The 72,089-nt window shown below is 38.1% G+C and overlaps 1 protein-coding gene across 1 annotated transcript; it reads left to right on the forward strand.

Annotated features, from left to right (window-relative positions):
• Positions 1 to 7,518: 7,518 nt before the first annotated feature.
• Hpgd (15-hydroxyprostaglandin dehydrogenase) lies at positions 7,519 to 43,251 on the forward strand. The gene is made up of 7 exons (XM_021653785.2): positions 7,519 to 7,896; positions 8,112 to 8,235; positions 12,358 to 12,464; positions 27,012 to 27,108; positions 38,380 to 38,456; positions 40,357 to 40,520; positions 42,271 to 43,251. Exons 1-7 carry the CDS (start codon positions 7,804 to 7,806, stop codon positions 42,407 to 42,409), a joined length of 801 nt encoding a protein of 266 aa, XP_021509460.1. The 5' UTR covers positions 7,519 to 7,803; the 3' UTR covers positions 42,410 to 43,251.
• The last annotated feature ends 28,838 nt before the right edge of the window (positions 43,252 to 72,089 follow it).

Raw genomic sequence — 72,089 nt, forward strand, 5'->3', positions numbered from 1 at the left:
CCACTCTAGCAAGGATTTCAAATCCTCTGACATACAAATCATGAAACACAGTAGAGATGAAAGCAGACCCAAAGAAGGGTAGGAGACATCAGAAGGAAAACAGACTGCTCTAATGTTCTCAATCCCTAATTGCATTAGTATATTTTTTTTACTTTTGTGAATTTCGGGTAACTCATTCACTTCAGTTTATATTATAGCAAATTTGCCAGACACCAAGCTACAGCTCCTGACAGCTTCTGGATCTGATCGTCTTTTATGTACTCTAAAATTTAAAACCAAAAATGTATTTGAGGGCCTTAATTATAATTTTTAAAATGCTTGATTTATGAAATTCCTACCTTCAAAATCCAAAAAATTAAGATAGGTAGATAGGCAATTGGATACTGAAAGTCACTCTCTCAATTACTGGGTATTCTAGAGCAAGGATGGTTGTTGGTATCTGCTAGGAAAATTCTCAAATTATTAACGATCCATTAACAACATAGTCACATTCTAGTTTGGTTGTTCACTTGAGCAGGCTGAGCTTTGCAGCTGTTTTGCTAAGACCTTCAGAGATCTACCTGAGAGATAAGGGCTGCAGTACACCCTCAAAATGAATGAAGCCATTGTTTCTACCAAGCATAAGAAGGTCTGAAAACAATACATGTAGTCCCTTAAGTGTGGTAAACATGCACTTCTTTCTTCTCATCATACTGTGAAATTTGAAAAGACTAATGTGATTATGCATCTCTGACCAGGGCAGCTGAATTGCCAAATAGAAGAGGTGCCAATCCAAAGAGATTTTTCTAGGACACTGCCCAACAGTTCAAGAGGAATAAATTGCTACCCAAAGATGGAACAGCTCGGTCAAGCACAAAGAAGTTTTCTTCCTTAGATTTAAAAAGCAAATGTACAAGATTACTGTATTATACACAACATCCTCTTCTCATTATTGTGAAAAGTATGATGAACTCAAGAACACAAAATGCAGATGTGAGTGGTTATTGTTCCTCCCTTGCTTCTGTCCCATCAAGTCAGTTTTTGCGGTTAGCCTCACGTTGGCATCTTCCACTACTTTGCTTGAACTACTTTGCTTCTTCTTAGTACTGTACATTTTATAGCAATGCAATTGAGTAAGTTGCTATGCTACCCTCGCCCGCAATGGCTGTTCATTCTCTAGAAGCAAAAACTCGCAAAAAACTAAGTACGAGAAAGCTCTCCGGCTTTAAAAGTTGCTCAGTGATTTCTAACTACTTTCTGGTAAAAATCTGAAATCCGTTTTCTTGGCTTCCACTATTCTGAGTGTTCTGGGCCTTGTTTTAGTCTCCAGCATCATCTTCTCAACGTCTAGCTTTTTCTTCTAGCTCTGTCACTTTAGACCCCGGTTTGTACTCCCCCTTTCCTGTCTTTCCTAACATCTCTTCCACGCATCGTTCCTTTCTGAGGAACACCTTCTGCAGGAGACCTGCCTCTCTTACCTCACTATGTTGATATCCCCTTATACAAATCCTCAAAGTCATGCCCGTTCCCAAATACACATCCACTTCCCCACTAGCCCACTCATCCCCCGAGGCTAGTGAGAATTATGTTCTGATGCTCTAGAAATATTTGATGAAAAAGTTGTGCAAATGACATGTACACAATATAGTAAACCAATGTTGCTGCCAAGTCTTTGTTTGTAACAGATATCAGTCAATACAGATAAAGAAATTATTTTGATTCTTCTTAAGGTTACATATAAGAAATGTATCTCTTTTTCTCTTGTTTCTGGTTAACAAATTGCGACCACACAAACACTGCATAATGGTAACTTTGACCATTCAGTTTTTCTTCTGCTTCCCAAACCTTCTGGTTCTTACTACTCATAAGATTATGAAATGCCTTGTTAGTTTCAAACCACAACAATGGCTTAATCATTAATGAGACTCCAATGTTTCCCAATACATATTTGGATTATTAAATAGACTTCTATTTCTAGATTGGAATGTGAGGAATTTTGTGCTGATACCACCAGAGTTGAAGCCTAAATCCCAGGAAACATAGAACATGAGTATAATATTTAAATATTGGCCTTTATTTGTTTTCTATATAAAATGATTCATTAAATCTTTGAGAATTTTATACCAAGTGTTTGATTATATCCATACCTCATTTCTCCCTGTAACTTCTCCCAATTCCATCCCACCTCCCTAATTGTGTGTCCTCTGGTTGTTGTTGTTGTTGTTATTGTTGTTTTGTTTTTGTTTTATTATTTAACTAATCAAGCCCATTTTACCCTCCCCATATTTTTCTGGGTACAGGGCCATAAACTGGAAGAGATTTAACTTGCCACAGGCCTCACCCTGAAAGAAAATTGAGTCTTCCTCTCCTAGGATCCATTACCTATCCATATATCCTCAGCTAGAGCTAGGGCCTGTGAGTTCCCTTCTGCTCCACACTGCAAGCTGTGCAGAAAAATTGCAGGTTCTCTGAGCAATCAGTGCAATGGGTGTGCTACCTGCTGGGTCCAGAAGACAGTTTCTCTCCAGTACCTCTCAACCTCTGACTCTTAAAATGTTTTTGTAAGGTAAGTCCTTTTAAAAGGTGATTAACTTAAAATGAAAACATTACAGCAGCCCCATTTGGCCACAGAAGAAGATATCAGTGAAACATATACACTGTAAGAGGCAGCTACCTGAAAGCCATGTAAATAGGCCTCAGAAAAAAATCAAGTTTCTCAAGTTTTGATCTTAACCTCCAGCCTCCAGAACTGTGAAATGTAAATTTCTACTGCTCCTCCCCAAGTCTATAATACTTTCTTATAGAACAGTGGTTCTCAACTTTTGTAGTTCTGTGGCCCTTTACACAGTTCCTCATAAAATGATTTTCCAATAAAACTATTTTGTTGCTACTTTATAAATGTAGTTTTGCTACTGTTATGAATATACTGTAAATATTTGCTAGGCAAGAGAATTGATATGTGACTCTTGTGAAAGTGTCATGTGACTCCCCAAAGGGGTCCTGATCCACAGGTTGAGAATCACTGTTATAGAGTCTAGCAAACAGTTTGAAAAGTTGGAGCTATCTAATTTGCAATCTGGAGTTGAAATCTGCCTTTGCGATTTGATCATTCATTTAGTGCTTGCAACTAATTACTATCTTTAAAATCAGAGAGAAATATGACCATCAAGTGAGAAACCTCTTATAAATAATTCATTCTCACTAAGTAAGTGCCAGGCCTGTTAGTGGGTGATTCACGGAATGCCAATTTGTTCTTCTTTTAATGACTGAACTATTGACCATGGCTGTCTTGTAGCTAGCAAAGGGAAAGAGAGGCTATAAAAAATTAAAATTAAAAAATAACCTAAAAACAAAATAAAAACCTGGATGTAAGCCAGATGAGTATCGCAAAAAAGCAAACTTCATGGTGATCTTGGGCCAAGTCACATGTCTTCTCCGAGCCTCAATACCTTCCTCTATAAGATGAAAATAAAACGAATGTTTACCTTATAGTGTTGAGAAATGGACTAAATGAAAAAGTCCAGGAATTTTCTAGATGTTGAGAAGTAGGCAGCTTCTATCTTAATCCATTTCCTATTGCCATGATAAAACAGGAAGCTGGGTGTATTTATTCAGTTCAGCTTCTGGGAGTTCAAGGTGGAGAGGTTGCATTTAAAACAGGCAGAATTTGGAGAGCAATGAAAAACAAGCGTGTTCTCCTTATCTCTGCTCACAGAGCCACTAATGCAGGGGTGAAGGCCCTACTCTCAGGACCTTTTGGTTCTGAATTACCTCCTAAAGGTGTTGCCTCCCAGATACCATTAGCATATGACTCTGAAAACTAAGTTGCCAACACATGAATTTGAGAAAGACAAATGGTTGTAGGTAGAAGAACCAGGACTTCACAGTTATTCCAAACTGCTGTTCCCATTGCTGCTGCTACTGATTGTCCAGTTCACTGAATAAACTGCCTGTTTTCATACTTATTTACACTGAATAAATAAAATGAAGCAAACGTATTTAGATATTATTAGGTGTGTTCATAATAATTTTATCAAAACAAAATGGTTATTTAAGCTCTACCCAAAAGGTCAGGCAGACCAAGTCAAAGCCTTCTCTTCTAATTTTCTAGATACCGATGCTGGTGTTGTACCAAGTTCTCTGGACTCCTCTCATCTGTAAAATAACCCACAATACTAACTACCTCATGCTTTGACTGTAAATAATAGATGCAATTATACAAGTACAGTGCTTAGATATAGTAGCATTTATATAACATGTGTTGTGCACCAGTCACTGGCCTGTGCCCTTGAATTGTATTTATCTAACTTATTACGGTCTTCACAACGGCTTTATGAAATAAGAATTATTATTATTATTTTCATTTTGCTGGTGAAGAAGCTGGGCTTGGGAATGCTAAATAACTTCCTGGAGGTCATGGGCCTGTATGTGTAGGACATGGCCTCAGAAAGTCTGAGCTATTAGTTATTTTAAGATGTCTATCCCACCCCATCAGTAAGTGATAAATATTCAATACTTGTGTTTTTCCTAGGGAATAATTATTCTTTTTAAAATTTCATAACATTTTGGTTTCAAGAGATCTTGCTTAAAGGACAAAACAATCATACAAATGTTCTCACAAAGCTATATTCATGATAAACCTCAGACTTCTCATCTTTGTAACCACAAATCACAGTTTTGGTAGCAACTCGATGTGATGGTAGACATGTACGGCTCATGTAAATGAAAGTTAACAAAGTAATTCACACAATTCACAGGAAAGTAGAAAGACATTTAACAAAATCCATAGAGGAGTCAAAATACATTTACAGGATAAAGAATGTTTGGGTATTTTTATTTCTTAGAAAGCAATATACAATGACCTGTAGATTTTTAAATAAAAATATCTTTCTTATAAAATATTCTACAAATGTTAAGTATTTTTCTAAAATTTCAATTTTTTTTTCTGATCTTAATATGTGAAGGAAATCACCCCAGCAGCTGAAAATATAGCATTTACGCAAGATTTTTTCTCGTGGTTACCTGTGCTTTTCCACACCTAACAAGCACACACACACACACACACACACACACACACACTACTGGGCCAGATACTGGAAAGTACTCAAAGAAAAAGACAGAGCTTTTTGTGAAGCTACTCAGATTGTAAACTAATTACGGTCATCCATTAGCTGGATTTTCGGGATAAGGTATCTGGGATAAGGATCTGATAGCTGGAGACAAAAACAGGTGAAGAAAATGGGAGGAGAAGGCCATTGCAATGAGCAATCCTTGCAGGGCAAAACCTTGAGGGTGGAGATTGGAATATGTTGTAACTGATACTGCTTCTGGGGATGAAGTAAGGGGCTACTAGGTAAATGCACAGTGTTGATTATATCATACACAGTACCCTGAAGTGAAAGAATTTTAATCAGTGCAGTGGGTAAGTAACGTGGGTCTTGAGAACATTGCCTGGTTTGATCATGGAAGCAGAACTGAAGAAATTTAAGGGCAAATAAATTCAGGAACCATAAGTGCTGTTGCTATCCCTAAAGACGAGGTTGGAAAGAAGCAGTGGGTAGTGGACATTGATAATGAGAGACTGGTTATGAAATTCTAGGTCTTATGTTTAAAAAAAAAAAAAAAAAAAAAAAAACTCTTTGTTTTCCCCTATCTCACTTGTGTGATTTATGAGCAATCTAGAAACAATTTGTTAAGATTAATATTTATTATGCTATTATTCTGTGCCAGGCCCTGTGGTAATGTTTCACATGCATTGCTTAATTCTTACTTAACAAATAAGGAATCTGAGGCGTGACAGAGGAAGCGACACCCTCGGGGCACCTTAAATCTCGTCCATAGACCCTCAAACACTCATTATTTCTCTTGAAACCGATCTTTTTAGTCTGAATCAATTCTGTCCTTTATTTAAAGAAAAACGTATTCTCCTTCTAATCGCCTCAATTCCTACCCTGCCCATGTTCTGTAATGCTGGACTTGAGTCTAAAGCAGTATCTCTCCCCCTCATCAGCTGCGTACTTCTGCAATTTCAGCACTAGGCACTGTGCCTTTAAATTTTACTCGTGCTAGATACTATTGCCCTAGAAAATTAAAAATCTTTGTTAAACTTTGCCCTCATGTTCATCAAAGCACTCGGCATTAGTAACCACTTCGTTCCTTTTGGAACCTTTTCTCTCTGTTGAGCACTGTTTGTTCTTCAGGCACCTTCACTTAAATCTCAGTAGTTCTTTTTTCCAGCTCTGTCCAGGTGGCTCCTGGTAGAGGACCCATTCCTTCTCCTTTCCTGGTGTTGTGCATGCCATCGGCACTGGCTTTCTGTTATTTCTTTGAATTATTGTCATTTTATGTCTCTGCTGTTCTCCTTCAACATAAGCTCGCCTGCGTGGCCACTGGTGAGCAAATGGGTGAGATTAACTGAATTTAGTGGATTGCTCGAAAAATAAAAGGAAGAAACTTGGAGGGAGCAAGTCATATTTCCTTGTATACATGCATGAAATTCTCCAGAATAAAGAAAAAAATAAAATACAGCCCCTCTGCTTCCTCTTCTCAGTACAATACATATATCTCCTTCTCTTCTTTTCTCAACATTTTTTTCCAAGATTTAGTTTCAATGCAACTTTGTAACAAGTTGGCTTGACACCAACTCTGTATTTTCTGCAGCCTCCCCAAACACTTCCCTGAGGACTCAGGCACATTCACCAAGGTTTCCTTCTATAGGCAGGCAAAACACACAAAGAACTCATTGTGCTGTTAATCTCGGGCTTCCCGGGGTGCTCGGGTGTTTTAAACAGACTGAACGCACTCTGAAGCCAGCCGCTAGGAACATGAGAAAAGGAGCCGCTCGGCAGTGGACCTGCGTCCTGGCACACAGTCACCCTGGCACATATCCAACGCTCAGTTCCTGCAGAGCTGGGGACCTCCATCCCAAATCTGGAAACTGAGGCTCGCCGGCCAAAGCGCTCCAATGAGTAAATTTCCATCAAAGCCATAACATGCCAGGCTACCAGCGATGCTGACAACCTAACTGAAGGCATGGCTACAGCCAATTCGAGATGACACACAATTGACACTGATCTGAAACAGGAGCGCGGAGACGATTCCTGAAGCCCTAGTGCTGGACTATGATTCAGGTTTCTTGGGGTCGTGCCCAGTATTTGGACAAAACACCGGTCAATAAAGCATTATCGTTGCCCACCCCTATCCCACAGCAATATGTGTTTATGAGATGAAAGGTCATGCAAAAACTTTAATACACACACACACACACACACAGAGAGAGAGAGACAGAGACAGAGAGAGACAGAGACAGAGAGAGAGTAAGGAGAGAGAGAAAGAAACACAAATTGAGAGAGAAAAAAACCAAAATTTTGTTTTCCTTCGTTCCTTTGCTTTCTTAAAGTTTAATATTTGTTGACGGTGGGAGGAGAAATCTAAGTTCCTCAGCCTCTCCTCTGCTCTCCCATAGGATTAGCGTTCGAGTAGTTGAAGAAACTTTATTAGAAAGTTTTGCTTCCTTCGTTTCTGCCTTCCCTCTGCTAGTTCAGCAACTCCGCGCAGCCAAGAGGCTTGAGAGCAAATCCTGCTAGGGAATCTGCAACAGCTGAAAGCCTAGAAGGCAAAAGATCACCTCGCTCTGACCCTGGTGCTCAGGGGCAGGTGACACGACGACGGGATGACGATTTCCTAGGCGCTGGCTTGACAGTTTCATCCCCGCCCACTGGCAGGAGCTCCCAGGCCCGCTGCACGCGCGAGCAGGGGCCCATAAAAGCTGCAGCGGCGGCGAGACGCGGAGCTCGCCCACCACCCGCAGAGCTGCCACCCGCCATGCACGTGAACGGCAAAGTGGCCCTGGTGACCGGCGCGGCGCAGGGTATAGGCAAAGCTATCGTCGAGGCGCTGCTGCTCCGCGGCGCCAAGGTAAGTACTTCTCCGTCCACCCACACGCGGGAGCTCCCGGGGTGCCGAGCCCCAGGCTCGCGAGCTGACCTCCAACGCCGCTGGCAGAGAACCCGAACTTGGACTAGCACATTCTGAGATCTAAGACGGCAGCGGCTTGTTTATTCACTGCTTGTGCTTCTGAGGCTTGGTGGCGGGAACCGCGCACAGACCTGCTCCCTCTCCCTTGTTTGTAGGTGGCGTTGGTGGATTGGAACCTTGAGGCAAGTGTGAAGTGCAAAGCTGCCCTGGATGAACAGTTCGAACCTCAGAAGACTCTGTTCCTCCAGTGTGATGTGGCAGACCAGGAACAACTGAGAGGTAAGACTCGATCCATAGACTCTCGGGAACACGCTCTGAGCAAGCAGCAACCTGACTGCCAGGTAAGAGCACACAACGCTCGGAGCCAGCATCTCTCTCACGGGGGGGAAGCTGTGACTTTCTAGCTGCAATGTTCGGACTGTTACGTTTCCTTCTGCCAACCGAAAGGCCATAAAAACTAAGGGAAGGCAGAGCTGCCTAAGAAATCCTTTTATTTTAGTCACTTGGCAGCACATAATGTAATCAAGAGTCTGTTCGTAGACAGTGCTGCTACAGTAATTACTCACCGAGGGGACAGGCTGAGGAACTGTGGCAAGCAGCTCTGAGAGCCAATGACAATGACATGAGGCACGCCTTTCTCTTAAATGCTTTAGAGCACAAGTTCACGGATCACGGTCACAAGCAAGCCAAATGCTTTCAGCCACATATTTTCCCTGGGTTTTCCCCTCTAAGATGGCACTTAAAATAATAACTTTGTGATGTTAGAATGAAAGAAGAAGAAAAGGCTCTATCGCCTTTCCCCAATGTTTTCCTGTTTTTCTGCGATCTCTTAAAATAGACACAACTACTTGTGAAAAACCAGGAAGAATATTGGCGTCAGCAATACACACTGGCTGTATAGAGGGCTCAAAGGATTTCCATAAAGATAGTTTCCCAGGGGGAAACTGTAAAAATAATGGTGTTTCACAAGGTGTTATGCAAAGAAACAAAGTAAATTGGTAGGCACATTTTAAATCCAGAAGCCAAAAAACTTCCACCAGTTTCACTCTAGAGTATCTGTTAAAGGAATGCTAAGCTCCTAGGTTTCTCAAATCTTAGAGCAGCCTATGAATAAAATATGGACTGATCTGTTAGAAGACAGTGAATCTAAAGGTAAGTGTAAGTGAAATAAAGAGATTGTCTTTGAAATCTGAATGTGCTAACAGGCTGACAAGAGAGATAGCATAAATGAGTAGATCAGATCTTTAAGAACAGTCATAATGGAACTTCCTGTGTCAGAGGAGAGGGGTTTTTTTTAATTAAGTACATTTTAATATAAATTTTGAAAAGGACTTTGGGGATTATATTCTACAGGGGTCATTTAAAACTCAGTCAAAAGTAGAAGCTCACATCATGTAACACAGCAGGTAGAGGCAAAAGGATTGCTCATAGTTGGAGTTCACTATGGGCAACATATAAATTCCAGAAAACTTAGGCTAAACTGTGGAACAGTGTCTAAAAAAAAAAAAGTCCAAACTAACAGCTTAGAGTCTGTGCTTTGATGAGTGCACTCATCCCTGACCATATTCTAAATCCTCATCCTGGGTACAGATCTGAGCCTATCCACGCGGATACCATCTAAGTCCCAGAAGACTTAAGGGAGTAGAGTCTCAATTGTTCAGTCAGCCTGCAGGTTTTGACTGGGAGGTGTGTGACCACAAAGGGAGTGTACTGTGGAAAGGCATATGAAGAGTCAGAGTAGCCCAAGACCCTCAAAGGCTTGGAGCTTGGGGTCACTCTCTACTTCTGCTGAGATGGGAAGGCCTGTCACCAGTGTCCCTGTCATGTAAGTCTCTCAGCTTTGTCAGGTACCCCATTTAACCCAGTCTAGTGTAGCCTTTCTTTAATTTCAAATGTCATCAATGTATATACATATATAAATACATAATATATATTAATATATTTATTAATATATATATTGCTTTGCTGATTTTTTTAATACAAGCTCTTCCAACCTAATACTGCCTCATCTGAAACTTACAAGTTATCCTACTTCAGCCACCTGAGGGCTGGATAACCAGACTGTTTTGTTTACATTAGTTAATTATTTGAAGATGTTTGTGGTTTCTGTGTTTATTCTTGACACAAATTCTCACTCAGAATGTCACAGTGACCATGAACTCAAGATAATTCTGGCCTGAATGAGAGATGAGAGTCACAGAAGAGAGTTTTATTGGTGGCATATTAGGTTCAGAGACAGTCATATCAAGTCCCAGCATTCATGCTCCTGGAATAGGAACCATAATTGATATGGCTTCACACATGACATTTAATATAAGTTATTTTGCCAGTATCTAAAATGAGTTCCATGGCTGTGAACATATTCCATAGGCACAAGTAACTGTGAAGGAAAATGAGACACATAATAAATGTTCCAGAAGGCCTGTCAATCATAAGAAGCTCACATGTTCTTTAGAGGCCTACAGACATAAAAGGAGAGGCTGAAAGGGAGTCTCACAACTTCAGAACTTAATGTTGCGCACAACTTCTAAAAATGTTTAAATACACTGAATTAATAAAAATGCAGAGCTAAAACTGTCCTTGGAGACACAAAACAGCACAAAGTTCCAATGAGTTTTAAAGAGTATCATAGCCCTTAAGTGTCAGAAGAAGCTAAACATAAGTCACTTGACCTGAGATCTCAGTGAGATGGAGAAAGCAGAAAGCATAGGACACTTCATAAAAATCTAAGCAGTGGCAAACAAAAGGGAAGAAAATTAAAGGAAAATCAGACATATGTATTTAGTAACTTAAGTGAGCCTGTCCCTGTACAGGAATGAACATGAAACCTAGGTCAGAAGGGGTGGAAAACAGATTAACATTCCTGGACCTTTTCTGGAACCAATTTAAGACTTAAATTGTTTTAAAATTCTACCAAAAATTTAAAAAGTTATATATGTAGATTATATATATATAATATATGTATATATATATGTATATATATAAACTTGTGTTGTTGTTTTCCAACTTGGCCCAGTGAATGTAAAATAATAATTATTCAAAAACAACAACAACAACAAAAAACCTTTGATGATGCGCTTAACAACCAGCTTGCATGGTAATTGTCCACCCTAAACATATTTGATAGTTGTTACTATCTCTATGAATTTATTTGTCAAGATAAAATTTGGGCTGATCTGTCTATTTAAAGGAATGCATGTTTTCACTTTCAGGCCTGAGAATATATTTCTGCCACATGAAAGAATAAACACAATTGTCTACAGTCTAAAGCAATAGAAGTACAATGAATGTGACCACGGAACCTGTTAAATCTATAGAACTATATGAAAGGCTGCGTTAAGGAGTACAAATTTGCTAAGGTCATAAAGCCAACATTGAAAGGGCTATAGAGAGTTTACAAGATTTTTAATATGGTTAGACACTGCAATGAGTGAGATTCTTTCCCAGTTGAACACAGTTTTAATGAACAAAGCCATAATGACAGTGAGAGAAAAATGAAGTACTAAGCATGAAGGCAACATGAGCATGATGAAATCAACTGACTAAAAAGTGAGCTTTTATTTATTAGGACTTTTAATTATTAGCTTTTACTTATTCAAAAATTCCTGAAATATGATTATAATGGATTTAAACACATGAATACTTCAGTTTGTTTAATACTTTGTATATACAATATGGCTTATTAAAGGGGTAAATTTGAAGGGCTAAGGGCATAGCTCCTGTGTAGAGCACTTTTCTATAATGTGTAAGGCCCTGGATTTTGACCCTTGCTATGAACAAACACAAAGAATGTACAGTCTACACCAAAAAGTTTCAATAACTTCTTAAGAAGAGAAAGATACTAGCTGCCCAAACTGACCTCAAGAGACATCTTACTTTGGAATGGTCACTTCTCTAGTATTTATGCCATAAGCTTATTATAGAACTTTAATGTGAATTCAAGTCATCTAAGGATATGTTGAAGTGAGTTCCTGATTTACTAGGCATGCAATGGCTATATTGTTTTCTATCACTTAGGTAACTTCAGGTGATAAAACCGGTCTACAGACCACTGAGAACCAAACCATGAGCATAATTCTTACAATGTGGTCAAATTAGATGCAAAAGTCCACGCAAACCTGTTGGTGCAAGCCTCTGATTTCAGCTATGGAAGCTGAAGCATGAGGATCCCCATTGAGGACAATCTAGTGAGTCCTAGAGTCAACATAAAAGTAAAAAGAGGATAGAGCTCAGTGTTAGAGCACTCGCCTGGAATGAGTAAGGTCCAAAATTCAACCGCTAGTACAACAAGAAAATAGAATAAAATAATAACGTAAAACCAATATTTTTTTTCCTCTTAACAGAAAATGACTTAAATGCTTACCTGGAAAGTCAAAAATACCTGTCTCTTTTTTTTATTAGATACTTTTAGAAAAGTCGTAGACCATTTTGGAAGATTGGATATTTTGGTCAATAATGCAGGAGTGAACAATGAGAAAAACTGGGAACAGACTCTGCAAATTAATTTGGTAAGCTATATTAGGCTTATTTATTGTTTAAAACTATTTGGTATTATGTATTCTTTATACATGAAAGATTATTATTGCATCCATAGAACAACAATAATGGCCTTCAGTATAAAAAAAGTAAATGTTTTACAGAAACTTTCCAGTTTCATGAGGTCCCATTTATTGATTGTTGCTCTTAGAGCCTGTGCTGTTGGTGTTCTGTTCAGGAAGTTGTCTCCTGTGCCAATGAGTTCTAGGCTGTTCCCCACTTTTTTTTCCAATTGATTTAGGGTATCTGGTTTTATGTTGAGGTCCTTGATCCACTTTGACTTTAGTTTTGTGCAGGGTGATAAATATGGATCTATTTTCATTTTTCTGCATGTAGACATCCAGTTGGACCAGCACCATTTGTTGAAGATGCTGTCTTTTTTCCATTGAATGGATTTGGCTTCTTTGTCAAATATCGAGTATTCATAGGTGTGTGGATTTATTTCTGGGTCTTCTATGCGGTTCCATTGATCCTCCTTTCTGTTTCTATGCCAATACCATGCAGTTTTTATTACTGTTGCCCTGTAGTACAGCTTGAGATCAGGAATGGAGATACCTCCAGATGATCTGTTGTTGTACAGGATCGTTTTGGAGATTCTGGGTTTTTTGTTTCTCCATATGAAGCTGAGAATCTTTTTTTCAAGGTCTGTAAAGAATTGAGTTGGTATTTTGATGGGAATTGCATTGAATCTGTAGATTGCTTTTGGCAGTATGGCCATTTTCACAATGTTAATCCTACCAATCCATGAACATGGGAGATCTTTCCATCTTCTGATATCTTCTTCGATTTCTTTCTTCAGAGACTTGAAGTTTTTCTCAAACAGGTCTTTCACTTGCTTGGTTAGAGTCACACCAAGGTACTTTATGTTATTAGTGGCTATTGTGAAGGGTGTTGTTTCCCTAATTTCTTCCTCAGCCTTTTTGTCTTTGGTATATAGGAGGGCTTCTGATTTTTTTTTAGTTGATTTTGTATCCTGCCACTTTGCTGAAGGTGTTTATCAGCTGAAGGAGTTCTCTGGTTGAATTTTTGGGGTCGCTCATGTATAATATCAATACTGTCATCAAAACAAAACGACTGCCTACAGATTGGGAAAGAATCTTCACTAACCCTTTATCTGACAGAGGACTAATATCCAGTATATACAAAGAACTAAAGAAGCTGAAAAGCAGCAATCCAAGTAATCCAATTAAAAAATGGGGAACAGAGCTAAACAGATAATTCTCGACAGAGGAATATCGAATGGCAGAAAAACACTTAAAGAAATGCTCATCCTCATTAGCCATCAGAGAAATGCAAATCAAAACGACCCTGAGATATCACCTTACACCCATCAGAATGGCCAAGATGAAAAACTCAAGCGATAACACATGCTGGAGAGGTTGTGGAGAAAGGGGAACCCTCCTCCACTGCTGGTGGGAATGTAAACTGGCACAACCACTCTGGAAAGCTATCTGGCGCTTTCTAAGACAAATAGGAATAGTGCTTCCTCCAGACCCAGCTATACCACTGCTAGGTATATACCCAAAGTTTGTTCAAGTACACAAAAAGGACACTTGCTCAACCATGTTTATAGCAGCTCTATTTGTAATAGCCAGAATCTGGAAACAACCCAGATGTCCATCAACGGTGGAATGGGTACAGAAATTGTGGTATTTTTATACAATGGAATACTACTCAGCAATCAAAAAGGAGGAAATCATGAAATTTGCAGGCAAATGGTGGGATCTAGAAAAGATCATTCTGAGTGAAATATCCCAGAAGGAGAAAGACAAACATGGGATATACTCACTTATATAGACCTATAAGATATGATAAACATAATGAAATCTATACACCTAAAAAAGATAATCAATTGAGCGGACATGGGGTAAGATGATCAATCCTCGTTTAGAAAGACAGATGGGATGTGCATTGAACGTATGACAGGAGTCTACTGAGCGCATCTGAAAGACTCTAACTAGCAGTGTTTTCAAAGCAAAGACTCATGACCAAACCTTTGGCAGAGTACAGGGAATCATAAGAAAGAAGGGGAGTTAGTCTGATGGGGAAAGGATAGGAGCTCCACAAGGACCAAATATATCTGGGCACAGGGTCTTTTCTGAGACTGACATTCAACCAAGGACCATGTATGGACATAACCTAGAACCTCCACTCAGATGTAGCCTGTGGTAGCTCAGTAACCAATTGGTTTCCCAAAGTGAGGGGAACAGGGACTATTTCTAACAGGAACTCAATGACTGGCTCTTTGGTCTCCCCACCCCCGAAGGGAGGAGCAGTCCTGTTAGGCCACAGAGGAGGGCTTTGCAGCCAGTCCTAAAGATACCTGATAAAACAGGATCAGATGAATGGGGAGGAGGTCCCCCCTATCAGTGGACTTGGAAAGGGGCACGGTGGAGATGAGGGAGGGAGGGAGGGACTGGGAGGGAATGAGGGATCAGGACACGGCTGGGATACAGAGTTAATAAAATGTAACTGATAAAAAAAATAAAATAAAAATAAAAAAATAAAAAAAAGTAAATGTTACAGAAAGCTAGAAAGTAGCCCTTTCATGAATATGATGATATTTGATATTGGTAGTTATGAAAGTCTGTCTTAAAATATTAGAGAGGGATAAGAAAAAACACAGTTCATTGCATTCTCAACCTATAGACCAAAATGTCCTGCCATTGTTTTTTGTATGGCTTACAAGCTAAAAATTAGTTTTATATTATAAATGGTTAAAGAATTAATGACATGAAATACATAAATAAGTGAAAGTGGAATTTCAGTATCTATAAATATTTTTAACGTTTTATTAGAATACAACCCTGAAGTCATTGTTACATATTTCTTTTTAAATATGTCTTATTTATTTTCTTTTTCTTTTTTATTTTTTAAATATTAGTTACAGTTTATAAACTGTATATCCAGCTGTAGCCCCCTCCCTCATTCCCTCCCAATTTTGCCCTCCCTCCCTCATCTCCTCCCTGCCCCTTTCCGAGTCCACAGATAGGGGAGGTCTCCTCCCTTCCATCTGACCCTAGCTTATCAGGTTTCTCCAGGACTGGCTATGCAGGGAATCATATGAAAGACGGGGGAGTTAGTATGACCTGGAGAGGACAGGAGCTCCACATGGACCTATCTAAGCACAGGGGTCTTCTTTTATGAGACTGTATATCCAACCAAGGACCATGTTTGGATATACCCCTAGAACCCCTGCTCAGATGTAGCCCATGGTAGCTCAATATCCAAGTAGGTTCCCTACTAAGGGGAACAGAGACTACCTCTGACATGAACTCAGTGGCTGGCTCTTTGACCTCCCTACCCCACCCCCTCGAGGGAGGAGCAGCCTTGCTAGACCACAGAGGTGGTACGTATTTCTATGTCTTGTTTTTGCAATAATGGCAAGCCTGAATGTTGTGACAAAAACCTTATGACTTGTAATGCTTAAAATATTTACTGTCTGGTCCTTAACACGCTGAGATTGCTCAACCCTGACTCAACTTACTTATTTGAAAAAACAAGTCTTAAATTCTGGAAGTAGATAAGTAAACAAGGTTAAAGAGACAATTCAACTTTGTAGTTAGTAAGACATGTGCCCTGAAATTCAGTAATTGTGTGTGTGTGTGTGTGTGTGTGTGTATGATTTCCACAAGATGTGTAGATGAATTATCTCTGAAATAAATTATTAGATTATTAGTAAGTAAAATTTTAAAATTGAGTTTTCAGTTCATCTAATGTATCACAATTGGGTTGATTATAACATTTATGAATATCCTCAACATAACCGAGGTTTAATAAAGCCCAAACCTTTCTCCAGCATTTCAAGAAAACAAGAGCAAAAACAAAACATAAGGCATGTGTAGCTAAAACAAAATGTCAGATGGATTTTCTACGGGGCCACCGTGCTCTGGATCAAGTTATTTTTACAAATTTGCAAAGAAGCCGGTATCAAGTGCAACACACCCACTTCATGTGTGGGGACACAGAGTAGCGCTGCATGAGTGAACTCGTAGGGGATAATAAGCTTAAACACAGGAACTGCTTGGGACTGGGGAGATGACTTAGCAGTTCAGAGCACGTGCTGCTCTCATGGAGGACACAGGTTCAATTCTTAGAACCCAGGGACAGGTCACAAATGTCTATGTAACCCCAGTTCCAAGCACCCACCAACTCTCTTCTGTTCTGGGGTCTGAGCATGCCAGGCATGCGAATGGTTCCCATACATGAAGCAGGCAAATACTCATAAGAAAGAAAGCAAAATAAACAAGTCATCAAAATTAAGGTCTGGTTATAGCTTTCATTGTGGTTGTCTCAATGACCGAAACATACAATTTTAGTCAATAACTTTTTTGGCATAAGTTGGAGTTTTCAGGATTACTTACCTGGAAGTTGGTAGATGAAATAAGAATTGTATTCCCTCATGAAAGAGATCAATGTGTAAGCCTCGTTTGGATATGGGTACAAAGAGCTCCAAAAGTCTGACAGACTACCAAATTCTGTAATAAAGACTAAAAGGTGATATTTTATATTATAAACAGCTTCATGAATTTCTTTTTAGAAACTACATCCAGAGTTCTAAATTCATTATATTTAAAAATAACTGTCAAATTTACTTGTCAAATTTTCTTCAAACTTGTTTTATGATTGTAATTATAATATTATACATGTAAATACACAATTTCTTTGTGTATATGTGTGTGTGTTTGTGTTTGAGTAGAGGCCTAAGTCCTTTTATACATTTAAGATACCCATATAATTTCCATCTGCTCTAGGCTAAAAACATATTAAAATAAATGACATATTTTATGACCAGTAATTATACTTAATCTCTTGCAATATATTGCTTTATTTTGTTATATTCACATTCAATACACTTTTGGGTTTGTTTGTTTGTTTTTAAATGGTAATTTAATATTTGTGTCTTAAATGTTATACACTTATGGTTGTGTTCAGGTTTGTGTCAATTACACTTTGGCTTCATGTTTTATACATTTCTATCATCTAAACAAAAAGCATTCATGCATCAAACAACAAATGCCAGTTTGTTCACCTCCCTCAGTACTTCAGTTTGAACTCAAGGATTACAGCAATGATATTCAGAGCTTATGTTTCATCCTAATTTTTGGTACTTGGTTTTCCAAGTTTAATCTCTATTTGCTGCCTAGAGGATGTATGATTAAGCTTATAGTCCCAGATTTGAAATTAGTACCATGTCACCTTCTTTTGATTCGTATTTACCTAGGTCTCCTTTTCCACCCTTTTGAAAATGTAAATAACCTTTCAAGGTAAATAGGCCTTCTTCTGAAATTATACTGTGAGAGAGTAGGTTTTTAACCATACCTAGGAACAATCTTTCTTTTAATATTTGTATATTTAAGCCACTTACATTTATAATATATACTTTAAAGCTTTTATTTTTACTACTTTTCTATTTCTTTTATAAATTAATTGGATAACTGTAAATTTTTATGCTGTTAGGAACTCATTTAAAAGCATACTTCACTTGCTACTTGATAAAACCAAAACTTTGAATATACATCAACTTGAAAGTTGGAAGATATTAAGAGTATGTCCCTATAATTATGTCCCACTTTCCAATTGCACTTAAACAGAGGTCTTTATTTTTGCCTACATTCCTTATAAGAAACACAAACTGCATACAACTGGGTTTTTGCCGACATCATTGCTGATGTTCTTAATAGTTTCACCAGAAATACTATGAACATTATTATCAATAAATGTCACTTGAGAATAGACATCCTATTTTCAGTGAATAGTTATTGTGCTGTTTATCTGAGAAAACAGCGGTCATAAAGAATCCACAATACAAGTGTTAATGTAGAGAATATGAAACAGTGAAGCCATTGTCATAATGTGGAAGTTTTTGGATGATTCATCAGCCCAAAGACATATTTCTTTTAAAGCAAGTTGTTTAATGAAAAGCATATTTTAAGCTGTACATAAACTCTAGAGTGTCTGGGGAATTCAGTTATAACCCCTTCCTATACAACTTACCTTCCACATGGAAATTCAGCCAGCCTGAATTGTTCATGTGGCCTGTTAGCATAAGCTTTCATCTTGACTTCAGGTATTATCACCATGAGCTTAACTCATACAGAATTTAAAAATATGTTACCTCCCTTTCTACCTGCACATATGAGAAATACAAACTTCCTGGACCAACCCCTATTTCTCCAACTTGATTATCACTGCCAGTGTACTGCAAATATTTATTTGTGGTTTACATCCTTTTCTTTTAAACTTAATACTGGATGCATTTTTTTTTTTTTGCCTTGATCTTGGGCAGTTTCTCCCTTCTGAATGCTTCCCCCCTCAGCTCTCGTGTCAGAGAATAAACTCTGAGCTAGAGAACTTCACCACATATCTTTCGTTACTCTTCCTCCTTCTTGTTCTCACCCGACTTAGGACTGAGCTCAGGACTTATGTATACCAAACAGACATCATACCATTCGTCTGTACCACCATCCCCAATGTGTCCTCCGGAGAAATCCCGTACATCATATTTCCTCCATTCTCATAGAACTCTACAGTGCATAATTCCATTAGAAGAGGTTTTAGATGAATAATTTACGTGGAGAAAGATTAAGCTCTTTGAAGGCAGAAAAAATTTTTTTTTCTGTTCTTAAAGAATAGAAGTACAAAGAATATTTTAAGAATTAATTTGTGGCAGTGTTGATGCATCTCTGTGTTTTAGTACAATCTTTGGTGATTGGCCACACCATCACAGGTCCTTACACTACCATTACTTACCATGATTACTCCTTTCTTACTCTTCACCCTGCTGATCTCATCAGTCTTCCTACACAAGAAATGTAGCCAAGCGTCTTCAGGTCTACCATTCCACAAGCCATTTTTGAGCTTCTTCTTTTATAGTGTCATTTAGACGTGTCAATTTTAACCCTTCAGAGTGCAATAGGAACGTTCTAGATAGAACGAGTGTTGGCAAAATCACAAAAGATTCTGGAAATAGATCACTGGTAGGCTTGGCTTTGAATATTCATAGATCAATTCTATAATGTGATTATTTTAACATTTTTAAATTAAGTTTGTGAGTTTTTCCAAAGAGCCTGCACTAATGAACTTTCTTTTAGTTTTCACATTAATGTTTTTTTCTTTTGTTTGTTTGTTTATTTTTATTTATTACAATTTATTCACTTTGTAGCCCAGGTGTAGTCCCCTTTCTCATCTCCTCCCAATCCTGCCCTCCCTCCCTCTTCTCCTCCCATGCCCCTCCCCCAGTCCACTGATAGAGAAGGTCTTCTTTCCCTTCCATCTGAAACTATCTTATCAGGTCTTATCAGGACTGGCTGCATTGTCTTCTGCTGTGGCCTGGCAAGGCTGTTACCCCCTCAGGGTGGGGGGTTCAAAGAGCCCTCCATTGAGTTCATGTCAGAGACAGTCCCTGTTCTCCTTATTAGGGAGGCCACTGGGAAACTGAGCTGCCCTGGGCTACATCTGTGCAGGGGTGCTAGGTTATCTCCATGAATGTTCCTTGGTTGGAGTATCAGTCTCAGAAGAGATCCCTGTGCCCAGATTTTTTTTGGTTCTGTTGCTCTTCTCATGGAGCTCCTGTCACCTCCTGGTCTTTCAGTGTCCTTCAAGATTCCCTGCACTCTGCCCAAAGTTTGGCTATGAGTCTCAACATCTGCTCTGATACCCTGCAGGGGAAAGTCTTTCAGAGGCCCTCTGTGGTAGGCTCCTGTCCTGTTCCCTGTTTTCCCTTGCTTCTGATGTCTATACGGTTTGCCTTTCTGAATGAGGATTGAGCAACTTCCCTAGGGTCCTCCTTCTTGCTTAGCTTCTTTAGGTGTACAGATTTTAGTATGTTTACCCTATATTATATGTCTAATATCCACTTATAAGTGAGTATATACCATGTGTGTCTTTCTGCTTCTGGGATACCTCACTCAGGATGATCTTTTCTAGATCCCACCATTTGCTTGTAAGTTTCATGACTTGTTTTTAATTGTTATGAAGCATTAATAAACATAAATAGTTCATCTCTGTGCAGGTGAAATATGATTTAATTTAGATGTCTAATTAACATACATTGAATCCTTTAATATATTCAAATAAAAAACAAAATAGAAAGCTGTTGATGATTTTCTTTCTAGAAATGCAATTGGGTTTTTTTTTTTTTTTTTCAATCCCCTGGGGGGAAAAATTGTGCACATTTGGCTTAGTCAAAATTAAAGTTTAATGCTGGATTAGTCAAAACTAAAGTTTAACTCATGAACTCTTGCTTTATATCTCCGATCTTGAATTTCACAGTTTGTGACTGAAGTTAAACTCCCTGTCTCTAAGGTCCATTAGGCTTAAATAGATTATAATTTACATGACGAATACATCCCTGTGTTACTGCATAGACATTCAACAAACCATTTCCTTATTAGAGGCATGCTAAGGCAGAAGGATCCACGTCATATGAAGAGAGATGGTGCACAAATACATATTCATATGAAGTGATTCCTCTGCCTTAGTGTGCCTCTAACAAGGAAATGAATTGAGAAAATAAGTAGACCTTGTGAAGCTAAAAAAAAAAAAAATTAAACTTTGGAGAGAAGTTTATTATGGATTCATCAATGAGAGCTTACAAAAAAAGAGAAAAGCCATATTGTTTGAGTAAAGCCCACATGGAGGTCAGCCATACGGCAAACAGCAAATAAAAATTGTGGGTAGAGTAACATTAAAGAAAGAGTGAAAAATCCCAAAGTAACAGACAAAGAATACTAAACTCTAGCCAGCACCCAAGACAGAAAACTGGGAGAGAGAAAAGGGGTCCCAAGTAAGGGCTCAGAAACATGGGCAGACCCAAAAGAACCTCAAGGTGGCTCCTAGGAACTGTGCTTGGTGTAGGAATTCTGGAAGGGAAAAAAAAACTACCTTTTCTCATTAAGGTGCTAATTATTCCTCCTCTCTCTTTAGGTTGGCATAAAGAAACATTGTTTTAACATGTTTCCTTTTGTTGACTCCAAAGGATATGAATGACAAATGTAATAAGTAACTATTTGCTGTCACTGATACTCTAAAACAATGAAACTAGTAGTTGAACTCTACTTGGAAAATCATGAGTATCTAACAAAGTGGAAGAATAACGAGCAAGGAAAGACAAGGAAAGACAAAAAAAAACAACAACCTTAGACATGAAAAATTAAACAATGAAAGGGATTTCAGAGGAATATTCTTTGGGAACTGGTCTGGAGAAAATACAAGGAACCTAAAAGCAAAGCTTCATATTTTCAGAATATTTTCATTACAGCTTAGTGTAAGAACCATAAACTGTGAAGTAACTCAAGAGTAGAGGGAAATGAGATAAGGGAAGTGGAGACATGATAGATTGGGAATTTCAGTAGTGAGAAAAAATATGAGTATATGTCTTTCTGAGGGTGTATGTATGTGTGCCACATATGTGTGTTGTAGAAATATGTGATACTAAGAAGAGAAACAAACAATTAGGATATTACCACCTGCCTATTTATCTTTGTTACTAGAGAACTATTTCCAGTTCAAGGGAATTGAAAAGTGTAGGTGTAAGTTATAGAATACTAAAACTAGCAAAAAAAATTCTAACACTTGAAATAATTTATAATTACAGTTTTACTATTATGTGCAAAAGTTATCTCTTCACAACAAAATTGTTGAATGACTGTGTAATTTTGATCATTTTGTCGATAGCTAAAGAATTTTTCCCATTCAGAAAGAATTTCTCTTTTCTCTATTTGAAGTTAAAGAATTTGGAGTCAAAAACAGAATTTTAACTGTATTCATAATGCATCTTAAATAAGGCTACAGGCCCAATTTATATTATTTCATCTAGAAATGTTATATAATTTTATCTAGATGCTTGATTCAATGGTCTAGTAATAAGATATATAAGCATTGCTCAAAACTAAGAAATAATAACAAGAAATATTTCATTCTATTATTTTTCTACATTTTGTCATATTTGTCTGTGGTGCATGTGTGTGTGTATGAAATCTGGAACAAGGAAAATATCATTACAATAAAGAAGTGAAAATACCATTTATATACAACCCAAATATTAGGTATTAATTGATATTTCTTCCATCAACATTTTCACTTAAAAAGTTATTTAGTTCTGAAACTTAGATAGTTGAGAAAAAAATTTCCCTTGTCCTCCTCTACAGAAAATATGAAAATGAATCTTGCTTTTTAAAACTTTAAAACTAGGGAACTGGAAAGTTGGCTCAAAAGTTAAGAACATTGGCTACTCTTGCAGAGGATATGGGTTTGGTTCCCAGCACCACATAGCGGCTCACAACCCTATATAACTTCAGCTCTAGGCATCTGATGTCTTCCCCTGACCATCAAACGCACCAGGTACCCACATGGTGAATGTACATACGCACAGACAGACATTCCTACAAAATAAGTAAAATAAATACGTTTAACAAACTAAAATTAAAGCATATACTCTTGTACATTTCCTATCTTGCTACATTTTGAAGATTTTTGAAAATACAAAAGTAGAATGCCTACAAAGTTGTAAATATCAGAAGAAGAGTACGCACCAATGCATGTGAACTGGAACCCTGCTCAAGTATGCTGAAGAATTGGGCAGAAACTAACAACATAGCTGATTTCAGTAATTCCAACAATGTACATATTTGTTTCCTTCTTATATAATCCATTAGGGTTTTTTTGTTTGTTTGTTTGTTTGTTTCCTTTAAAGGGAAGCGATAATAAATTATTAATTCTCCAGCTTAACTAGAAATGTCTTAAAATGAATAAAATGTTCAGGTTATTTGTTGTTGTTCTAAAAATACTACCAGGAGCACTTGCTAAGAAAGGACTTTTTAAAGCAAAACAAGGCAAACACTTATAACTACTCTCAGTTTCAGACTCATGGCCTATTGACCATGTTCCATGCACTACTGTAAAGTGTAAATAAAGCAAGAATTAAGTTTTCAAAAGTAAATTTTTATTTTGTAAAACTTTGAGCTGAAAGGGAGAAAAGTAAGTTAGAAAAAAAGTAGAGTTTCCACAGAAGGAGGTGAGCTGACTATCAGAATGAAGCCAACAGTAGCGTTGAATAACATTAAGTAGTCGGTATGTTTAAAGACTATGTCCAACTTGGAGTAAATCTCCACTCAAACTAGAACTAGAAAAGAGTCATATGGTTTTCCCCAAACAGAAGGGCTCAGGATTATCTGACACAGATCAATACTGTCATCGCTAGTTTCTTTCACCTCATCCACCTGCCATCTTTTATGCTGGTTTCATCTTCATGGTGCTAATAGCATCACTGTGATTTACATTGACTTAACATTTGCCAAGAAATGTGAAGACAGGGTAGCCATTTCTTCAATCCTTCTTAAGCACAATAACCAAAAATTTTCACCAGATCATGCATGTTCTTAACCCCCACCTCCATCTGTCCCACTTCAGTTCTCACATAACCAGAACTGGGTCAATACTGGTTCACAAACATAGCACTGTAAATGATAATAGAATTTCTCTTACTGAATTGTATCAGTCAGTGTCGACAATAATTTTAGGGAGGTCACATTCTCTGGTGTGAGAATGCATGGAGAGATGCATACAGATGTAAAATACATATGCCTACATCCCAGTACAAAGGAAGATGAGGCAGGAAAATTGCCTTGAGTTCAGGATTAGCTTGGCCTACATAGTGAGTGCTAGGCCAACCTGGGTCATAGTGTTAAAAGCACAAAAGACCCTGGATAGGCAACCCAATCCTGAGAAAACAGAATGATTCTTGAGGTATCATAATACCTGATTTCAAGTTACTGTATGGAGTTATGATAACAAACAAAACAAAAACCTAACACAGAATGACACTAACACAGAACACATATAGAGCAGGAGAACAGAAGAGAAGGGAAGAGAAGAAAGGGGAAAACTCACATTTTTACCCTCTTAGCTGAAACTATGAAGTTTTACAGGGAGGCTAAAAACGTACACTGGAGAAAACAGCCTCTTCAACAAGCAGTGCTCAGAAAATTAGGTATATAGACCTGTAGAAGAATGAGGTTAGATCTCTGTCTCTCAGGCTGTACAAAAACAAACTCAAAATGTACCTGAAACCTTATAAAGAACTAAAACTCTGGAACTGTTAGAATAAAACACTGAGTAAATACTTTAAGATACACAAGAGCTATTTGAAAAGGACTCAAATCCTTAGGAAATAATAGTAATGACCGACAGACAGGATAGGTAATAGTCAAAATCTTCATAGCAAAACAAACACCCAAGTGAAGAGAGAGCCTACTGAATGGGGAAGAAACTCTTTCCTAATCATTAATCGAACGCGGCGGTGTTTCTCAACATGTTGGTCACAACCTCTCTGAGTATCAAACGATCCTTTCACAAGAGCCACATATCAGATATCAGGAATATAAAAAATTCCGGTTGTGAAATGGCAACAAAAAGCATTTTATGGCTGATAGTTATGACAACATGAGGAACTGCATTGAAGGGTTGCAGCCTTAGGAAGGTTGCAAACCATTGTTGAAATAGAAAATTAGTAACCAGAATATAAAACTCAAGAGGAAAAAAAAAAAACAATCACAAAGTAAAACAGAAAGCATAATCAATAAATGGCTAATGAAGTGAACAAATAATTCTTAAACAATGAAGTGGTTTTTATGGGATTCCTGAGGGTCTGAATGAGTGGCTCTCTGAGTCTATATCCATTTTTTGTGCCTTTTCTTGAGCTTTTTTCCTTCTGTTTGTTTTGTCCTATTTCAATATTAGTTGTTTTAGATGATATTGCTATATTACATATTATACTGTATTCTGTTAGAAGCCTGTTTTCTAATGAAAGACAGAAAGAGGTGGATCTGGATAGAAAAGGAGGTGGTGAGGAACTTGGAGAAACAGAGGAAGGGGAAACAGTAATCAGGATATATTATGTAAGGAAAAATCTGTTTTCAATAAAGCAATATATGTGCAGTAACAATGAATAAGAGACTGTGATTTAAAAAAAACACTATTGCTAGTATTTAATTACTGTATTGTACAGGTCAAATGCTTTAAAATGTACATCAAGTTTTAGAAGCACACATCCTGGTTAGCTGTAACATTCAACTCAGCCTAGAGTCCTTTGAGAGGAGAGCCTCAACTGAGGAACTGCCTAGAGCAAAGCAGCCTGTGGACATATCCGTGGGTGACTTTCTCGTTAATTGATGTAGACAGGTTCAGCCTACCATGGGATAGTTTATGCCTAGGCAGGTAGTCCTGAAAAAACAAAACAATGTTTGTGTATATATACATATATATATTGTTTTGTTTATATATATATATATATATATATATATATATATATATATATATAAACTAGCAGAATATAAGCCACATCCATGCACTTGAAGGAGAATCGGGAGGACATATAGAGTACGTAGAGGTATATGAAGAAAAGAGAAGGGAGAAATTTTGTAGTTTACTTATAATCTCAAAAACAAATAAAATAAAATAAAAGTGCATTCATTTAGTCAGGATGGAAATCATTATGTAGATTCCTCAAAACAGAACTACCCTAAAAGTAGAGCTAGCACATGGCCTATTCCTACTTCTAGCTGTATAGCCAAAGTGCTCTAAGTCAGCATAACACAAGATTATCTGCTACTACTTGTTTATTGCAGCATTATTCAAAATAGCCAGTTAACCTTCCTAGGTGCCCATCGACAGATGAATGAATAAAGAAAATGTAACATATAAATGCAATGGATTCAATCCAAAATAAGAAATTTATGTCCTTTGAGAAAAATACTCCAGGCTTAGAAAGAACATCACATGTTTTCTCTCATTTGGGAATCCTAGATTATCTGTAAAACTGCAAATATATATGGGAGAGTATTGTATGCACATACATACATGTGTATATACATACATATATATGACATGAACACATGAGGGTGTTAGGAGAGGAAGATTAGCAGAAGAGGAGAGAAGATAAAGGGGAAAGGATGAGGATGAAGATATTCAAAATACATCATATATTTAAGAGAAATTGCCATTACTGATTTATACCAATAAAAATAAAGCTTAAATTAGATTCAAAGAGCAAAACAGAATGAAAGCTATAATCAGCTTCATCTACTCTTCTGTAATGCAAGAACCTTGACAATTATACAGGGCAAGTGAATATAGACTGCTTGAGTATGAAAAAGACATTCTGAGAAAAAAAAAATTGTCTTCAGTATGTAGAAAAGAAGAAAAAATAAATAGAGTTATTACAGAGTGGTGGGAATTGAATCAAAGTAGAAAAGACTGGTAAAGTAAGCCTCTGTGATAAAAATCTCATTTTAGGCAACTAAGATAAGCAAAATTATGAAACTATGATAAGTTACACTAACATTAGGCAGGCGAAAAGCAAATCATGATCAATTAAAACTTTAACACATGCCAATCTCTCATTGATTATACTTGCAGATCTTCCTATGTGCCTGAGTTATCAATGTCTTTGGTATGTGGGCATATAATAAGAGTATGATAAAGCTGTATCACATTTTCTGCTTATGCTCCTGAATCAGGTTTCTGTTATCAGTGGAACCTACCTTGCTTTGGATTACATGAGTAAGCAAAATGGAGGTGAAGGTGGTGTCATCATCAACATGTCTTCTTTAGCAGGTAAGGACAATTCTTATTTCAACAGGAATTTTTCTAGTTCATAATTTGAACCACAAAAGTAAATCTGTCAAGAATAGGAATCATCAAGACTACATCAAATTGAATCTGATTTTTTAAATTATTTTTAGTTATTCTTTAGATTTTCTACAGAGTAAAGAAAGTTTTTAAAATATATGTTACTTCTTTTCAAAGTTTTTACCATGGTATTTAGTGTGTGTGTGTGTGTGTGTGTGTGTGCTTCCAGTTTCTATTTTGTAAAGATTATCTTAACACTTGCAAACAGTAACACATGTGAAATAACTTTTGACAAAGAAGTACTAGTGTGATATTTAAGCTATCTCTACTCCCTTGTGAATTTAGTAGGAGTGTGTAATTATAAAACAAGCATCTATACTAGTTGGTGGATGCTAAGCTGTTTAAACAAGTGTATTCAAACACACCCTACTTTCAAGATATAATAAGTTTAGATGGCACCTGGATATTATCAAGAGCAAGATAATTGTTCCTGTTCTATATGCAACAATTTGGAAAGTCTACCTGACGGGTCTGCACCTTTATTCTGGAGCTTCTGGAGCTGTTCTGCAAAAAGCAGACTCCTTTTTGCCCAGTGGGAAGAAAACAGGCACACAGAGGACACATTACCACTTTTCCGACCCCACCCCCACCCCACCCAAGCTTTGGCAGAGCTCTTTGTGCTCATGTGCCAGGACAGCATTTGACCTAGTGGTTCATCTAGCCACTTGAAATTTTGGAAAATATTTTCTAATTTTAAATGTAAGAGAAATGGTTTCAGTGAACAGTTGGAGACTAGAGAACTGAGTCTACACAAGCAACCCAAAAGTGTTTTTCAACCAGAGAAAAATGGTTTAAGACCAGCTAAACACTGTATTCTTCAGTAATAGCAAATGTTTGGAGCGACTTAGTCAAGTCACTATACTTTTAAAACTCTGGAAGGGCTGGATGTGTAGTCCCACACCTGTGACAGCAGAACTTGGGAAAGCTGAAGCAGGAAATCAGGAGGACTGAGAGCTGGAGGCCAGTTTAGCCAGCAGCAATGCCCCATCTTCAAACAAACAACAAACATTCTAGGGAAAAAAAATCCATCAAGGCTTCTAGAAGAGTGCAAGTGAACTCATAACATTTAATAAACCTGATCACTGTTGACGGCAAGTTAAACTATTCATGTAATAAAAATAGGAAGACCTTAAATTACCTGCTTGGTCTCAGTGTAGTTAAGTCAAGATAAGAATACACACACACACACACACACACACACACACACACACACAAACACACACACACCACTCTGCTGCCCATTCTGCCTCTACTAAGTATGTGGGAGTCAGGAATGGTCAGCAGTAGTATTTGAAAGTGTCTATGATTCAGGCAGTCCCTGAGTCTCAGCATTTTCCTAATTCCTCTTGGAGTCATCATTAGGTGACCCTTGATCCACCATAAAACTACCACTTGTATATTTATAAATAACCTTCTTTAGAAATCTAAAATGAGACTGACATCTCATTTGTTGGGTTGCTTAAAATCAAAATGATATGCCTAACACGATTAAAACCTAATTCTATTAAGTGTTAAGAATAATCGGATTAATTGCTTTCTATGACATCTACTTATAAGTGGCAATGCATAAATTCTAAAGATACACAGGAGCCATAGATAAAGGTGTTGCATGCTTTAGAAAGATACAAATCTTAGTTTTATGTTGGCCTAAACACTGAAGACAAGTTGGCAAAGCTGATTTTACAGTATTTATTGAGATTGAATTGTAAGAAAATTTTGTAAATGGTTAGTGAACTAAACGGGTATTTCCTATTTTCTTAAAACTGCAAATGTATGAAGCCTGAGGTTATGATCAATTGATAATTCTGTACTTGTTGTCATGGTACAGGCTATAATCTTGGCTACTCAAAGTCTGTGGCATGAAGATTACAAGGTCAAGTCCTGCCTGGTTTGAACAACAAGTTTAAGAATAGCCTGTATAAATGAGCAAGACCCTGTCCCAAGTGTTATTTTTAAATGAAAGAAGTGGGAATTGACTCAGCAGCTGAGAGTTCTTGCTGCTCTTGCAGAGAACCAGAATTCCAAGCAGCCACATTAGGCACTGTACAGTCATATAACTCCACCTCCCGAGAATCTGATGCCCTGCTTTAGCCTCTGTAGTCACTAGAAAACATACATGTGCTTCTTCTCCCTGTCTTGCTCCCTGTCCCTCTCCCAACGATTCTCCCTCTTTCCTTCTTCTCCTCCTCCCCTTCCTCCTCTTCTCCATCTCCTTTTTCCTCTCCTTTTCCTCTTTCTCTCCCTCCCTGCTTCTTTTTGTCTCTCACACACAAACACACACACACACACACACACACACACATACACACAACACACACTACACACATAAATAAAAGTGAATCTTTATGAAAATAAGTTAAGGGGAGCCTGAGGAGTATAGGTAAATAGTAAAGTATATTCTTAGTATGCGTAAAGTGCTAAGCTCAATTCCCAGTATAAGAGAGAGAAAGGAAAAGAGAAAAAGAACGAAGAAAATGTTCTATGCATATTCTCTACAAAGCTAATTCAGTCAGTGAAGCTTGGAAACCATGGGAAAATTGCAGAAATACAGAGAGGTTTCCTTATCCTTGTGTCAGTGGAGGCATTGAATACTCCTCAGGAAACCTGAAAAGGCTGACCCAATTCAGAACTCTATGATAAAGATTATCTACTGTATAACGGAGCTTAATTGCCTCAAAGAGCAGTAATAGGGAGAGATACAAGTTAATACTACTGTCGTTTTCCAGTTATATTTAAATACACATCTCATTGGATATTAACTGTTTATTCGTGTGTTAGTCAGCTTTCTTTCACCATAATCAAATATCTGAAATAATTCACTTGAAGAGAAAAAAATAAAGGGCTTAAAGGAAAAAGGCCAGAACTGAGTTTTGGAAGCTATAGGTCAAGTTCATCAGACAGGGTCTTGGAGCCTCTTATAAGCCCAGTGAATTGTGGAGGCATGCAAATCACTAACCATCACAATCCATAACTATCAAGGTCCTCCAGGCTCCTTCACAGGCATGTCCACAGTGACAGAAGTGCCCCTTAGAGATCTTCCTACCAGGTACACTACCTCTCTGTAGCACCACCCTCACAATTAGGTCCTTAATACATTAACCTCTAGAGGCCATTGAACATCCAGACAAAGGCAATTGGGTGCCGTTTTTAAATGCTGTATCCATAGTCTAAAATATGAAAATGAGGACAACAAGGCAGAAGAGTTCAGTGCCATGCCCCAGCTCATGACACCAGTACACAACAGTGCTGGAACTCACACTCAAAGTCTAATGTGGATCATATTAAAATTTAATCCTTCATCATCTATGTCATATACACACTGACTTATGAGTCCCTACCTCTCTATCCAAGTTTACGAGCCTATGAAGAACATAAAGGAAATTAAAATCCTGCCTTGAATAAATTGTTCTATTTTTCTGGTTCATCCAGGACTCATGAGAGGCTCCAACGTCAAAGCTGTTGCTAGCCTTCAAGTGAAACTTTAGCTTTCCCTCCTTTGACACACACATTGGGAGCTTACCTGAATCCCAAGTTCCAGTATGTCATCAAGAAGAAAAATTTAAAGCTCATAATCTAATGTTCATTTTGCTTTCTTGGCTAAGAATTGGCTTCAACATACCAGCCAACCTTGGAGTCAATTCACTTTTTGCCTACTTCAGACACAAGATCTATAAATATATATGAATTTCTGTTCATGCAGGTGAAACTGTGGCTCATTATAAATTCGGCGTTAAATTAAGTTTGGGGATTTAATTAACTTTCTGGCACTATTAACATAATGATTATCATGGCATTTCAAATTCTTTTGATTTTTATTCTTACATCTAAAACACCCCCATTTAAAAAGACTAAGCAGTAGACTAAGTTTCTCTTTGTCACCCAACTTAGTTTTCATTGCACACATAATGCAGCCTCCACGCCTACCATGCTTGGTATCATTTGCTTGTTCTCATTAGCCAGTCTTCTGATATCACTCTTCCCAGCCAGAGCTTTCATTAACATGACTTCATCACCAGTTTTAAAACAGTCTTGCATCTTATCAGATAATGTCCAACTTATAGACAGTATGTAAATTTGATTAAAATTTCACACTATAATCCCAAACTTTAGAAAGGAGCAAATAGGAAGATGGCTAGTTTGAAGACAGCCTGAGCTACATAATGAGACCCTTGCCTCTAAAAAAAGAAAGTTAAGCATGTAGATCAATTGAGGAGTATTCACCTAGTATAAATAAGTGTGTGTGTGTGTGTGTGTGTGTGTGTGTGCGCGCGCGCGCCTGCAGGCATACAAACATACACACAGAGAAACTCACACATGTGTGTACACAACTACACACAAACAGAATTTTAAAATGATAAGTGGTAAAGGAGAACCCCTTATTCTTCATAATTTCCTCAGAAACTGTCAACAAATGTATGACCTTGAGTCATACAGCACATGGATTGAGGTCATCAAACCAAAAAAAAAAAAAAAAAGAAAAAAAATCTTAGAGCAATTATTAAATAGAAAGTGCTTTTTAATTTAGTTTTAAGATTGTAATTATATCATTTTCCCTCCCTTTCCTCTTTCCCTCTCAAAGATCTCTTTTTGCTCTTTTAAACTCATGTCCTCTTTTCTTCATTAATTGCTGCTACATGCATATATATACAAATATATATATTTATATATTTAAATATATAAATATAAGCTTCTCATTCTGTATAATGTTACTTGTATCTACGTGTTCAGGGCTGACCATTTGGAAATGGATAAGCACTTAGAATGCTCTTCCCTGGAGAAGCCGATTTCTTGCTCTCCAAGTGCTTTTATCATTTGCTTCCTGTTTGTTTTCCAAGCTTCCTTTAGAGGAGTTTTTGTTTTGCTTTTATTTTTTTTTTTTTTTTCTGCTCACTCTGGTGTATGCTGAGTTGCAGGCCATATTCAGCTAATCTTGATTTCTTATAGACTTGCAGAATCCTTCGCTGTCACGGTAAAACCACACATTGTCACACTGGCTTGGACAGAGAACTTAATGAGTAATGACCACTAACGCAGTTTCAAACGCAGTTAATAGGTTAAAAAGCAGAGTGAGATTAGCTTGAGTGGAGCAATAAATGTACTCTGTCTGCATCTTCAGAAGAGGCTCTGGCCATTGCTGACCACATGGACTCTTCTATAGGCTTTTTTGTTGTTGTTAAGACATACAAGAGCTCACTTCATCACACTCATTCTGTCACACTCATGCCTAAGTATTTAAAAAAAAATGTTGGAAAGAACAGCAGAGAAATCTGCTGCAATAAGACACCCCCAACAAGTCTAATGGGTTTCTTGGAATGGGGAGATAGCTCAGTGAGTAAGAGCATTTGATTTGCAAGAATCAGGACCTTCAGGCAAATCTTCAGACTTCATGCAGAGAAGCTAGGCAAGGCCACTCATGCCTGTAACCCCAGATTTGAAGGCTAGAGACAGGAGGGCTCTCAGAGCTCACTGGCCAGCCAGTCTCCCCAAACACAGCAAGCTTCAGATTCAATAATGCAGATAAATCACGGAATTATCTTCAGAATTCAATGAAACCACTAACCTCAAAAGAACCACATAACCTGAAAAACATTGTAAGAACACCTGTGATGATAAAAGACAGATCACCTTGCAATATTTCAGTGAATGTCACGGAATGGATGGACTGTCCCTGTTATCTGGATCTTAGTTGTTTGAATGCACACTGCCATGATCTATGAGCCAAACTTCCTGCTCTGCACAGCCAAGACTCCCCTTGCTGGTCAAGAAAGACTAGGGTCAATTTTGTTGCACTTAATCATAAAATAATTAAAAAGACACATTTCAGAAAGGACTAGGGAAAGTTAAATGTTTTAAATGCAGGCTTTAAGGAGTGGGCAGATTAGCTGTTTCCGAGCATGGAAAGTAGTCTTCTAGAACATTTCTTCTCAAACTTTAATATGTATAAACATTACTAAACTCTTTGCTTAGGAATAGGACCTTGGGTGAGCCTGAAACTCGATTCCCAGGTAACAGGACATAGGTAGAGTTGCCTGCTTCAAGAGAAAAGCCACATGAGAGCTGGGGGATGGAACTAACTCAGTGGGAGGACAGTTGCCTAGCATACATTGGTTCCCTAGGTCCCTATCTTCTATCCCAGAACCATACAAAACAAAACAAAACAAAACAAAACCAGCAAAACTGCCTTAAAAGCACGTTTCAATCTGTGGAAAATCATATAATGGGGAAGTGTATAGTTGCTTTGGTCACTTTCAGGCATAAACATAGATAAACAGATTGCCACTACTTCTCCATTTTCCCCTCACATAAAGAAATAAAGATTAAAATAGACTGATACACAAATGGTATGTTGCCTTTGGGTTTGGATAGAAAACGTGGAAAATTTAGATTATATTTTTCAACTGCCCAAATTAGCCTATTTGGATTCTTAATTTATTTTCCTAAATTAAATTAATTTTAGTATTTTCATATAATATGTTTTATATGATTCCTATCTTTTGAAAATCAAAGATGCTTGCAGATTATGTACAATTGTGAGAAAAAAAATGTTAATTTTTACACAAAATTAAAAATAGCTTGTTATTAATTTGGGAGCTACAGATATGAAGGCTGGATAACAGTGGTTGCTATTACACTCCTGGGTTGCATGTGAAATCACTACAGTATGCAACACTTATCTCTGTAAAGTTGGCATGGCTCATGGGTTCATAATCCTGGATTTTGAAGAGTTGAGCTCAGTCTGCCTGACACGCAAGATCCAATCCACCGTACTGTAACCCTCCCCAATAAATCTAATTAAAGTGACATTGTTGCCTAGCCTAACGTACACTATTGCCATCCCACCATTCAAAAAGGTAAGGCAGGAGTCTCTTCAGTTCAAGGCTAGCCTGGGTTACATAATGAGTTCCAGGTCAAGCTAGAATACAGTGACCAGATTTTGCCTCACGTAAAGTGAAACTAAGAATATTGTTTTCAGTAGGCTTGATTTTATAGGGAAGTGTCAGGTTCAAAACAAAATAGGGCACAAAGTACAGAAAATTTTCATAAATCCTGATCACTAATTAGTCACAGTCTCTTTCACTATCAGCACCCTTATCGCAGTGACACAGGCTCACTTTTGCCCAGATAAACAATGACCTACATTGGCTACTCTGCTATTGTATACACTACATTCCCTGCCCTGATGATCCTCTACTCTACCCACTCACCCCTCCCCATCCAGCCCTGGCAAACACCGACCATTTTTTTTACTGTCTCCATAGTTTTGCCTTTCTCAGGAAGTCATAGCTTGAATCATACTGTATGTCATTTTTGCAGTTCAGCTTTTTTTTTTCTTCAAAATAAACAGTTTAGTTTCAGCCTTGTCTGTTCTTGGCTTGATACATTATTTTTAGTACTGAGTACAATGTACAATGCTTTATTTACTCATTTATTCACGGAAAGACATCTCATTTGACTCTAACTTTGGAATTGCAAACAAGATCACTGGAAGCATCCAGGTGCAGGTTTTTGTGGGGACATAAGTATTCAATTACTTTGGGTCAGTGCCAAGAAGCACAATTGCTGGTTTGTATTGTAAAAATACATTTTGTCAAAAACTGCCAGACTGACTCCATCATGTCTGTACTATTTTACATCCTCACCAGCAATGAATAGTAATTCCTATCGTTCTAATTTGCTAGCATTCGTGACTGTCAATGTCTGGATTTGGGATATTCTAATTAGTTCTGGCCAGAGAACTAGAATTTAAGTATAAACATAGTTTGTGACTGCCTGTGTGCAAATGACAAGAAGAAAGAAATTAAGACTCTGTTACCCAGGAACAGGATGTACAAAGCAGAGAGAGACGACACTCTTTAAAGGGGAAGGATACCTCATTTTAGTCTGCAACTTCAACTTCACAATGAAGTATGAGGTTGAACGTATTTTCATATGCCTCTTTGCCATCTGTATCTATATCTATCTATCTATCTAGTATCCTTTTCAGAGAGGTGGTCTTTGTGTTAAAAAGTTGTTCAGTTCTTTTTTGTTGAGTTTTAAGATTTGTTAGGTATATTTAGTTAACAGTTCTTTTTAAAGATATATTTTATATTTATTTTTATTAATTACAGTTTATTCACTTCATATTCCACCTGTAGTTCCCTCCCTCCTCCCCTCCCAATCCTACCCTCCCTCTCTCTTCTCTACCCATGCCCTTACCTGAGTCCACTGATAGGAGGACCTCCCCTTCCATCTGATCCTAGCCTATGAGGTCTCATCATGAGTGGCTGCATTGTCTTCCTCTGTGGCCTGGTAAGGCTGCTCCCCCCTCAGGGGGAGGTGACCAAACAGCAGGCCACTGAGTTCATGTGTGTGTAGTAGATACATTTTGTAGTATTTTTCTCTGTAGTGACTTTCTCTGAAAGTTGTTAGTTTCTTGGGGGAGAAAAAAAATGAGGTCATGTCTAAATAATAAAATACAGTTTAGAAGTGACGTTTTTATATAGTATTAGTCTATCTCATTGTTTATGTGAATTTTAATTCGCATATGTTTGCATTCCCGCTTCACTTTACTCACGCATGTATTGGAAATGAATTCGGTGCAACCCAAATATTTAAATTAATATACAGGTAATTTAAGTGAAGCAAACTGGAAGGAGGGAGGCAGCAGTAACTGAAACAAAGCTCTGTGTCAGGAACACACAGCTGATGAGAAGTTCTTACTGGAAAGCTGAAAATAATTGGCCCCATCTGTGTGTGCATGTGTGTGTGTTTGTGTGTGTGTGTGTGTGTGTGTGTGTTGCTAGGAGAAGACTAAATCATCCAGAACAAAAACATACATAAAAACAGAGGGCCAAGGACAATTCTGGAGTTGTTCAGCATGGTGACAGATGTAGCCTAGGACAAAAGCTAGGAGAAGCTAGTAGTGTCTGTGAAGAAGAAGGCAGGCCTAAGGGAGCCAGTGCATCCAAAGCATAACTGTATTTGCTACTACAAAGGAAGAGATCAAGCCAAATGAAGACAGAAATATAAACTGCCATGTGAAGGGAGTCCCAGAGTTACAATGTAGCCACCCAGTACAAGTCTATGCGAAGAGCCACAGAGCAATAATCCACCTACCCACTCAAAGCGTGAGGGGCAACAACTGAAATCAGTACCTACTGTGTGATGGAAAAAACCCTCCATTTAACCAATTCATTTACAAATTTAACCAAATGCATAACTGAAAGGTGGTATCCTCTCTATTTTGAATTTAAATACCACAAAACTGGAAATAGATTAAATATCTATTGCTAACTGAATATATAGTATAGATAAATGCTACATCACTAGGTGGATTGCTGCTTAGCAAAATGAAAATAGCAATTATGATAATAACAACAAGGTGCTGAAGAATGAATGCCAACACAGTTATCACAAATGAAAGAACCAGACCCACCAGAAGCTTCAATAACTGCATGTGCATGTAATTCTAGAAAAGGAAAACGCTTATGTACAGCACATCAGTAGTGTCTTGGGTGGAGAAAGAAGGGCAGAAAGAAGGAATTGAGGAGAATCATACATAATCAATGTGTTCATTGTCTTGATTGTGATCATAGCTTCATTTGTTTATACATACATAAACACTTATTGAATTGTGCACCTGAAGAATATGCTATTTAACTTTATGTCAACTATAACTCAGTAAACCTGTAAAATATTAAATCCAGTGAAAACTTAGACTGTTATGATAAAATTCATAAAACCCAGTGCTATTTTTAAAATGGGAGCAAGTTCACTGGGCTGGGGTTGCTCATCCTTTTAATCCCAGCATTTGCAAGATTTAGGCAGAAGAGTTGAAAATTCATGGCCGGTTTATGCTACATAGAAAATTTGAGACCAGTCTAGAGCATAGAGAGGGACCTCGGTTGTTTGCATGGTTTTCATGGTTTTTTTTTTTTTTATATAGTTACCTATAAATGCAAACAAATGCTTTGGTATTCTGATTACATTAACAATTCTATTTCTAAAGGAATGGCATGTTTTCTGCTTGCTTATGACCTCAGCCAACAAAACGCTTTTTGATATATATCACATATTTCTCATATGTGACATTTTGAATAGCTAGAGATCATGTCTTTTTCAATTCTACATATCTAACAAAAATCCATTCCATCGCCATCTTTGGTCATATTTGTTCGTTTTGTAGCTGTGTCTGCTACCTTATATGTGATTTAGATTCACCTTTTGACTCCTGCAGAATGTCAGCATCATCCTCCACATGCTGCTTTTGTCCCATAAACCTGCAACAAATAAGCAAGGCAGGGGCATATAAACAGTACCATCTGGCTATGCCCACTTGCAAGTTCCTTTGTTTTACACTTCTAACATCCCTGTGGAGACATTGTAGATTCTTACTGACTGCTACTGATATAAGTAATTAACTTGCAAGTTTCCTGACCCAAAACAAAAAGAGAACCAACATTTTCTAGTACCGTGAGATCACTTGAGTACCATCCTCAGGGATTTAAAATGCTCTTGATCAAACAGGCTTCATAAATTGAAGCTCGGAAGGCTCTCAGGAAGTGGCTAAGGTCTGCATTTATTGATGAACTTTGACATAACACTTTCAACTGTGTGGTGATGTCATGTCACTAGTTAGTTGTGTGGAGGCTGGCACATCTCTGAAGAATAATTTAACACTAATATGACATTTGATATGGTTCTCACAGTTACCAGGGATCTGTTACTGTATCATGATTGAGAGAAATTATGTATTTAATAAGAACTGTTAAAACTAGATCTTCTGGGCCAGGCAAGATGGAACACACCTATAATCCTGGTACTTGGAAGGCTAAGCCAGGAAGATCACAATTTCAAAGACAGCCTGAGCTATACAGTGAGACTTTGTCTCAAATGGAAAATTAAGTTAACATAAGAACTTCATTAGACATGCAAATATAAAAATGATTAAGTTTGACTGTTTGGCTTTGGCAGATGTGAGAAATAAGCTTGACAGTAAAGGTCTGCTGTGAAATAAGCTCTGTGGGATGTTTGTTTGTTTGAGATTACTTTAGGTTTTGCTATTGTACATGGGGTATCTGCTTTCATACAACAGTATTTTCCAGGTTAATCTTATATTGATGTGAGCATGAAACATCATTTGTATAGTCTGTATAATACAGTCGGCTTTTTAAAATGTCAACATATTCAGAATATTTGTTTGATTGTTTGTTTCAGGGCTCATACCTGTTGCACAGCAACCTGTTTACTGTGCTTCAAAGCATGGCATTGTTGGATTCACACGCTCAGTGGCGGTAAGGAAATCAGAACCAAACACCCTCCTTCTCCTTGTCTTCATGAGTGAAACCTACATTTTATAGACTGTAAGAACATAAGTTCCAACAAGAAGGACCCTAAGAAAGATGCTTAATCCTCATTCAGAAGGGCAAACAGGATAGAAATCGGAAGCAGGAGAAAATAGGGAACAGGGCAGGAGCCTACCACAGAGGGATTCTGAAAGACTCTACCAAGCAGGGTATCAAAGCAGATGGTGAGACTCATAACCAAACTTTGGGCAGAGTGCAGGCAATCTTAAGGAAGAAGGGGAAGATGGGAAGATCTGGAGGGGATAGTAGCTCCACAGGGAAATCAACAAAGCCAAAAAGTCTGGACCCAGGAGGGCATGCAGAGATCAATGTACCAACCAAGGACCATGCATGGAGAGGACCTAGACCCCTGCTCAGATGTATACCATAGGAATCTCAGTCTCCAAGAGGGTACCCTAGTAAAGGGAGCAGGGACAGTCTCTGACATGAACTCAGGGGCTGGCACTTTGATCATTTCTCCCTGAGAGTTCTGAGGCAACCTTACCAGGCCACAGAGGAAGACAACGCAATCTTGTTGGCACCTGATAGGCTAGGGTCGAATAGTAATGGAGGAGGACCTCTCCTATTAGTTGAATAAAGGAGGGGCATTGGGGGAAAGAGAGAGGGAGGATGGGACTAGAAGGACATGAGGGAGGGGGCTATAGCCAGGATACAAAGTAAATAAATTATAATTAATAAATCAATAAAAGAAAAAAATAAAATTTTAAAAAAGAACAGAAGTTCAAATTACAAGATATCTAGCCAAAAGATGGAGGAGACTGCTTGCTTAATCTTTATTATAAAAACATTTGCAGTCATATAAAAGACTAAATAAAGAATCTATCATTGTAAAATAGAGAGGTAGCACTAATGAATTAAGGATGAACAATGAGGAAATATTCCGTTTTTAAAAATGTATACAGTTTCTGCACTATTAATGTTGGGAGTCCTTAAATATAACACTTAAATAGAATTCTGCCTGCTGTTTGAAAAATATATTATAAAGCACAAACAGGGAAAGAATAATTGAGCAGTCTCTGAGGGGTACTAGATAGAATGGAATGACCAGAGAGAGAAAGTGTTTTGCATTAACAATAAGAAAGTAAACAGAAGTGTCAGTGTTAATCATTCTTGAGAAGCAAACTGTTTTTACTCTTAATTTGGGCTGATTAGAAAGCAGTACTTATTTTGAAAATATTTAAATGTTTTAGACTAAGCTGAACCATTACAAAGTAGGAATTTCATATTTAAATTCATGACTGTTTCTGCAGTTGGCTCTTGTTGTTCACAGCAGTTATGTTTTCTAATATTATGTGCAAATACTGAATAAATAAGTGTTGAACCATCACTTCTAGGAAAAATAAAAAGTTAAGGTACTAAAAGCAGGGTTCCCAAAATTTTAGTCAACCACTCAGTATTTAATCCTGTTTTACATGCATTTCTTTCTAATGAAAGGTTACCTTTATATATTGAAAAAATATTGAATTCACAGGTAATAGAACTTCTATTATGATGTTTGCATCAATTAAGCTTCAGTTTCCTGGCCTCAGATCCCTAAAGAGTTCAGTAAAGAAAAAAAATAGCACCTTAGAAAATTTTGTAATTTTTGGCAATGTCTAATATTGGTGCAATTAAAACAATTAGTATGGTGAAGCTTTCGTAAATGGTTTCTGCGTGTCAGGTATGTCTTTACACTGTGTGTGCCTCCGCACTGCTAACTGTCCGCATTTCAGAGCATATACAACCCTTGTGCTTTCTGATAGCCTTTCAAAAAGCTTACATTCATTTGTCCAGTGCTGTACTTTGGGAAAGCTTCTGAAGCCTGTGATTGTGTCCTTCTGATTGGCAGATGGCCGCTAACCTTATGAAAAGTGGTGTAAGACTGAATGCCATTTGTCCAGGCTTTGTCAACACACCCATCCTTGAATCCATTGAAAAAGAAGAAAATATGGGCCAATATATAAAATATATGGATCAGATCAAGGCAATGATGAAATGCTATGGACTCTTGGAGTAAGTAAAGCTCTTTCTTTGAACAATGGAACAAACAATATTTTAAAGGTTCAAATTTTAGAAAATGATAAATCAAAGTTTGGGATGAAAAACTTCTGACAGGAAAAATGTGCATGAGGAATAGAATTATACATAAATGGTATGAATTTTGCTTTGAAAACAAACAGTACCTTTCAGCATTTACTAGATTTTATTTTTCTAAATGGCATTTACTTTCCAATGCAATTATAGCTTACATGACTAAACTTCAAACAATAAGCAAGTAATACAGCTGTGAACTGTTGTATGGTCCCAAAATTTCAACAACTTTTATAAAAGCAGTTGATCATCACACACATACACAGGCACACAGTCAAAGAGCTGTATCTGAGTTACAATAGGTAGAGCAACACAAATGTGAACTGAAAGACACTGTGCCAGCATGCATAGAGCTTATCCAAGTCTGGGCCAGATGGAGTCCAGCACTGAGAAGGAAGGGATTCCCAAACCCCCAACCCTAACCTGGAAGTTATCTCCAATTGCCAACTACTGGCAAAAGAAAAGAAAATTTACTCCAGTGGAGTCTCACTAGGCATACAAACCATTATTAAGATCAGACCCCATGCCCAGCAGTAGAAACCAATGCAAAACAAATTCAATGTCTTTTTAAAATGTCATTTGTCCAGGCATTTGGTTTTTATGGGGATTATGAGGGTATGAAATTTTTGTGTATGTATGTCTCTGTGTCTACATGTGTTTCCTGATATCTTTCTTTGGCTCTTTTATTTTTCTTGATTGGCTTGTTTGTTTTATCTTATTCTGGTTTGGTTTTTTTTTTTTTTTTTTTTTTTTTTGGAGGGGTCTCATTTTTATTTTTATTTTTCATTTTATTTTTATTATTTTTTATTTTTTTATCATTATTTTTTGGATATCCCCATTTTATTCTATTGAGATAGAGAAAGAAAGGATGTGGATTTGTGTGGGTGGTAAAGTGGAGAAGATCTGGGAGGTACTGGGAGAGGAAACTGTAATCAGAATATAGTGTATGAAAAAATCTATTTTCAATAAAGTTTTTGATGAAAAATAAGTAAAATCCAAACATACAGCTCTGGCATAGAACATTCTTCATAAAACACAAATAAATAAGTAAATAAATAGGATAGGATAAGATAGGATAGGATAGGATAGGATAGGATAGGATAGGATAGGATAGATGGGGCTTTTGCAAGATGAGTTGGATGCTGTTTCCTCAGTCCAGAATTGCAGCTCTTGTGTTGAAGGAATCAGAACTAAGGTCAAACCTCAGCTTTGTCTCCACCACTACCCATGAACTTATCCATAAAACCTCAGATAGCACCAGTTTTCTCACATGAAAAGGAATAATAGAACAAATTTAGGGATCTTTGACCAATAGGGTGATACACATAGTGTACTTAAAATGGCAATTGGTAAAAATGATCTTCAATAAATGTTACTAGTTAATTCTATTTCTCCTCCAATGATGTTTCTATCTAGGAAGTCTCAAGTCTATTGATCTGGTATAGATGAGAAAAGGATCATTTTTATCAATATAATTAATGATCTCAAATACATTTCTAAATGATCACTAAATTTATTATTTAACATACTTATCATCTCAATGAATAAAAATGGGAGGAAACAACAGCGTAATGAACTATGTTTCCCCATGACCAGGTGCTTTGGAAAATTATGTGAAGTTACTTAGTTTCATTCTTTAGTTTCAAAATGCAAATGTTTCCTTCCATTTCAGTCCATCAACCATTGCCAATGGCTTAATAACACTCATTGAAGATGATGCTCTCAATGGTGCCGTTATGAAGATCACAGTGTCTAAAGGAATTCAATTTCATGACTATGACATTTCTCCATCTATTGAAAACGCTCCATGAACATCTTAAGCATCAGCCATAACTGAAAATAAGCACATGTGACTCACTCAGACTGTATCTTTAGTAATATAGCTTTTTCAGTGAAATGCTGTATTATGAAACCTACCTTCATGTATCTGATGTTAATATTTTTCCAAATGATTAGTTAAATGTATGGATAAAGATGTATAATAAGCTAGTAAAAATACAGTGCAAACCAAAAACTGGGTTATAACCTACATAATCTATGGACAAAACAAAGGATATTCAAGAGGTATTCTGCCTTTTAGAAAACATGTTTATAACTGTGGCTCATAAATATTAATGGTTTTCAGAAAGTCATCTTAGAGGAGATACTTGAATTGTTATTTAAATCAAAGCAGATTTTAAATGATTCACTTTGTATGTTTGCACTTCAAAAGGGGAAAGCTCCTTTACAATGGAAATATTTAGTAATAACAGCTTGTACGTGATCTGCAAGCTAAACATTTCAACTCTTTGAAGATGCGGTGTATTGGGGGGTCAGTGTTAGGGAATGAATTCCAGTGTGACCATGTCTCAGTGAAAAGTCTGATGTGTAGAAAAATGATACTGTTACCAACACTGAAGATTCACAGCTCAACCTCAAAGCAAGGAAGATGATTTCCTTTTTCTTCCTAATTTAAATTTTTAATGGATTCGAAAAACCTCAGGAAAGAAACTTTTAACAGTTATAACAAGGGAGTAGTAAAGTTTTATATGTTCTGTATATGCTTATTAAGAATGACGCAAATGTATTTTTCCAGATTCCTTTTTTGTTGCTTTGTACCGATTTCAGAAGTGCCTGTCTTCCAATAAAGCTATTTTATTCTAATTCACATAAATCGCCTCATCTTTTATGTACACCTAGTGAGATGACAAGACCAATTCTACCACAGCCAAAACTGAGAATGTATTTGTACATATACTCAAATTCATACTAGCACCGAGTGAGAAAAAGTTCTTGTTTGCTTTCTTCACTGTCTGATGTTTTAAGATGGATTAATTAAATGCACCTCTTTTGAGTAATGCTATTTGCAAGCAGTAATTAATACTTATAAAAGTGAAATTACAAGATTTCAAATCAGTCAGCTCCTCAAAGAAATATTGTGTAAGTGATTCACTGTGCTGGCAAAATACAGGCTTGTCAGCTTGGAACAAGTTCCACCTATTTAAAATTGATGAGTACTTCCAAAATACTGAAGTAGTAGCGTCCCTCGAATTATTTTAATTCTTCCATAAAGATCCGTTCACTTAATTTTTAAGAAGTAATTTGAGTATGAATGCCACGAAATACACTGACATGTACCAGGAAGTCAGTATTTGTGAACACCAGAAGAAATGAATTACAAGTAGACACAAACACCACTGCATATTCCTGTAGTGACCAATCATATGTGTAGCATGCCTTATCTTACATCTTTTCTCTCTATAATGTGAAGTTACAACTTAAACTTACTTATGGAAAGTTATCTTGTGCTTGCAGACCAAAATAAATGCTATGCTTTGAATTAAAAATTTAAAATTAACTATAAATATATTTAAAATCATATACTACATAAAACTGAAATATTATTACATTATTTTAGACACTTGTTTACTTAAAGAATTATGTTCTATAAGTAGCTGTAAACAAATCTATAATTTTATGTCTCTATATTATAGTTGGGAGAATGTGGATGTGGAATGCATTGCCTTGGTTTCCTTAATTGTATTTTTCACTACAAATCCTAATTTAAATTATTTGCAGTTTTAAATATATTAAATAGTTTTATAAGTGGAATTAGAATTCTCAGAATAGAAAACCTACAAATAGCTCCTCAAAGAAAGCAACACAACCAAAAAAAAAAAAAAAATCTGGGCACAGGGTTCTTTTCTGAGACTGATACTCCAACCAAGTACCATTCATGGGTATTACCTAGAACTCCTGCACAGATGTATCCCATGGCAGCTCAGTGTCCAAGTGGGTTGCCTAGTAATGGGAACAGGGACTGTCTCTGACATGAACTCAGTCACTGGCTCTTTGATCACCTCCCCCTGAGGAGGAGTAGCCTTACCAGGCCACAGAGGAAGACAATGCAGACAGTCCTGATGAGAGCTGAAAGGCTAAGGTCAGAGGGAAGGGGAGGAGGACCTCCCTTATCAGAAGACTAGTGGAGGGTCATGGGAGGAGATGAAGGAGTGAGGGTAGGATTGGGAGGGGATGAAGGGAGGGGACAACAGCTGGGTTACAAAATGAATAAACTGTAATAGATATAAAAGTAAATAAATTAAAAAATGAAATTGAGGACTTGATGAAAAGACATTAAAATGTTCAGACATCCTAATTTTTCTCAAATAAAAATTTAAATAAACTAAGTATTATGTGAACACAAGCATTAAGACACAATGGCTGTCTATCTGATGACAATATGGCCAATGAGTAATAATAAGGGGTTAACATGTACATTGTGGACACACTGAATAAAATTATTCACATCCCAAGGAAGAAAAAATGAAAAGACACAATAATTTATCATACTACTTAACATGGCACTAACTTATTTATTTTTGAAATTTTCCATTTAACATTTTCAGACTATTGTTGGCAATGAGGACTGAAATCAGGAGTGATGTACGATGACTATATTGTAGGAAATACACCTCCGTGTCTCAGAGGCTTAACAAAATGGAATCATACCCCTTTTAGACAAACACACTTAACGTAGGTATATTGCACTCAAAGGTTCATATCACCTACTTTTTCATTGCTCCACCATGGTTCAAAGTCTCATATACTACTCAGTTTGGAACAAGGCACACCTGCTTTGTATCTACCTCATTCTGCTTTGTGTAACTTGAAAAGCTACTCAAACGGCCCCACCTACAAGCGAGAGTGGCATGGTATGATGTTTTAAAATGTGATCCCTACCTGTGAATCCACTTCGTAGCAGCAAATACTCCCATTTATATTGAGAATATGAGTTATTGGTTCTGGTTCTCAGTGAAGGGGTAAAGTATCTGACATTCTTCTCCTAGCTTTAAGTTTAAATTCAATACTAGTTTAAATCACTGCAATGTAGGTACTCTGTGTTAGCATTTTCTTGATGTGGCAAACACCAGAAAAAAAAACAGAAAAAAAAAAAACTTAAAAGGATTTATTTACAGTGTTCAGATCTATAACCTATTATCTTGGGTTGTTTATTTTCTTGACTTTTTTTTTTTAGTCCTTTTGGTACTCTTGGTATTAGTCCTCCATTAGCTATATAGCTGACAAACATTTTCTTCCATTATGTAGGCTTCCTATTTGTTGGGCCTGATAAGGCCTGCTGCATTTATCTGAGCCTGGCTTGAGTTTGGAGACCTGTCTTTAGCTTCTGATTTAAGAGGCACCACTTCCGGGCAAAAGTGATTCAGCATATCTGCCTTAAAATCAACCCTACCTGGCAACTGTTACGTAGAGTTTTGTCACTGGCCCACCTCTCCTTGCACTACCTAACCTTGCCCTCTACATCATCTTACCTCACTTCCCTAGCCCTGTCTCCTGACACAAACCTATAAAAAGGACCACTTTATTCAATAAACTGAGTTCCTGCTTCGACAGATCTCCCGACTCGGTGGTGGTTTATTCCCTGCAGCATCTGAGGAGGTCCAGGCTGTTGACACTCACCATCCCACTCAGCCATGGAGAGCATCCAGCTGGACTGGCCACCCTCCTCTCAGCTCCACCTGCCGAATATCGACCCGGCACCTCTTCAACTTAATCAGTCATTTCTATTGCTGAGCAAGTGGATCCAGTCAGCTCCATAAACTCTACATTGGTGTAGCTTTGCAGATTTCTTAGAAGAGGTCTTTTAGCCCAGTCCTTCTGTGAGAGTTGACTGGATTTTGCAGGTGTGATGGCAGCTGCCGAGGTTGCAGTTACAAGTGTGAATAAACTTATGGAAGGAGCTAGTTAGTGTTGAGCGTTCTTGTTCCCTTTATTTCTCTATCATCAGTCACCAGTTCCAACATGGCTTCCAAGCTGCCATCTTATTTGTTCAACTTCAGTTCTTAGTAACAACTGATGTACTAAAAACATATACCAAGGTCAGCAACATCCTTCAGTGGGCAGAGACATTTTTACACCTGAGGATCTGAGAGCAATCAGGATCCCGGAGTGACAGGGAAGAATAGATTCTCAGAATTACCCTTTGATTTTCACATGCACACCAACAGCATCTCAACTTCTGTATTCATGTACAGGCACGTGTATACTTCGCACACACACACAGATACACAAAAATAAAAATAGTAAACATTTTAAATGTGATTTCTTCATCTTATATAAAATACCTGCCAGAAAAATTACCAAGCTAAATGATCAAAGGTTAACAACAAAAAGAACTAATTAGGGAAAGAGCCAGAATTTCCACTAACTCCACTTATACTCAACATTCTAGTTTAATCAGGCAACAACAACAAAAAAAAATCCATTGTGAAGGGGAAAAGTAAAATTATTGTTATTTCCATTGGATGAAACTATAAGTGTAGTAGAGTCCAGCCGAACTGCAAGAGTGAACAGTGAACTGGGCAGGTGTGTATGACTTTGAGGGCGATTGCGCATTCCGTGCCACACCACCCCAATAAAGCAAACAGCAGAATCAAATGAGTCACACGAGTGTGTAAGATTGCTTCTACTTATAAAGTTATGTCTACACTATTTTGTAGAATATTAACTCTGCAAGGCTAACATGCTCAAAATGCATATATTAAATACATTATTTTGTGAACAATAAAATGTCAAAGATCACTTCATGAGCCTTCAATGAATTCCAGTGAATTTGTTGGTGGAGAGACTTTCCTGAGGGTTAACAGCAGCTGGTGGGTCAGGGCTCCTGAAGAATAGGATGGCTGTGAAAGTCTCTGAAGATTAAACAATCATATAATTTGCTGCATTCATTTCCCTACAGATTTCTTTCTGTACTGTTTGTTATTATTTGGCAGCATTTACCCACACTAGGACTTCCTAATCCACTCAACTAGTCATTCTGAAATGACTAGTCATCCTCAGACAGTTCCCAACCATTCCACCAGCCAGAAACAGATACACAAGTTTGGCATGTGACTTTTCCTTGGGAATCAACGAAACACATTATCTATTCACCCCAGATAAGAAACCAATGGCATGCCGGGTGGTGGTGGTGCAAGCCTTCAGGGCGACTCACAAGCGGCTACATCACTGAAAACCCCACTCCAGCATGGGTGATGACTCATGAAACCTGGAACCCTGGTACATGCCTTGCTCACCTCATCAGGTAGAGGAATGTTTTCTAGGCAGCTCAGATCATGGGAGTCTCCTCTAGACAGCTTGGCTGGTCAGAGGCTCCTGCCCCAGCTGTTTTTATTGTGCTTCTAACCTTGGGGAGGGGCTTTGTAAATCCTGTCAATTTTACTTCTCTCAGGATCTGTAAGGGTTTTATTTAAAATTGTTATGGCTTTTTGTCTGTCTGTCTGTTTGACATAATCATATAATTTCCATTTCTTCCTTCCCTTTCCTCCCTCCAAATCTTCGCATGTGCTGCCCCATCCCCCTTGCTCTTCTTCAAATTCATGACCTCATTTTCTTTCATTGGTGCTGGCCGTGGTTGTGCGGTGTGTGTGTGTGTGTGTGTGTGTGTGTGTGTGTGTGTGTGCAATTAATTGGACAACCAATTGTGCCCCTATCTGAGGAAGCCTATTCTTTCCCTCAGCAGTCCTAAGTTACTTACAGTAACTTTGTTAGATGTGGGGATATTTGGCTGCTTCACAGCAGGTGGCTGTGAATTGCCTCCTGTTCTGGCAGGGGCATGGTTTTGCCAGCTGCAGGTAGTTTCTGACAGTGTGTGATGCTGGCAATTCTGAGAACTTTTTTTTTTCATTTCCATAATTTTATTTTTCTCATTAGTTACATTTTGTAATTCTGTATCCCAGCTGTATCCCTCATTCCCTCCCCAATCCCACCCTCCCTCCTTCATCTCCTCCCTGCCCCTTTCCAAGTCCACTAATAGGGGAGGGCCTCCTCCCCTTTCATATGACTCGCTTTTGTCAGGTATTTTCAAGACTGGCTGCAAAGTCCTCCTCTGTGGCCTAACAGTACTGCTCCTCCCTTGGGAGGTGGGGAGGTCAAAGAGCCAGTCATTGAGTTCATGTTAGAAATAGTCCTTGTTCCCCTTACTATGGGAAACCAATTGATTACTGAGCTATCATGGGTCACATCCGAGCAGAGGTTCTAGGTTTTATCCTCTCATGGGCTTTGGTTGAGTGTCCATCTCAGAAAAGACCCTGTGCTCAGATACATTATGGCCTTGGGAAGCAGGCTTGCCATTGCTGGCCGGTTGGTGGTGGGCTATTATTGTTGGTTGCTGTTGGTTGCAGTTTCTCAAGTAGTTCTGTGCAAAGAAATGGGAAGAAATTAGAAATCTAAACAGGGAAGATAAAACTTGCCCCAAGGAACTAGATGCCCCTAATTAGCAGGAAGTGTCTAACCATAACTTTGCCCCCTTCCTCTCTATTCTTTTCTTCTCTCCTATCTAGTGTTAGAGCTTTAATAAGTGTGGAGAAGGGTAGGAGAAAAAGGAACCCACAAACTACTAAAACAACAACAACAACAAAAAAAACAAATCAGTCCTTCAAGCAAAGAATTCACTAATGATTGAGATGACTGGGCTGATGAAAGTCAACCACCAACTAGGCTCTTTCATACAAAATTCCTCTGGAAGCAAGAAGTAAGGTCAAATGGTTTTTGATGCATTTTAAACTCATGCTATTCTACAATACAGAACAATGACTTTGCTAATTAGTTTATACAAAGTAAATGCCATTTACTTTGGCATGTTTGGTATAATTATACCTTTTAAATTTTTTATTATTATTATTTTGTTTGTATTTTTATAATTTATTCACTTTATATACTAGCTGTAGCCCTCCCTCCCTCATCCCATCCCTCTATCTTTGCCTGTAGGCTCCTCCCCTACTATCTGACCTAACCTATGAGATCTCATCAGGACTCTCTGGATCCTCTTTCTCTGTGGCCTAGTAAGGTCACCTCACCAGGAAGAGATGGTCAACCAAGTCCATGCCACAGACTGTCCCTGCTCCCCTTATTAGGAGACCCTCCATGGAGACTGAGCTGCCCATTAGCTACATCTGAGCAAGGGGTCTAGGTCCTTTCCATGCATGGTCCAATTATAACTTTTTTTTTTTTTTTAATCACAAAGGGTAGCTCCGGAATTCATGTACTACTTTGTTTCCTTTTTAATTACTATAGTGTTGCTTGCCTCCAACATACTTAATGTCTGAATTATTTTGGTAGGACTATCTTGTAAATTGTGTGGCACTACTTTCACTGAGGCAGCCCCATGATAAAGGCCATGTAGGTGTCTAATTCTACAGACACTCTGGCTAGAACCTTTCTAATGAATCACAGTATCCACCTACCTTTAGATTAATCCGACACGAAACTCTTTTATGGTGAAAGAGTTATGAAATTCTGACTGCTCCACTGTTCTCTCCAATGGGAAGTGTGGGGACAGGAAGGTTTATATCGGGGAGGATGTTTTGATTATCAGTTTTCTTAAGTAAATTTCATTGTCTTTATCTGATGGTTGCTAAACTGCTATATGAAAACATGGTTATGTTTTTCCTTTTCCTGTATCTTAATCAGTAAGGGAGTAGTGTAAGTTTATACGAACAACACAGACACTCAGGGTTTTACAGGGGTGAACATGATGCAATTGAGTTTTATGAGATCATCAAGTCAGAGAGAATAATCTTTCTAGACGAGGCCCTTAATAGTTTTTCTAATATTTTTTCTCTGACCCACATCCACTATAAAAAGTCATTCTCATAACATTGTATGCTCATTAATGTACTTTTATTTTTCTTGTAATTAATCTCAAGCCTGTAATTTTACCATAGTTAATGAAGTCCAAATACTGTTACTGAGCTGATTTATCTTAGTCCTCTAATTGGGTAGTTTTTCATCTCGAAACCTTTGCCGGCTATTTCCAGAAGCAGGAAACGGAGCCCTGGAGCCAGACATACCAGGCAACTACCATCAGACCACAGTGTCTTGTCCCTGTCAGAACTACTCATCAAACCACACCCTTCACATCTGGCTTTGCTCACTCTATTTCCTTTTCGACGAGTCTTCCCTAATCTGAAGCTGGGAGAGGGCGGATCAAATTCTTTTGAATGGAAGAAAATTAAAAGCAAGGTGAGGGAGGATGGGTACAGAGGTTCTAAAATAGAGATAGTAGGAGAAGAGTTGGACATTTCTCAAAGAAACAGGCACTTACAACTTAGCCTAGCATAAAAGCAATAAAAAACAAGGAAATCATGAAATTTGTAGGTGAATGGTGGGAACTGGAAAAGATCATCCTGAGTGGGCTAGCCCAGAAGCAGAAAGACACACACGGTATATACTCACTCATAAGTGGATATTAGACATATAGGACAAACCTACTAAAATCTATATACCTAAAGAAACTAATGAAGAAGGAGGACTCTGGCCAAAATGCTCAAATCCCCATTCAGAAAGGCAAAGAGGATGGACATCAAAAGGAGAAAACAGGGAATAGGACAAGAGCCTGCCACAGTGGGCCTCTGAAAGGCTCTACCCTGCAGACTATCAAAGCAGATGCTGAGACTTATGGCCAACCTTTGGGCAGAGTGCAGGGAATTCTATGAAAGAAGTAGGAAATAGTAAGACTTGGAGCTCCACAAGGAGAGCAACAGAACCATAAAATTGGGGCACAGGTGTCTTTTCTGAGACTGATACTCCAACCAAGGACCATTGATGGAGATAACTTAGAACCCCTGCACAGATGTAGCCCATGGCAGTTCAGTGTTCAAGTGGGTTCCATAGTAATGGGAACAGGGACTGTCTCTGACATAAACTGATTGGCCTGCTCTTTGATCACCTCCCCCTGAGGGGAAAGCAGCCTTACCAGGACACAGAGGAAGAATATGCAGCCACTCCTGATGAGACCTGATAGACTAGGATCAGAAGGAAGGAGAGGAAGACCTCCCCTATCAGTGGACTTGGGGAGGGGCATGGGTGGAGAAGGGGGAGGGAGGGTAAGATTGGGAGAGGAGGAGGGAGAGGGCTACAGGGGGATACAAAGCAAATAAAGTGTAATTAATAAAAAGTAAATTAAAATAGTTTTAAAAGTATGAAGAATAGATTTCTGAATTCAGTTCTCTGCATACAAATGTTCATAACCATTGTTGACTCAGACTGAACTGAACAAAGAATAAGCTTTCCATATTATAATCATAGCAAGCCTCCGCATGGTGAAGCCTTGTCCCACAGTGGTGTACAGCAATGCATAGGACTTGTGAGTTGATCTGCACCATGAAGGAAGGAGTTTAATAGGCCTGGTTGAAAAGAGCACTGTCATCATCAAAACAAAATTCTTTTTTCTCATATTTTAAAACATCACAAAGCAGACTCGTGGGGTGCTGAGCAGCTTCCTTTTTGTGATATGATTTCACATACAACACCGCAGAGCACTGGTGGGTCAACCTGCCATTATCTTTCTCTTATCTCAGATCAGGGTGGACGACTAATGAAAATGTTAAATATTCACCAAGTCTATGTGTGTCCCTGCACTAAAACATTCAAATCCAGGAAACAAGGGTGGGAGAAAAGCAAGTGAAATAGCAGTTTAGAAATCTCTCCTGCCTTTCACACACACACACACACACACACACACACACACACACACACACAGAGACATATCTTAAAATATAATTTGATGAAGAAAAAGACAGAGTAGATACAATCATCAGTTTCTGAGAAAACTTATTTAATTTAAGACTGTTGGCACTTCAAATATCCCTAAGGCAAAGGCTGCTTTGGTTTTTGTTTGTTTGTTTGTTTGTTTTTTTTATGTGTGTGTACACTTCCTTATAATAAAGGGAAAGCAGTGACTCAAATCTTGCTCTTCTAGCCATACATTCTTCATATAAATTACATTTATATTTGTCATTTCTGCTCAGCAAATAGAGCCTTGTACCTGTTCCCTCATTTCAAAATATGGAATTTACAGTGTGTATGTAGAAAAAAAAAAAAGAAAAGAAAAACTCATATCTAGGATCAAAAAGAAGAGCCAATTACTTAATTTCTTAAACTTGACAAAATGATCTAATCTGTATATTTATTAACTAGCGATGTTTTCCATATGTATTAAAACAATTTATTGTGTCAAAGTCTAAAAGCAAATCAGAGATGATTTTTCAGAAGGTTCAAAGGTGGTTTTTGTTTTACAGACCATGTAGCAATAAAACTGGACCCTGGAGCTCAGTGAATATGGATTTGTATTTCCCCAACATGCAAGAAAATAGGTTTTCTTAAGTTTTGGTCATTTGAGTTGTTCTTACTTAAATGTGGTAATCTGAAAAGTAAAAAAACAATTGAGAACTAAACTGTTGCTCATACTTTTTAAACTCTATTTTAATGAGCTTCCTTTATGCCTCTACCTCCCTTCCAATCCCTGACCTTATGTAGGAGAGAAAGAAGGTTAGAAGGGACAGGGAACATAGACCTCTTTAGACTTAATTCCAGCTGGTTAGGTTGCCAGGTTCTTTGGGAAATGCCAATCTCAGTCATCAGGATATCCAGCAGTTCTGCAGAACCAGCAGCCTTCTTCTTTCTCTTTCCATCTCCTTGAAGAGTCCTTTCTTTCTCTGGGCTCTGGTGTTTATACCTTCTCAGAGTCCTCAAAATTAAACTAGCTGCTGCTTGCAAAGACTATACTCCTAGCCCAATGGGGCTGTTATTAGCTATGGACAAACTGAAAACATCTTCATATCCCACACTTGGGATTAAAACAAAAACTTGTTTACATAACATAACTGAGTTTTTAAAGAAACCAAAACTTCCATTATAGAAAACTGTAAAGATAAGTAATGTTTAGGGAATTTTGTTATTTTTCAAGTATGCATTTACATATGCCCTGGTGTTCGTCTTTGTAAAAACTTGGTCTGGTTATAATCTTGATTCTTTTCTTCTTGAATCAGTGTACAAAGCATCTCAAAACTTTTCCAGATAACCATGAGTTGGATGTACCATTTATTATATATTAAGTACTATTTAAATGGTTTTAGTTTATATTTTAAGTCTGTATATTGAGTTCTAGAAAATAAGAGAAATTTCGGTTACTGTAGAGGAGCACAGAACTCTCTTTGCTAAATTAGACATAAGTCAGACACATTTTTTTTTTTTTTTCTGTTTGGGAAACACCAAACTTTTGGGGGAAGAGTGATTTTTTTTTCAACTATGCAGAGTTTCAGAGAATAAGCTCTACCCAAAAAAATCTTGCTAATAATATTTGGTTATATTCTCAGAGTTTATTCCAATTTTACTAACCATACCCGGATTTTCCTTTGAAAATGACCTTTCCCTATTGTATAGCCACAGACTCTTGTGAGGATCGACTCCATCCCAGCTCTAAACTAAATAAGTTTATTCTACTTAAAACAAACTAGTTCTACAAGGGTTTTTGTCCAAACCCTGATTTACCTCTCTATGCTACCTTCACAGGTGCAATAATTCTCCCAGTTAGAGAAAATCTCAAAGTATTGGCACAGTGCTGGTAAAAAGTAATACTCTAGTTAGATACTGTTCATACTTATTTTGTGAATATGATAGAAGCTGAGACAAATTTAGATAAATGAAAGAATTTAGAGAAGGTCACAACCAAAAGAATAAAGAAAATAGCAAATCTGCACTAATCTAATATGACTGGACTTTTCACACAAGGAAGCAATAAACATGGCTTATTGTTTATGCTAGTTTGACTTGGAGGTCTGTTAATTGCTACAAATACACTGCTGCTAATATACAAATATGTGACAAGCTATTCCTACCCAGCAAAAAGAAAAATAATAGAATAATAGTAAAGATTAAATTAATGACTAGTATCTTTTTTTTACTTTTATTGAAAATACATGTCTCTCTCAAATTATGTAGCATAATTGTGGATCCCTTTTCTCTACCTCTCCCAGTTCCGCCCACCTCCCCTCTCATACAGATATACCTCCTTTCTGATTTTCTTCCTACCCGTAAGAGTTTGTTTCTCCCAATGACACTCCCTTGAAAGAAACTAAATTTTCATTTGTAAGTAGTTATCAATTGGAGATGGCTTCTGGGTTAGGGATGGAGGCAAGTGTTTACTTCTCTTTTCAGCTCTAGGACTCCTTTGGTGAAAACCAATACAGGCCCTGTACATGCCGCTTCAGACTCTGACTCATATGTGCACCAGCCCTGATGTCTTTATAAGGCCTTCTTTCCTTGGTATCCTTTATCCCCTCTGGCTTTTATACTCTTTCCACCTCCTCTTTCTCAGGGTTCCCTGATCCCTGATAGGAAGGATTTGATGGAGACATTCCATTAGGACTGATTGCCCCTAGACTCTGGCTCTGCATAATGTCTTATGTAGGTTTCTCTATTTGTTCTCATCTACTACAAAAAGAAATTTTCTGATGGTGGTTGAGCAAGGCACTGATCTATGAGTATAGCAAAATGTCATTAGGCAGTATTTTACTGCTATGTTTTTTGTTTTTTGTTTTTTTTTTCTTTTTTTCTTAAAGTAGTAGTATTTGCTTTAACGCTAAGTCCCTGGACTACCTAGGTTTAGATTCTTGGTTACTCAAGCAGTATTGGGTCTGGGTTTCATCCCATGGTGTGGGCTTACAGTGACATCAGATACCGTTTAGTTACTCCCACAAGCTTTGTGCTATCATTGCACTATCATATCTTGCTGGTAGGACAGCATTGTAGACATAGCTGAGTTTGTGTTTGCCTTTCTCCTTTTGGTAGCACGCAGAATTACCTACCTGTACCAATGATGTAAGCATATAGAGGTAAAGGGTCTATGTAGGCACTAGCTTGACTTCTTCATGTTCTATGAGTTGTGTAGGTGTTATCTTCAGCAATGGGGTATTGGCCTCAGTTTGTGGAGGATAACCTACAGTCTTAGCCAACAACTCAAAACTGTAACCCAGTTCCAATACCGGAAGTTTTATTTGGTGACCAAAAAAAATTCCTAGTTAATACTCTCTGTCTCCCAAATTAATTGGTTAATCTATTAAAGTTAGACCACATTCACATATGTATACATTTTAGGAAGCTTTTGGCTTTTAAATTTTTCATTAAGAACTCAGGTGTTAGTCTAGTAAGTCTGCTTCTATAGGTGTGTGTGTTTTCCCTCTTTTGATTTTCTAATCAGGATTATCTATTCATTGTGTTTTCTTTATGTGCTTAACCTTTTTTGGTGGGAGTTAGATTCCTCTGTCGGGCTCTGTTTGTAGATAGAGTGTTCTTAAATCTGGTGTCATCGTGGAATTCCTTATATTATCTATGCACAGTGATTGAAAGTTTTGCTGATTACTGTTCAGGTTGGCACCTGGGGTCTCTTGGCGTCTATAGAACATCTGCCCAGACCCTTCTGGTTTTTAAAGTCCCTATTGAGAACTCAAGTGTTCCAATTGTAATAGGTCTGCATTTATATGTTACTTGGTCTTTTTCCCTTAAAGCTTTTAATATTCTTTTTTCCTGTTCTGTTCATTTAATGTTTTGATAATTATGTGGTGAGAGAACTTTGTTTTCTGGTCCAGTCTGTTTGTTGTTCTGTAGCTTTCTGTACTTTGATAGGCATCTCATTTTTGAGGTTAGAAAACTTTTCTTAAATGATTTTGCTAAAAATGCATTCTTTGACCTAGGTCTCTTCTCTTTCCTCTATTTCTATTATTCAAAAGTTTGATCTTTTCATGATGTATCATATTCTTGGATGTCTTTTTGCCAAAGTTTTCTTTATATTTAATGTTTTCCTTGATTGAGATATCCATTTCTTCTACATTTCATTCAAGACCTGAAATGCCCTTTTCCAGTTTTCTTTTTTTTTAATCTGTTGGTGAGGTTTCCCTCTGAAGCTCCTGTTCGAGTTCCTAAATTCTTTCATTTCCATTTTTCCCTCAGTTGGATTTTCTTCATTGATTCTCTTTCCACCTTCAAGTTTTGAACTGTTCTTTTCATTTCTTTCCTCTATTTGTTTTTTTTTTAAATAGATTTCTTTAAGGGATTTGTTCATTTCCTATTTAAGGACCTCTATCATATTCATAAATGCTGCTTTAAAGTCTTTTGTCTGTGGCTTCAGCTATGCTGTAGTTACTCAGGGCTTGTTGTGGTAGTTTCTGGGATCTAGTGGAAACATAAGTCCTAGCTATTACTGTGTTTTAACACTTGCATCTAGACACCTGGGTTTGGGAAGACTGTAATTCCAAATGCTGATATCTAGTTGTCTCTGCTGGGTGGATGTTCTGTTCACAGGTTTTTGTCTTCCTCCCTGGTTCTTAGGAAGACCTCATTCCAGGCTGTGTATTGCCTGGTAGGAAATTCTTCAGACATCCTGGTAGGTGTGACCACTAGGGGGTTTCAGGTAAAATAAGTTTCTAGGTATTGGGAGCTGACACATATGGGAATGGGAATGGGCTAGGTGCTGAGAGAGTCCACAGGAGGAATGAAAGCAGGATGCTCCACCAGGACCTGCTTAGCCCTCTCGAAATGATAGCGAATACAGAGCAGCCACAAGAGGTCATCTGCTACAGAGCTGGGGATGAAGCTGGAGGTTGCACCTGGAAGAGAAGAGGAAGAAAGAGAAAATAAAGATAGGAAGCTTTCATACTTGGTTTGATGGCTTAATTGTGTTTCTGGCAGGCTTTCCTGATGGGTTTCCAGAGAGTTTCTGTTGGAGATGGGGGCTATGGTGAGTAGGTATGAAAGATGGTGGAGATCTAGATGATCCACTGGATGTGGGGGCAAAAAAAAAGAGCTGGAGGACAGAGCAGATGGTCTGCCACAGAGATAGGGTGAGGCTGGAGGGTAGATTTGGAGGACTGGAGGGCGAGGTGAAGATTTGAAGTTAGGCTATTTCTTTCTCTGGCTGGTGTGGCTTGTGGGTTAGCAGGGAATGCCTGCTGGAGCTGAGGGTTGGAAGAAAGTGATGATGGCAGGAAGAACGTTGAAGAGGAAGATCTGTGTAACTAGAGATGGGGCAGAGACAGGAGGGGAGGCAGCAGCAGCTATCTGCTACAGAGTTGCGGGTTGTACGTGGGGGGGGGTGTTACTTGAGGGAGGGGAGGAAGAAGTGAAGATACACAGTTAGCCTACCTGTTTCCTTGGCACATGCATCTGGAGTGGCCCCAGGTAAGGCCTGCTGGTGTCGGGGGCTGTGGTGATAAGATGAGTGGAGGGAAGGAAAGCTGGAGAAAGAAGTGGATTGAAGTCTGAAGCTCCAAAACCACAAAATTTAATGAAGAAACAAAGCAGAAAAGCTCCTTGACATTAATCAATGCACTGACAGTTTTGGAGAGCACATCAAAGGCACTGCTAACAAAGGCAAGATTAAACAGGTAAGACCCTGTCACGCCAAGTGCCTGCTGTGAAACAGAGGAAGCGATTGGCAAAAGTGAAAGGCAGTATATGAAATCAGAGAAAGTGTTCATAAGCTGTAGCACTGATAAAGTGTTAATGTCCTAAACCCGTAAGGAAGTCACACAATTGGAGAGCAAAAGAAACAAAATTCTTGTTTGTAAGGAGTGCAGAGAATTCAAATAAAATACAAATGTCAATAAATAAGAGAAATGGGCCTCCAAAGTGCTCCATAGGTCCTGGTGCTTGTCAAAAAGACTGACCACCTGAGTTTAACCCCTGAGACCCACATAACAGAAGAGAACTGGCAATCTCAAGATATTCTCTGATCTCCATGCATGCGCTGTGGCTCACAGACCCCCCCCACACACACACAAATAATAAATAATTTTTAGCTTTATGTGAAAACAATAGAAGTAAACCTTCCATGTAATCTGCCAATCCCTTAGAATATTTTATTAATTTTTATGTTAGCATACAAAATAGTGAGTTCCATCATAGCATATTCACTTACTACCAGTATTTTTACATTTATTTTATTTTATTTTTGAGAATTTCATACACAAATGCTGTATTTATATCACTTCCACTCCAATCTCCAACTTCCCCCATGCCCTCCCTACTCTCTGTCAAGCTCATTAACTCTTCATTAATTGTTATTATTATAGATACACATATTACATATGTATGTAATGTATAAATTATTCTGCTGCTATAAAATATCTAGTGTTTCTCATGAGCATATATGTTTAGAGCAGGCTCCTTGGTATTAGATTACCTATCAGAGGGGGCTCTTCTCCAGAGAACATCTATGATCCCTCTCTCAGCAACTGTTAACTACCTTTTAACTCTTCATTCTAGGATAAGACCTTGTGAGATTCCTTTCCACACTGGGGGGAGGGGTGTCAAACTATATTGTCATGGTGCTGGTTATGTTTGGGTGGCCATGTTGTTGTAGTTTCATGAGTGCAATTTCATGTTAAATATAGAAGACACTATCTCATAGCAAAAGCCTTGGTCCTCTGTCCCTTACTATCCTCTGGGCCCAATTCTGTGATGTTCCCTGCGCCTTTTATGTAGGGTCACATTGTAGATGAATCAACTGGGAAATATCCACCAATCTTACTTCTGAGAATATATCCAAATGAACTGAAATTGCTATCTCAAAGATATAAGCTATTTCTGCTATTTGTTGAAGTATTATTTCCAATAGAGGAAAAAATATGGACTGGTTAAAATGCAACATGCACAGGAATATTATTCAGTTATAAAAGCAAGAAAGATCTGCAATTTACTTCAACATGGATGAAACAGAAGATCATAATGCCAAATGAAATAAGTCTGATACAAAATAAGAAATACTGCAAAACACTTATGTAGAATTGAAAATACACACACGCATGTACACCCATACACACACTCAAACACAAACAAACTCCTATAGGCAGAAAGAAGAATATTTGCTAACAGCAAGGCTGTAGGGAAAATGAGAGATATGGCCAAAGACTATACATTTTCAAAACAAGTCAATTCTGGATACTTAATGATCATTACAAACTATATGAGTATATAAGTATATAAGTATATTAGTTACTTTTCTATTGCTGTAGCAAAATACCATGAATTGTGGCAACTTATGTAAGGAAGGATTTATTTAGGCTTACAATTCCATAGGGTTAAGAGACCCTTACCATCAACTCAGGAAGCAGGCATGGTGACTGGGTGAAAACTCACATCTTAAAATACAAGCACAAACAGGGAATCAAAAAAAAAAAAGCGCAGGGAGGAGTTAATATGACCTGGAAAGGACAGGAGTTCCACAAGGACCAAATATATCTGGGCACAGGGGTCTTTTATGAGACTGTTTCTCCAAACAAGAACCATGTATGGATGCAACCTAGAACCTTTCCTCAGATTTAGCCCTTGGTAGCTCAGTATCCAAATGGGTACCCTAGTAAGGGGAACAGGGACTTTACTTTTTCTGACATGAATTCAATGGTGGGCTCTTTGACCTCCTTCCCCCTTCCCCGAGGGAAGAGCAGCCCTGCTAGGCCACAGAAGAGGACTTTGCAGCCAGTCCTGAAGATACCTGATAAACCAGTATCAGATGAAAGGGGAGGAGATTCTCCCCTATCAGTGGACTTGGAAAGGGGCAGGGAGAAGATGAGGGAGGGTGGAATTGGGAGGGAAAGAGGGAGCAGGATATAGCAGTAATACAAAGTTAACAAACTATAACTAATATTAAAAAATAAAAAGTAAAAAAATAATAGCATCTGAGGAGGGCGGAGCCAAGATAGCGACTAGCACACACAGTTTCTGAGTGGTGGGATACCTGATCTTCTGAGTTGGAGAATGGAAGGACCCCCAACCCAGGAAAACCACAGCGAGGCTTTCTGAACACCAGAGAACATCGCAGGAGGTGAAAACTTTGGCCTCCAGTCACCCGGAGACTTGCTTGGGGAAGGAGAGAAACGATCCTTTGTTCTTGCGGCACTCCCTTCCCCCAGACCTCCTTCCTCCTCGGCACAGCGGCACAGCGGACTCATCTTTCTCGGCGCAGACCTAACTGCCTGGGGTATACAGCCGCTGAAACGGAGCCCCAAGCACTTTAGCTGCAGACAAAAGCCAGCAGTACATGCCCCGGAGTCCCAGATTCGCAGAGCGGCTGCACCATCCTCCCAGGGCGCGAATCTGCTAGACACCATACTAGCTCCGCAGGATCGCCATCACTGACGGTACGGCCCGCCCAATCCCACAGTGACAGAGAATACGCTATATACTCACCAAAACCAGGCAGAAACGTCATACAACCTGGACACACCAGGCGCTGGGCCTCCCAAGCTTGGAGAGCACAACAAAGAGATCCCAGGACTTCCCAGAAGGCATTGGGACAAGCAACCCAGTCTCCAGTTATAGCGGGACGTGGCAGCGGAGCAGCACTGAACTGGCGGGGCACCACAGCCCTCCAGTTTAAGACTAACCAGGGCCAAACCAGAGAACAGAGAGCCTGGTTACCCCATCCCTGCTGAAGTGACCACCCTGAAATCTCCAGCTGCAGCAAGACCTCAGAACCTGGCAGTGACAGCAGCACAGAACTGGCGGAACACATCAAAGAAGCAGGGCCAAACCAGAGAGCAGAGAGCCCTGGATACCAAGATCTCTGCCAAGAGACCTGCCTGTACAGCTAGTCCTCAGCACACGCTGAGAGTGCTCACCTTCCTGAAGAACTCTCCAGACACCAGAGAGAGACAGCACCAGTCTTATCTGCAGAACCCAAAAACAAACAGGGAAGGTTTCAGATAAGCCAATGGCCAGAGGTAGGCGAAAGAACACTTCCAACATAAATCAGGACATCATGACTTCACCAGCAAACCCCAAAATCGATGGATACACCAATTCAGCAGAAGCACAGGAAAATGATTTTAAAGCCATGCTTGCCCAATTATTTGAGGCTCATAAGGAGGAAATGAACAAGTTTTTCAAAGAGATGGCCAGTCAACTGGAGGCAAAGAAAGAAGAAATAGACAATATCCTTAAAGAAACACAGGCAAACATAGCCAAACAAATAGATACACAAGTAGAGGAAAAATTAGTGGCATATAAGAAGGAAATGAAAAAAGAAATAGAGGCCATTGTAGAGAGACAGGAATCCAAATTCAAACACATGAAAGAAATGGTGCAAGGCATGAAAACAGAATTAGAATCAATAAAGAAAAGACAAAATGAGAAAACCCTTGAGCTGGAGAACTTGGAGAAAAGATCAGGAACCACAAAAGTAAGCATCACCAACAGAATACAAGAGATGGAAGAGAGAATCTCTGGAGCTGAAGACACACTTGGAGAAATGGATACTTCTCTCAAAGAAAAAGTAAAATCAGAAAAGTTCCAATCACAAAATATCCAAGAAATCAAGGATGCTATGAAAAGACAAAATCTAAGAATAATAGGAATTCACAAAAAAGAAGACTCCAGACTCCAAGGTCCAGAAAATATTTTCAAGAAAATCATAGAAGAAAATTTTCCCAACTTAAAGAAAGAGATGTCCATAAATATACAAGAGGCCTACAGAACTCCAAATAGACTAGACCAGAAAAGAAACACATCACGTCACATCATAGTCAAAACACTAACTGTACAGAACAAAGAAAAGATATTAAAAGCAGCAAGAGAAAAAAGGCCAAGTAACATATGAAGGTAGACCTATCAGAATCACACCGGACTTCTCATCAGAAACTATGAAAGCCAGAAGGGCCTGGGCAAGTATCATGGAGACTCTAAGAGATCACAAATGTCAACCCAGACTACTATACCCTGCAAAGCTTTCAATCAACATAGATGGAGAAAACAAAATATTCCATGACAAAACTAAATTTACACAATATCTACACAGCAAACCATCCCTACAGAAGATACTAGAAGGAAAACTCCAATCCAATGAAAACAAATTCACCCAAGAAAACAGGGCATACAGATAATGTCCCAACAAAAATGAAAAGAAAACAAGCAATGAAACAGGGTTAGATCATCGACTCCATTACAAAAGGAACTAACATGCATTGGTCACTATTATCTATCAATATCAATGGACTCAACTCACCAATAAAAAGACACAGGCTAACAGAATGGTTAAGGAAACAGGATCCAACATTCTGTTGCATCCAAGAAACACACCTATGCAACAAAGACAAACACTACCTCAGAGTAAAGGGCTGGAAAACTGTTTTTCAAGCAAATGGTTCCAGAAAACAAGCTGGAGTAGCCATCCTAATATCTAATAAAATAGACTTTCAACCCAAGTTAATCAAAAAAGATAAGGAGGGCCACTATATTCTCATCAAAGGAAAAATCCACCAAGAGGACATCACATCTTGAATATCTATGCCCCAAATACAAGAGCACCGACATTCGTAAATGAAACATTATTAAAGCTTAAATCATACATTGGTCCTAATACCTTAATAGTGGGAGACTTCAACACTCCACTCTCACCAAGGGACATATCAACTAGACAGACACCAAATAGGGAAATAAAAGCACTCACAGAATCCCTAAATCAAATGGACCTAATAGACGTCTACAGAGCATTTCACCCAAACTCAAAAGAGTAGACCTTCTTTTCAGCACCACATGGAACCTTTTCCAAAATAGACCATATAGTGGGCCAAAAAGCAAGCCTCAACAGATACAAAAGGATTGAAATAATCCCTTGTATACTATCTGACCACCATGGACTAAAGCTCGACCTCAACAACAACAAAAACAACAAAAAGCCGACACGCACATGGAAACTGAACAACTTACTACTCAATGACAGCTGGGTTAAGGAAGAAATAAAGAAAGAAATTAAAGATTTCCTAGAATTCAATGAAAAGGAAGGCACAACATACCCAAATTTATGGGACACATTGAAAGCAGTGCTCAGAGGAAAATTTATAGCACTAAGTGCCTGCAAGAAGAAATTCGTAACATCACATACAAACAACTTAATGGCCCAACTGAAAACCCTAGAAAAAAAAAGAAGCAGATACACCCAAAAGGAGCAGACGGCTGGAAATAATCAAACTAAGGGCTGAAATCAATCAACTAGAAACAAATAAAACTATCCAAAGAATCAATGAAACAAAAAGCTGGTTTTTTGAGAAAATCAACAAGATAGACAAACCGTTAGCCAAACTAACTAAAAAGCAGAGAGAAACTATCCAGATCAGCAAAATCAGAAATGAAAATGGGGACATAACAACAAACATTGAGGAAATCCAAACAATTATTAGGCCATACTACAAAAGCCTATATGCCACAAAATTTGAGAATCTAAATGAAATGGATAATTTTCTTGAAAGATTCCATCTACCAAAACTAAGTCAAAATCAGGTAGAAAGACTGAATAGCCCTATATCTCCCAAGGAAATCGAAGCAGTCATTAACAGTCTCCCCTCCAAAAAAAGCCCTGGACCAGATGGCTTCAGCGCAGAATTCTACAAGACCTTCAAAGAAGTGCTAACTCCAATTCTCCTCAAGCTATTCCACAAAATAGAAACAGAAGGAACACTACCAAACTCATTCTATGAAGCCACAGTCACCTTAATACCTAAACCACACAAAGACCCAACAAAAAAAGAGAACTTCAGGCCTATCTCTCTTATGAACATTGACGCAAAAATACTCAATAAAATACTTGCAAACCGAATCCGAGAACACATCAAAGATATCATCCACCATGACCAAGTAGGCTTCATCCCAGGCATGCAAGGGTGGTTCAACATACGGAAATCCATCAATGTAATCCACTACATAAACAAACTGAAGGAGAAAAACCACATGATCATCTCCTTAGATGCCGAAAAAGCATTTGACAAAGTCCAACACCCATTCATGTTTAAAGTCTTGGAGAGATCAGGGATACAAGGCACATACCTAAACATAGTAAAGGCAATATATAGCAAGCCTATAGCTAACATCAAACTCAATGGAGAGAAACTTAAATCAATCCCACTGAAATCAGGGACAAGACAAGGCTGTCCATTGTCCCCATATCTCTTCAACATAGTACTTGAAGTCCTAGCCAGAGCAATAAGACAACTAAAGGAGATCAAGGGGATACAAATCGGAAAGGAAGAGGTCAAAGTGTCACTATTTGCAGATGATATGATAGTATACATGAGTGACCCCAAAAATTCAACCAGAGAACTCCTTCAGCTGATAAACACCTTCAGCAAAGTGGCAGGATACAAAATCAACTCAAAAAAATCAGAAGCCCTCCTATATACCAAAGACAAAAAGGTTGAGAAAGAAATTAGGGAAACAACACCCTTCACAATAGCCACTAATAACATAAAGTACCTTGGTGTGACTCTAACCAAGCAAGTGAAAGACCTGTTTGAGAAAAACTTCAAGTCTCTGAAGAAAGAAATCGAAGAAGATCTCAGAAGATGGAAAGATCTCCCGTGCTCATGGATTGGTAGGATTAACATTGTGAAAATGGCCATACTGCCAAAAGCAATCTACAGATTCAATGCAATTCCCATCAAAATACCAACTCAATTCTTTACAGACCTTGAAAAAAAAGATTCTCAGCTTCATATGGAGAAACAAAAAACCCAGAATCTCCAAAACAATCCTGTACAACAACAGATTATCTGGAGGTATCTCCATTCCTGATCTCAAGCTGTACTACAGGGCAACAGTAATAAAAACTGCATGGTATTGGCATAGAAACAGAAAGGAGGATCAATGGAACCGCATAGAAGACCCAGAAATAAATCCACACACCTATGAATACTCGATATTCGACAAAGAAGCCAATTCCATTCAATGGAAAAAAGACAGCATCTTCAGCAAATGGTGCTGGACCAACTGGATGTCTACATGCAGAAAAATGAAAATAGATCCATATTTATCATCCTGCACAAAACTAAAGTCAAAGTGGATCAAGGACCTCAACATAAAACCAGATACTCTAAATCAATTGGAAAAAAAAGTGGGGAACAGCCTAGAACTCATTGGCACAGGAGACAACTTCCTGAACAGAACACCAACAGCACAGGCTCTAAGAGCAACAATCAATAAATGGGACCTCATGAAACTGAAAAGTTTCTGTAAAGCAAAGGATACCGTCATCAAAACAAAACGACTGCCTACAGATTGGGAAAGAATCTTCACTAACCCTTTATCTGACAGAAGACTGATATCCAGTATATACAAAGAACTAAAGAAGCTGAAAAGCAGCAATCCAAGTAATCCAATTAAAAAATGGGGAACAGAGCTAAACAGAGAATTCTCGACAGAAGAATATCGAATGGCAGAAAAACACTTAAAGAAATGCTCATCCTCATTAGCCATCAGAGAAATGCAAATCAAAACGACCCTGAGATATCACCTTACACCCATCAGAATGGCCAAGATGAAAAACTCAAGGGATAACACATGCTGGAGAGGTTGTGGAGAAAGGGGAACCCTCCTCCACTGCTGGTGGGAATGTAAACTGGTACAACCACTCTGGAAAGCTATCTGGCGCTTTCTAAGACAAATAGGAATAGTGCTTCCTCCAGACCCAGCTATACCACTGCTAGGTATATACCCAAAGTTTGTTCAAGTACACAAAAAGGACACTTGCTCAACCATGTTTATAGCAGCTCTATTTGTAATAGCCAGAACCTGGAAACAACCCAGATGTCCATCAACGGTGGAATGGGTACAGAAATTGTGGTATTTTTATACAATGGAATACTACTCAGCAATCAAAAAGGAGGAAATCATGAAATTTGCAGGCAAATGGTGGGATCTAGAAAAGATCATTCTGAGTGAAATATCCTAGAAGGAGAAAGACAAACATGGGATATACTCACTTATATAGACCTATAAGTTATGATAAACATAATGAAATCTATACACCTAAAAAAGATAATCAATTGAGCGGACATGGGGTAAGATGATCAATCCTCATTTAGAAAGACAGATGGGATGTGCATTGAACGTATGACAGGAGTCTACTGAATGCATCTGAAAGACTCTAACTAGCAGTGTTTTCAAAACAAAGACTCATGACCAAACCTTTGGCAGAGTACAGGGAATCATAAGAAAGAAGGGGAGTTAGTCTGATGGGGAAAGGATAGGAGCTCCACAAGGACCAAATATATCTGGGCACAGGGTCTTTTCTGAGACTGACATTGAACCAAGGACCATGTATGGATATAACCTAGAACCTCCACTCAGATGTAGCCTGTGGTAGCTCAGTAACCAATTGTTTTCCCAAAGTGAGGGGAACAGGGACTATTTCTAACAGGAACTCAATGACTGGCTCTTTGGTCTCCCCACCCCCGAAGGGAGGAGCAGTCCTGTTAGGCCACAGAGGAGGGCTTTGCAGCCAGTCCTGAAGATACCTGATAAAACAGGATCAGATGAATGGGGAGGAGGTCCCCCCTATCAGTGGACTTGGAAAGGGGCAGGGTGGAGATGAGGGAGGGAGGGAGGGACTGGGAGGGAATGAGGGATCGGGACACGGCTGGGATACAGAGTTAATAAAATGTAACTGATAAAAAAAATATAAAAAATAGCATCTCATGAAGTATACTTTTATAAAATTCTTACTAAAATGAAACTTTTTCTATTATTAAATAGCTAACTATAAGAAGTTAAATAAAATACTTAATATTTCTTTAGGATTTTGTTGTAAAACATTATCTTTTGGGGAAAAAACATAAGATTGTTTTGAAAATTTATTTAAAATGAGTTGGAGATATGAATAAATTGTATTTCCTTAACAGTGATATCATATGATGCTACTTAAAATTTCTAAGCTATATTTGTACACTTTTGGAATATTAGTATTCCTTGCTGATATCCATTGAAATACAATACATTCGATCCACAAACTGGAAAAAACAAACAAACAAACAAAACAAATACAAGCACAAAGCAAAGCAGAGAGAGTAAACTTAAAATGGCCCAGTCTTTAAAGTTTAAAAGCCTGCTGTCAGTTACACACCTCCTCCAACAAGACCAACCCTCTCAGGTGTCCCCAAAGTGCCCCTGAGTACCAACTAGGCACATGTCCAGTACTGTAGAGCACATGTCATTCAAACCACAGGAAATATATTAGAGCATTTTGTTGTACACCTTGAACATGTGTGAAGTTTATATTTTTGTTTTGTTTTTTGGCTATTAAGTACTTTTAATCAAAAGGAGTATCAAGTAGAGGGGAAAGTAAGCAGTTAATCAAAATCAAACATGATTGATATTGGGCATGTAGGAGTCAATTCAACTGCATTTGTAAATGCTTGACACCAGATTTGACAAACATGATAAGAAAGGTGAATGAATCATTCTGGACTTATTTAATCTAAAATTTTCTCTCTACTAGCCAGATTTTCTATTACATATATTACATGAAATATAATTCAAGTTCATTCAAGTTGAGACTTTGAAAGATCTTTGCATTCAAAAGTACAACCTTTGATGAGCAAGATAGAAGCTATTGTTTGATATTAAACAACTCAGTACACATTAGTTTATCAGACTCCACAGCAGAGATAAGAACCCTAAGGAAATGGAATACAAAGTTTATTAGGTGGAGGAAGATCAAGGAAGAAAGTGTTCTGGGACACAAGAACTTACAGAGATAGCAGAGTTGAATAAGACCAAATAATGAGCACAGCAGAAGAAAAGGTAGTAAAAGGCTCTCCTGTCCAGCTTTAGTTATTACCATTTCTCAAGGCCAGGCCTGTGTTAAAAATGCTGATACATTATTTCTTAACACTTGGACTACTTATTTATCTGAGTATGAACTCAGACACCAACAACTGGAGGGCAATGAGAACATGTTCTAGAACTAGAAATGAATTCAAGCCAAAAGCTTGCCACAAACAACCTGAAGAGACACCATGTTCTCAAGTTCAAAGTTGCCTTCCCTGCTCCCTTTTCTCAGCCCCCACCCACTCTGCACAACCAGTCATCTATTTTCTTGGCAGTCTGTCTTTACAAGACATGTGCATGACTTCATAGCTGCCTTTTCCATCCAATCTAGAAATTAAACAGCTTCATGAAATTCTCTACTTGTGTCACCAGAAAAAAAAAAAAAAAGTGATTATTCAGTACCAGCACAACATCTAGACATAATGGAAGCTGGTTCTGATTGTAGTCAATAAATTTTGCAAGAAAAAATGAAGCCCTTCTCTTTCCTCCCAATTTGTTTTCTCTTGGCTATATCTTTTGCTGTCTTTTTTTTTCCCCCAAGCACATCAAATGAATTTGACTTTGGATAGACATCCAGGTATTCATGATATAGCTTGAAAGAAAATCTTTATAAAAAGTGCTTTAGGAAAGCTATTTTTCCCTAAGGTAAAGGTCTTAAAAGGAAATGTTGAAGGCTGGGAGTGTAGTTCAATTGGTAAGGTGTTTTCCCAGCCCCCATGAAGTTAGATGCCCCACTCCGATCTCTGTAATACATAAACCAGTGGTGGCTCATCCCTGTGGTCCTAGCACTAAGGTGGACAAAAGAATGAGAATTTCAGACATTTCCCCAGTTGCTTATACTTTTTTTGTATAGGGTTGAGGCCTCCTGAGCTTTTCCCTTGTCCACAACAGCATGTCTACCATCGTTGTCCTTGTTCAGCTAAATTTTTATAAAAATCCCCAAACACAGTTCCAGGCTATTCTGGGATTTAGGAGTATATGAAAAACTACCTTACTTTTTGAAAAAGTAAATTGTTTTCATTTTCTTCTAAGTCAAAATCAGAAAGAAAGGGAAGAGATAATACAATAAAGTATTTATATATATAATGTAACTTTATATTAATCTAATCTTTTATTTTCAAAATACAATTTCAGAAAATACTTTGGGGTATAAAACTATAGTATTAAAGATAGATGATGCTGTGTCAAACTGTTCAAAATGAAAAGTCTTCCTTTGTTTCTCTAGTTTATGGGTTGATTTCAGGGTGACCATGGAAACCACCCTTGAACCATAGAACCAATTTGCCAGAAGAATAAATTCAAATGCTCCCAGTTTTGAGATGCTGACCTTCTCTCTTTGTTTTTTGTTTGTTTTTAATTGGGTAATAGTTTACGTTGTACTTCTGATGCTTTTGGTTCTCAGATCATCTTCCTCACCAGCAGCCTGACCTCCTCAGGTTTCAGCAGATGTAGACTGAATGTGGTAAAATGTCAAAGTTTCTGAAGCCATAAGAGCCAGAAAGGCTGCATTTTCCTCATTATTTATTCCACATCCCCATTCTCAAGGTACAAATTAGTAACGCAATCCAGAAAAGAAACTTGGAGCTTCTAAATCAAATGGAGTGGAACATAGAAATCTACAGTCAGGAAGCCATGCCAGGGTGGCAATACATACAGCTCTATTGACTGTAAAGCACTATCTCAGTTGGATGTGTTGACATGTCTCTAGTCCCAGCACTCAGAGGCAAGGAAATCAGAAGTCCAAAGGCAGACTCACCTACATAGCTGAGTTCCAGGCCAGCCTAGGATGCATGAAACTCTCTTCCTAAGTAAAATAAATAAATGGTAGATTAGATAGATAGATAGATAGATAGATAGATAGATAGATCACTGACCTCTTTTGCTCAATTTTAATAAAAATAATGGAATGATAATACAAATATTAACTAATATGGAGAAAAAAACATTGTGAAAGAGAAACTATACACCTTTAGAACAAGGTCTAAGTTTAGTAACTATTCAATTTTACTTAAAAAAAAGAAATATGGGTCATTTTTCATTGCTGCCTATACTTTATTTCTAGTTATCCCAAAAGATCCCATGCTGGGCTCAGAACTGCCAACCAGCAGTGAGTCTGTCTTCTTTCCACCCTCCAACCACCTGCCCAAGCATTCACTCTCCTCCTTCTGTACCCCTCCCAGACAGAATACAGAGACACTCAGCAGAAATACTTTGCTCAACATAGAAATTTATTCAGAGCTGTAATTATTTTAAAAGTCTAGTTCTTTTGTAACATGTAATATGTAAACTGATAAAAAAAACATTCATTATTTTTCCAGCTGAAATATTATTCCCTCACATTTAAAAACTGGTGTGTGAATAAACTGTAATTAATATAAAAAATAAAAATTTAATTAAAAAAATGGTGTGTGTGTGTGTCTGTCTGTCAGTTTGCCTCCACACACAGTTTTCTCACTTTACAGAAGTTTGAAGGCGTATACATTCTGCAGAAACCTAGCCTGGAGCGTTTGACCTTTGATCTCTTCTCTGCTGGTAGAGTCCTGAGAGCAGCCTAATGCGGGTAGTGAGCCAGGGCTCCCAGTCAGCCCTGAATCATGCAGGTAAACAGCAGGCACTCCTTAGTGCACCTTGTTCAATGATTAATTGGTGTGTGTGTGTGTGTGTGTGTGTGTGTGTGTGTGTGTGTATTAAACATGGTTTCGAATTACAGATGTCAATTCATGATGAGTTTATTGGTGGGCTCTTGCTCCATCATGAGCCAAAGAGCCTGAGAATTCTGAGACATTAAGTCACCGAGGACTAAGATTGCTCAATGTTAAGGTAATGACTGATTAAATGATACACAGAAGACACTGTTAAGAGAAATAAGTATGTTTTGCATAGGTCACACAGATTTTATTTCAGTCTTCTAGTTTTGCATACAGTGTACTGAGTATGATGTAAACTATTTAAGTCTTCACATAAAATCCTGTTTTTAATACTTCAATTTTACATTTTAAAAAATTGTTATAGTTAAATTGTTGGTTTACTAGATATGAAATTCACAATTGAAGCTGGTAAAACAGCTTCGCAAGTAAAGGCACCTGCCACCAACACTGGTGACTGAAGGACCTGAGTTCAGTTCCAAGACCCACATGTTGGAAGAAAGTCCTAACTCCACCAGCTTGTCTTTTGGCTTCTACACACACAATGGAAAAAAGATAATTAAAAAAATAATCCTCATCTAAGGACTCCTTCATTTTTTCCTGTTTAAGACACATATCATAAGACAAGAATGCTGTAGAAGAATTTTAATCCAGCAACAGGGCTGTTCTGGCAAGGGATCACACCCAAAGACCTTCTAGGTCTGTGCGATCAGGCCGGAATGCAAACACACTCTGGATTACAGAATGATCTGGCTGGAATACAGACACACCCTTAGTATACACCTTTTATCCAAAATAATGAAGATAAGGATAGTTTATAAAATGAAATAGCCATGTTTGAAAATGACAAAGTGACAAATCAGAGAGAGATTTGACAGAATGTGTCAGAGATAGCATCCTCCCAACTCCTATGAGAAAAGGACAGAAAAAAAGGGATACTTTTAAGAGCAGTGCAGGGAGAGAGGGGAGAGTTTTTACCAGGACAGTTTTACAGAGACTGGTTACAGAGAGAACAAGCTAGACACGGGTGAAGACAGACAGAGCCAGAGGATTAAACCATCTTGCCAGAATTAGTTTGAGGCTAGGCAGAGCAATTCAGTCAGAAGCTAAGAGAAACCAGTTTGTAGTTGAGTTGAACCAGCCGGCAAGAGTTCAGAAAGAGTTAAAAGGACTTAGGAATGGCTCTAATCTTTGCCTCTCATCTGAGGAAATAAAAACAATATTTATAGAAACCAACCCCCCATCTTATCTATCTATCTATCTATCATCCATCCATCCATCCATCCATCCATCCATCCACCCTCTATGTATTCATCTATTTATCTATCTATCCATACACATACACACATACATACATACATATGTTTGTTAAAAAATAAAATCAAGAATCTTTAAGATATTGTGCCTCATATTA

The sequence above is a fragment of the Meriones unguiculatus genome, chromosome 4, assembly GCF_030254825.1.
Source record: "Meriones unguiculatus strain TT.TT164.6M chromosome 4, Bangor_MerUng_6.1, whole genome shotgun sequence".
Classification (NCBI taxonomy): Eukaryota; Metazoa; Chordata; class Mammalia; order Rodentia; family Muridae; genus Meriones; species Meriones unguiculatus.

Excerpts from the sequence above, each read along its gene's own strand:
- Hpgd (XM_021653785.2), top strand. The coding sequence starts at position 7,804 with ATGCACGTGAACGGCAAAGTGGCCCTGGTGACCGGCGCGGCGCAGGGT. Across the intron at positions 8,236-12,357 it reads AGACCAGGAACAACTGAGAG|ATACTTTTAGAAAAGTCGTA; the intron begins GTAAGACTCGAT and ends TTTTTTTATTAG. Across the intron at positions 12,465-27,011 it reads AGACTCTGCAAATTAATTTG|GTTTCTGTTATCAGTGGAAC; the intron begins GTAAGCTATATT and ends CTCCTGAATCAG.